This window comes from Ranitomeya imitator, chromosome 2 (genome assembly GCF_032444005.1).
Source record: "Ranitomeya imitator isolate aRanImi1 chromosome 2, aRanImi1.pri, whole genome shotgun sequence".
NCBI classification, from domain to species: domain Eukaryota; kingdom Metazoa; phylum Chordata; class Amphibia; order Anura; family Dendrobatidae; genus Ranitomeya; species Ranitomeya imitator.
Window position 1 is genome coordinate 349,067,916 of NC_091283.1, and position 72,089 is coordinate 349,140,004.

General features: G+C 43.2%; 2 protein-coding genes and 1 pseudogene across 3 annotated transcripts; all 3 read right to left on the minus strand.

The window, feature by feature from the left end:
• Positions 1–1,490: 1,490 nt before the first annotated feature.
• On the minus strand, positions 1,491–7,057 carry LOC138666540 (gastrula zinc finger protein XlCGF26.1-like). Its single transcript, XM_069754752.1, has 4 exons — positions 6,911–7,057; positions 2,443–2,633; positions 2,322–2,394; positions 1,491–2,228 (listed from the first exon to the last, which is right to left on the minus strand). Exons 1-4 carry the CDS (start codon positions 7,055–7,057, stop codon positions 1,491–1,493), a joined length of 1,149 nt encoding a protein of 382 aa, XP_069610853.1.
• A 329-nt stretch (positions 7,058–7,386) lies between these two features.
• Positions 7,387–32,261, minus strand: LOC138666541 (zinc finger protein OZF-like; annotated as a pseudogene).
• Positions 32,262–53,214: 20,953 nt separating this feature from the next.
• On the minus strand, positions 53,215–65,988 carry LOC138663737 (gastrula zinc finger protein XlCGF57.1-like). Of its 2 annotated transcripts, XM_069750063.1 has the most exons (7): positions 65,721–65,988; positions 65,412–65,591; positions 65,205–65,328; positions 65,038–65,129; positions 64,755–64,845; positions 54,398–55,110; positions 53,215–54,241 (listed from the first exon to the last, which is right to left on the minus strand). In XM_069750063.1, exons 1-7 carry the CDS (start codon positions 65,796–65,798, stop codon positions 53,762–53,764), a joined length of 1,758 nt encoding a protein of 585 aa, XP_069606164.1. In that variant the 5' UTR covers positions 65,799–65,988; the 3' UTR covers positions 53,215–53,761. The 2 variants fall into 2 exon arrangements, with proteins under 2 accessions (XP_069606164.1, XP_069606163.1); XM_069750062.1 differs by having other exon boundaries at positions 53,215–55,110.
• Between the last annotated feature and the right edge of the window lie 6,101 nt (positions 65,989–72,089).

Sequence of the window (72,089 nt, forward strand, 5' to 3'; positions counted from 1 at the left end):
AGGGAGCTGAATACTTTCTGTACCCACTGTAAGTTTTAAAGAGGTGGTCAGACACCTCTCTCTTCCATGTGGTCTGGTATCACGTGTGGGTAGATGCTGTTGAACTTGATTAGGACAGTTGAAGAGGGAACCATCCAGTTTCCACTTGGTCTCATCTGATTAGTAAGACATCATCCTTATTAGAGGTCACATGCTTGGCGTCTAACGTTTGCCTTTGCAAATGTCCCGATCATGAATACCAGAGAAGTGCTGGTCAACCCGTTTAAGATAGTTATAGTGTCCACATAACGATGAAGTATTCTATATAAAAGGGGAAATATTTAGGATTGTTATATGCATTCTACTTGCTGATGGTTATTTTATTAAATAGTATAAAAACAGACAATTTTAAAAATAGCCAACAGTGCTAAAAGTGAGCCAAGAAAAGAACAAACAGGCATCACCAATGGATGGGCAGATAAATCACAAAATGTGACAAACTAGACAATAAATTCCTCAATGCATAACTTTAATGTGCCGGGGTGTAGAAAGACACTAGCCATAAATAATAATCTGTTAGTACAGAACCCCACTAGTTTGGACCACCGGTCCCCAATGCAAAGCTATATCAGTTGATAAGTAACTATAGTGTTAAAGTAAGTAGTAAACTAAACTCCTGCAATAGCGCCAGAGCTAAGGCCACAAAAGGTCCATAATAATAAAACCCCTAAGTCATAGATGTCAATCTAAGGTAGTATAGGTGAGGAAAAGTTACATAGTATAGAACTTACCAACATCCAAGTGGTGATGCCACAGCCCCAATGCGCATTTCGGCGCTGTGCCTTCGTCAGGGGACGCTAGTGTCTTTCTACACCCCGGCACATTAAAGTTATGCATTGAGGAATTTATTGTCTAGTTTGTCACATTTTGTGATTTATCTGCCCATCCATTGGTGATGCCTGTTTGTTCTTTTCTTGGCTCACTTGTAGCACTGTTGGCTATTTTTAAAATTGTCTGTTTTTATACTATTTAATAAAGTTTGTTTTTTGTTCATAAATACGTGTTTCCCTTATGAGTTTCATCTGATATTTCACGTAGAACGATAGTTTATCTTTTGATTTGGACACATTTGGATTTTTTATAGGTAGTCCTATTATTATTGTATTATATATTTTTTGTGTGTCCGTTAGCAGGGATTATCATTGGTTATTGCTGATGGTTATTGGCCATTCCAATCAGTATCATTTAGCATTCTAAAATGCTCTCCATTTTAGACTTGTGACTTTACTCTTACTGTAACTTTCCTTGTACAATTCATCAATAAATAAATTGTAGAATAAAATATGAAATTACTACTACTCTGTATTTTCTCTGATGTGTAAGAAGAGGCTTCTCCTCTGCGTGTATTCTTTGATTCATAAAAAGAGTGGATTTACAGGAAAAACAATTCCCACATTCTGGACAAGAAAATGGCTTCTCTCCTGTGTGAATTCTCAGATTTGCAACAAGATTTATTTGTTGGTACAACTTTTCCCACAATCTGAATATGAAAATGGCTTCTCCCCCCTGTAGGTATTTTTATGTTTACCGAGTTCTCCTTTGCTAGTAAAACATTTCCCACATTCTGCACATGAAAATGGCTTCTCCCCTGTGTGAATTCTCTGATGTACTGTAAGACTTGATTTCTTGGTAAAACATTTCCCACATTCTGAACATGAAAATGGTTTCTCCCCTGTGTGAATTCTCTGATGTACAGTAAGACTTATTTTCTGGTTAAAACATTTCCCACATTCTGAACATGAAAATGGCTTCTTACCTGTGTGAATTCTCTGATGTACAGTAAGACTTGATTTCTTGGTAAAACATTTCCCACATTTTGAACACGATATTGGCTTCTCCCCCCTGTGAGTGCTTTTATGTTTACCGAGATCTCCTTTGCTAGTAAAACATTTCCCACATTCTGCACATGAAAATGGCTTCTCCCCTGTGTGAATTCTCTGATGTACAGTAAGACTTGATTTCTTGGTAAAATATGTCCCACATTCTGAACATGAAAATGGCTTCTCCCTTGTGTGAATTGAGTGATGTTCAGTAAGATTTGATTTCTTGATAAAACATTGCCCACATTCTGCACATGAAAATGGCTTCTTCACTGTGTGAATTCTCTGATGTACAGTAAGATTTGATTTCTTGGTAAAACATTTCCCACATTCTGAACATGAAAATGGTTTCTCCCCTGTGTGAATTCTCTAATGTACAGTAAGACTTATTTTCTGGTTAAAACATTTCCCACATTCTGAACATGAAAATGGCTTCTCCCCTGTGTGAATTCTCTAATGTACAGTAAGACTTATTTTCTGGTTAAAACATTTCCCACATTCTGAACATGAAAATGGCTTCTCCCCTGTGTGAATTCTCTAATGTACAGTAAGACTTATTTTCTGGTTAAAACATTTCCCACACTCAGAACATGAAAATGGCTTCTTCCCCATATCAGTGCTTTTATGTTTACATAAATTTCCTTTGAGAGTAAAACATTTCCCACAGTCTTGACATGAAAATGGCTTCTCCCATGTATGAGCTTTTTGATGTTCATCATCTCTATTGTTATTCTCATTTTGCTTAACAGTCTGTAATGAATCAGAAGATGGAACCTGTTGATAAGGAGTAGATGATAAATTTCTGCTGTGAAGTGCTGGCGGTATATCTGGAATAATGTCTTGCTTTTCATATATATATGGTGTGATACTAGCCGCTTCAACATCAGTAACTGTCACGTGTTCCTGTGATGTACAGTCATCTGGCAAGAAAAAATTTTTTTTTTTCATAAATGCTGCTTTTGGAAACAAATTGTATTAAAATTCAGCTACTAGTTGACGAAGACAGAGGTACAAACTGTAGACTTCAATGCAAGGACTAATAAATTATATCAAGTCAGGAGGTTGTACAATTTTTAATTTCTCTTCTTTTACAGCTTTTCTTTAATCGCTTTATATTTCAATGTACTTGTCATCAAATTTTCTAATGAAGTGTTCAGTGAAAAATCATAAAGAGGCCTGTAAGTCAGTGCTATTAGGTGGTGTCACTGGAGTGTGGGATAGGAGTGCCAGCACACACAGAATGAACTCTAGTAAATAAATACTTACCTTTTCCTCACTCTTATGAGATACACCCCTATTTATACCTCACTGTTCACCTTAATTGATTGCAATTTTGCACAAAATGGATACTGATTATATCTCTTACTATGAACGTATGTGACAACACGCAGGTGACCATTACCATCTTTTTATGCAATGCACTTTATACTGCTTAAATTGCATATTACAGTACTTATTACAGGTGAAATCCTCCAGTTTTGCATATGTTATAAACTGGTCACATTTATCCGTGCTGTATGTGCTAACCGGCTCTCCTTCGTTTTTTAATTAATGGTTTTGTATTTCTTTTTTATCATGTCTAGTCACCTAATTAGTGTCTCAATTAAATTAAATACAATTTGTTATATGGAATTGACATTTGTTTTTTTTGTTCAAGCAGTTTTCTTTATTATCTTCCTGGCATCTACATGAACTATAGCACAGAATAAAGGTACCTTCACACATAACGATATCGTTAACGATATCGTTGCTTTTTGTGACGTAGCAACGATATCATTAACGATTTCCTTATGTGTGACAGCGACCAACGATCAGGCCCCTGCTGGGAGATCGTTGGTCGCTGAACAAAGTCCAGAACTTTATTTCGTCGCTGGACTCCCGTGGACATCGCTGGATCGGCGTGTGTGACACCGATCCAGCGATGTCTTCACTGGTAACCAGGGTAAACATTGGGTAACTAAGAGCAGGGCCGCGCTTAGTAACCCGATATTTACCCTGGTTACCAGCGTGAAAGTAAAAAAAACAAACACTACATACTTACCTACCGCTGTCTGTCCCCGGCGCTGTGCTCTGCACTCCTCCTGTACTGGCTGTGAGCACAGCGGCCGGAAAGCAGAGCGGTGACGTCACCGCTCTGCTTTCCGGCTGACCGACGCTCACAGCCAGTACAGGAGGAGTGCAGAGCAGCTGAGCGCCGGGGACAGACAGCGGTAGGTAAGTATGTAGTGTTTGTTTTTTTTTACTTTTACGCTGGTAACCAGGGTAAACATCGGGTTACTAAGCGCGGCCCTGTGCTTAGTAACCCGATGTTTACCCTGGTTACCAGCATCGTTGGTCGCTGGAGAGCTGTCTGTGTGACAGCTCTCCAGCGACCAAACAGCGACGCTGCAGCGATCCGGATCATTGTTGGTATCGCTGCAGCGTCGCTTAATGTGAAGGGGCCTTAAGGCAAAGGGGAGGAGCAGGATGGTCGTGTACAAAGAAGCCATGACTTTAGAGTAGATGTAAGGTTGGTATAGTAAATGGATTTTTGTATGTATTTTTATTACAAAATTAAGGAGCAAAGAGAAAAGGAGGACAAGTGATACATTGGCTTTTAAGACGTATATGGAAGCACTGGGACACCTGAAAATCAATTTGAAGCGGTGTTGTTATCTTGTCATGGTTGACAGTCTCAGGTCTTTGAGTTATCACCCAGCTTAAAGGGGTTGTCGGGGCTTTCTGTATAATTTGTGTGTGGTCATATCCAGCCTCCCCGTGCAGCACACAGTGCGAGGCAGCAAGGAAATGACTGATTAGACAAAGCAGGAAGTAAAAGGCTTGTACATAGGGGATTATAATGTGCTGTGTGCATCCATCCACACACACATCCATCCACACACACATCACTGTAGATTCTTCACAATACTCGTATGTCATAGGTACTGTGGGGACATGTGAAGCTCTGTCACCACTGTGGATGTGATTCAAGGACGTGTGAAGCTCTATCACCACTGTGGATGTGATGTGGGGACATGTGAAGCTCTATCACCACTGTGGACATAATGTGGGGATATGTGAAGCTCTGTCGCCACTGTGGATGTGATGTGGGGACATGTGAAGCTCTCTTACCACTGTGGATGTGATGTGGGGACATGTGAAGCTCTATCATCACTGTGGATGTGATGTGGGATTATGTGAAGCTCTCTTACCACTGTGGATGTGCTGTGGGGACATGTGACACTCTCACCACTGTGGATGTGATGTGACGTGACGCTCTCTCACCACTGTGGATGTGATGTGGGGACTTGTGAAGCTCTATCACCACTGTGGATGTGGTGTGGGGACATGTGAAGCTCTGTCACCACTGTGGACATGATGTGGGGAAATGTGAAGCTCTATCATCACTGTGGATGTGATGTGGGGACATGTGACGCTCTATCACCACTGTGGATGTGATGTGGGGACATGTGAAGCTCTATCACGGAAAGTATTCAGACCCCTTTAAATGTTCCACTCTGTTTCATTGCAGCCATTTGGTAATTTCAAAAAAGTTCATTTTTTTCACATTAAAGTACACTCTGCACCCCATCTTGACTGAACAAAAAAACAGAAACGTAGAAATTTTTGCAAATTTAATAAAGAAAAACAAATATCACATGGTCATAAGCCTTCAGACCCTTTGCTCAGACACTCATATTTAAGTCACATGCTGTTCATTTCCTTGTGATCCTCCTTGAGATGGTTCTACTCCTTCATTGGAGTCCAGCTGTGTTAAATTAAACTGATAGGACTTGAGTTGGAAAGGCACACAGCTGTCTATATAAGACCAAACAGCGCACAGTGCATGTCAGACCAAATCAGAATCATGAGGTCAAAGGAACTGGCCAAGCAGCTCAGAGACAGAATTGTGGCAAGGCACAGATCTGGCCAAGGTTGCAACAGAATTTCTGCAGTACACAAGGCTCCTAAGAGCACAGTAGCCTCCATAATCCTTAAATGGAAGAAGTTTGGGACCACCAAAAGTCTTTCTAGACCAGGCTATCCAGTCAAATTGAGCAACCTTGGGAGAAGAGCCTTGGAGAGAGAGGTAAAGAAGAACCCCAAGATCACTGTGGCTGAGTTCGAGAGATGCAGTAGGGAGATGGGAGAAAGTTCCACAAAGTCAACTATCACTGCAGCCCTCCAACAGTCAGGCCTTTATGGCAGAGTAGCTTGATGGAAGCCTCTCCTCAGTGGAAGACAAATGAAAGCCCGCATAGTGGTTGCTAAAAAACATATGAAGGACTCCCAGACTGAGAAATAAAATTCTCTGGTCTGATGAGACAAAGATAGATGTTTTTTGTGATAATTCTAAGCGGTATGTGTGGAGTAAACCAGGCACTGCTCACCACCTGCCCAGTACAATCTCAATAGTTAAACATGGTGGTGGCAGCATCAGTGTTTTTCAGCTGCAGGGACAGGACGACTGGTTGTCATTGAAGGAAATATGAATGGGACCAAGTACAGAGATATCCTGGATGAAAATCTCTTCCAGAGTGCTCTGGACCTCAGATTTGGCCGAAGGTTCACCTTGCAACAAGACAATGACCCTAAGCATACAGCTAAAATAACAAAGGAGTGGCTTCAGAACAACTCTGGCCCAGCCAGAGCCCTAACCTAACCCCAATTGAGCATCTCTGGAGAGACCTGAAAATGGCTGTCCACCAAAATTCACCATCCACCCTGACAGAACTGAAGAGGATCTGCAAGGAAAAATGGCAGAGGATCCCCAAATCCAGGTGTGAAAAACTTGTTGCATCATTCTCAAGAAGACTACTGGCTGTACTAGCTCAAAAGGGTGCTTCTACTCAATACTGAGCAAAGGGTCTGAATACTTATGACCATGTGATATTTCAGTTTTTCTTTTTTAATAAATTTGCAAAAATTACTATATTTCTGTTTTTTTTCAGTCAAGATGGGGTGCAGAGTGTACCTTACTGAGAAAAAAAAATGAACTTTTTTGAATTTACTAAATGGCTGCAATGAGAGAGTGAAAAATTTAAAGGGGTCTGAATCCTTTCTGTACCCACTGCAGGTTTTAAAAAGATGGTGGTCCGACACCTCTCTCTTCCACGTGGTCTTGTATCACGTGTGGATAGATGCTGTTGAACTTGATTAGGACAGTTGAAGAGGGAATCATCCAGTTTCCACTTGGTCTCATCTGATTCATAAGACATCATTCTTATTAGATGTCACATGCTTGACGTCTGACGATTGCCTTTGCAAATGTCTCGATCATGTATACCAGCGAAATGCTGGACATTCCCTTTAAGATAAAGTTATAGTGATCACATAACGATTCAGCAATGGTGAAATATTTAGGATTGTATTATGAATTCTACTTGCTGATGTTTATTGGTCATTGCAATCAGTATCATTTGGCGTTCTAAAATGCTCTCCCTTTTAGATTTGTGACTTAATTCTTACTGTAACTTTCCTTTTACAAGTCATCAATAAATTATTAAATGAAATAAATAAATCTTTATTTTTAGATAGCGCTAACATATTCCGCAGCACTTTACAGTTTGCACACATTATCATCGCTGTCCCCAATGGGGCTCACAATCTAAATTCCCTATCAGTATGTCTTTGGAATGTGGGAGGAAGCCGGAGAGCCCGGAGGACACCCACGCAAACACGGAGAGAACATACAAACTCTTTGCAGATGTTGTCCTGGGTGGGATTAGTACCCATGACTCCAGCGCTGCAAGGCTGCGGTGCTAACCACTGCACCACCGTGCTGCCCCTAAAATATGAAATTACCACTTCTCTGTGTATTTTCTCTTTTGTGTAAGAAGATGCTTCTCTGTGTGTATTCTTTGATTCATAAAAAGAGTGGACTTACAGGAACAACAATTCTCACATGCTGGACATGAAAATGGCTTCTCTCCTGTGTGAATTCTCAGATTTGCAGCAAGATTTATTTGTTGTTAATACTTTTCCCACAATCTGAACATGAAAATGGCTACTCCCCCCTGTGTGTATTTTTATGTTTACCGAGATCTCCTTTGCTAGTAAAACATTTCCCACATTCTGCACATGAAAATGGCTTCTCCCCTGTGTGTATTCTCTGATGTACAGTAAGACTTGATTTCTTGGTAAAACATGTCCCACATTCTGAACATGAAAATGGCTTCTCCCCTGTGTGAATTGAGTGATGTTCAGTAAGATTTGATTTCTTGATAAAACATTTCCCACATTCTGCACATGAAAATGGCTTCTTCCCTGTGTGAATTCTCTGATGTACAGCAAGACTTGATTTCTTGGTAAAACATGTCCCACATTCTGCACATGAAAATGGCTTCTCCCCTGTATGACTTCTCTGATGTACAGTAAGACTTGATTTCTTGGTAAAACATTTCCCACATTCTGAACATGAAAATGGCTTTTCCCCTGTGTGAGTGCTTTTATGTTTACATAAATTTCCTTTGAGAGTAAAACATTTCCCACAGTCTTGACATGAAAATGGCTTCTCCCCTGTGTGAATTCTCTGATGTACAGTAAGACATGATTTCTTGGTAAAACATTTCCCACATTCTGAACATGAAAATGGTTTCTCCCCTGTGTGAATTCTCTGATGTACAGTAAGAGTTATTTTCTGGTTAAAACATTTCCCACATTCTGAACATGAAAATGGCTTCTTCCCTGTGTGAGTGCTTTTATGTTTACATAAATTTCCTTTGAGAGTAAAACATTTCCCACAGTCATGACATGAAAATGGCTTCTCCTCTGTTTGAGCTTTTTGATGTTTAGCATCCGTATTGTTATTCTCATTTTGCTTAACAGTCTGTAATGAATCAGAATATGGAACCTGTTAATAAGGAATAGATGATACATTTTTGCTGTGAAGTGCTGGCGGTATATCTGGAATAATGTCATGATCTTCATATATATATGGTGTGATACCATAACTAGCCACTTCAAAATCAGTAACTGTCACATGTTCCTGTGATGTACAGTCATCTGGCAAGAAAAAAAAATATTTTTCATAAATGCTGCCTTTGGAAACAAATTGTATTAAAATTCAATTACTAGTTGACGAAGACAGAGGAACAAACTGTAGACTTCAATGCAAGGACTAATAAATTATGATATCAAGTCAGGAGGTTGTACAATTTTTAATTTCTCTTCTTTTACAGCTTTGCTTTAGTCGCTTTATATTTCAATGTACTTGTCATCAAATTTTTCTAATGAAGTGTTCAGTGAAAAATCATAAAGAAACCTGTAAGTCAGTGCTATTAGGTGGTGTCACTGGAGTGTGGGATAGGAGTGCCAGCACACACAGAATGAACTCTGGTTAATAAATACTTACCTTTTCCTGATTATATCTCTTACTATGAACGTATGTGACAACACGCAGGTGACTATTACCATCTTTTTATGCAATGCACTTTATACTGCTTCAATTGCATATTACTGTACTTATTACGGGTGAAATCCTCCAGTTTTGCACATGGTATATTCTGGTCACATTTATCAGTGCTGTATGTGCTGACGTGCTCCCCTTCGTTTTTTAATTACGGTAAATGTTTTGTATTTATTTTTTATCATGTCTAGTCACTTTTTGTATTTTTAAATAGTCCTGTCCTAATTAGTGTCTCAATTAAATAAAATACATTTTGTTATATGGAATTGACATGTTATTTATTAATTTTTTTTGTTCAAGTAGTTTTTTTATTATCTCCCTGACATCTACATGAACTATAGCACAGAATAAGACAAAGGGGAGGAGCAGGATGGTTGTGTACAAAGAAGTCATTACTTTAGAGTAGATGTAAGGTTGGTATAGTACCGTATATACTCGAGTATAAGCTGAGATTTTCAGCCCAAATTTTTGGGCTGAAAGTGCCCCTCTCGGCTTATACTTGAGTCATGGTCAGCGGCAGGGTCGGCGGGTGAGAGAGGACTGTCGCATACTCACCTGCTTCTGGCGCTCCTGGCGCTGTCCCTGCCTGTCCCATGGTCTTCGGGTGCCGCAGCTCTTCCTCTGTTCAGCGGTCACGTGGTACCGCTCATTAAAGTAATGAATATGGACTCCACTCCCATAGGGGTGGAGCCGCATATTCATTCCTGTAATGAGCGGTACCAGTGACCGCTGACAGAGGAAGAGGCTGCAGTGCCCGGAGACCATCTGTCCGGGATAAGGAGCCAGGGACGCCAGGAGCAGGTAAGTATGTCATATTTACCTGTCCGCGTTCCATCCGTCGGGCACCGCTCCGTCTTCCCGTCCTCTTGCTGTGACTGTTCAGGTCAGAGGGCGTGATGACGTATTAGTGTGTGTGCCGCCCTCTGCCTGAACAGTCAGTGTGGAGAGATGGGACGCTGAGGAGCTGCGGGCAGCGACGAGAGGTGAGCATGTCATTTTTTTTTTTATTGCAGCAGCAGCATTATATATGGCACAGCTTTATATGGATTGTCTATGGGGCAATAATTATTATTATTTATTGTTATAGCGCCATTTATTCCATGGCGCTTTACATGTGAGGAGGGGTATACATAATAAAAACAAGTACAATAATCTTAAACAATACAAGTCACAACTGGTACAGGAGGAGAGAGGACCCTGCCTGCGAGGGCTCACAATCTACAAGGGATGGGTGAGGATACAGTAGGTGAGGATAGAGCTGGTCATGCAGCGGTTTGGTCGATCGGTGGTTACTGCAGGTTATAGGCTTGTCGGAAGAGGTAGGTCTTCAGGTTCTTTTTGAAGGTTTCGATGGAAGGCGAGAGTGTGTGTTGTGGTAGAGGGTTCCAGAGTAGGGGTAATACGCGAGAGAAATCTTTTATACGATTGTGGGAAGAGGAGATAAGAGGGGAGTAGAGAAGGAGATCTTGTGAGGATCGGAGATTGCGTTTAGGTAAGTACCGGGAGACGAGGTCACAGATGTATGGAGGAGACAGGTTGTGGATGGCTTTGTACGTCATGGTTAGGGTTTTGTAGTGGAGTCTCTGGGCAATGAGGAGCCAGTGAAGGAATTGACAGAGGGGAGAGGCTGGGGAATATCGGGGGGACAGGTGGATTAGTCGGGCAGCAGAGTTTAGAATAGATTGGAGGGGTGCGAGAGTGTTAGAGGGGAGGCCACAGAGCAGGAGGTTGCAGTAGTCAAGGCGAGAGATGATGAGGGCATGGACTAGGGTTTTTGCAGATTCTTGGTTGCGGAATGTACGGATTCGTGAAATATAATGAACGGTATAGAGCATTATATATATGGCACAGCTTTAAATGGAGCATCTATGTGTTAGGTGATGAGTTCCCGCCTCTGCACAGGGGGAATCTCGAACCATCTCTGCTGCGGTCTCCCATTCTTCTCCAGCCGCAGTGGAGTCTGCTCAGTGGAGTCGTCGTTCCCAGCGCCTTGCTCAGTCTCACTCTGTGCTTAGGCTTGCTGTTGCTTTTCCAGCTTTGGCCATTAAAGCCAGTGCTGGGCAGCAGCGAGTGGACGCTTTTGGGATCTAAGTCCTGCTTTTTCCCTTCTGAGCATGCCCAGGGTGAGATCTCCTGTTGGAGATCGAGAGTCACATGCTCAGATGCTACAGCGGTTCCCATTGGTCCTTCTGGAAGGTCCTGAAGCTGCTAACTTCTGTGGCAGCTTCCCATTGGTCCTTTATTGGAAGGTCCTGAACGTGCTGCAGCTATATAAGCTTCGCATGACCGCACGGCCATGCTCTAGTGTACAATTGAAATCGTGTGTGTGTTGATGAGTGCAAGTCGTTTCTTAAAAAACCCATCCCTTGTGTATGACTGTTCGCGTAAGGTGTATGGCTGCAATTTAGCGCCCAGCTGAACTCACAGCGTTTACCAATGAAACAGCGCCTACTGCTGTGACCGCCAGTGCGGTGCCACGCGCCATTAGAGCGCTTCTTTAACCCAAGTTAGGGTGGTTAGTGGCGTCCGCCAGTAAGGCACAGTTCGCACTCTCGTGCTAATTTATTATTAGTTTTGTTACGTGCGGTACTGCGGCCCTGTGACGCAACAGGGTTCGCTTCCTTCACACAGGGTGAAGTTAACCCGTGTGTGTATTCACATTGTACCGCCATATAGTCCGTCATTACTTGGCAGCAGCTTTCATCTCTGCATGGTGGACCCCGGGCTGCGAACGCACCCTAATCTATCTTATTATTTGGTGCGTTCCGCTAGCCCTAACACTATGGGGCAATAATGAACGGTATAGAGCATTATATGTGGCACAGCTTTATATGGAGCATCTATGGGGCAATAATGAACGGTATGGAGCATTAAATGTGGCTATTTTTATTTTTGAAATTCACCGATAGCTGCTGCATTTCCTACCCTAGGCTTATACTCGAGTCAATAAGTTTTCCCAGTTTTTTGTGGCAAAATTAGGGGGGGTCGGCTTATACTCGAGTATATACGGTACATGGATTTTTGTATGTATTTTCATTACCCAGAAACTTATGAAGAATTTGCAGTCCTCATTGGCCCCAATCTCCTACATCTCATGTCCTGATTCTGCTCTGAAGCATTACAATGAAACCCTGCAAAGTGCCCTGGATGAAGCTGCACCTCCTATACATAGAATAACTCAGCACAGACGGCGATAACCGTGGCACACGCTGCAAACACGTTTCCTGCAGCGGTGCTCCAGGTGCGCCGAACGTCTGTGGAGAAAATCTAATCTACCCGAAGATTTCATCCATTATAAGTTCATGCTAAAAACATACAACTCTGCCCTTCACCTCTCCAAACAAACCTATTTCAACACCCTCATCACCTCGCTGTCCAATAACCCTAAATGTCTCTTTGAAACTTTCCAGTCCTTAGTCAACCCAAGAGTGCAGGCCCCAACCATGGATCTCCACGCTGATGATCTGGCCAATTACATCAAAGAAAAAATTGACCTCATTCGACAGGAAAATCATCTCCCAATCTCTTCATACCATGCACTGTCCTCCCTCCCCCACTGCATCTAGTTCACTCTCTGACTTTGAACCAGTTACAGAAGAAGAAGTAATCAGGCTCCTTGCATCTTCTGGCCAACCACTTGCACCAGTGACCCCATTCCGTCACATCTCCCCCAGTCCCTTTCCCCGGCTGTCACCTCTCACTTAACAAAAATATTCAACCTTTCTTTCACTTCCGGTATTTTTCCATCCTCATTTAAGCATGCCATCATACATCCATTAATTAGAAAACCATCACTCGATCAAAAATGTGCCGCTAATTATAGACCTGTCTCTAATCTTCCCTTCATCTCTAAACTCCTCGAATGCCTGGTCCACTCCCGTCTTACCCGCTATCTCTCAGATAACTCTCTTCTCGACGCTCTTCAATCTGGTTTCCGCTCTTTACACTCTACTGAACCTGCCCTCACTAAAGTCTCTAATGACCTACTAACAGCTAAATCTAATGGTCACTACTCCATGCTAATTCTCTTGGATCTCTCCGCAGCATTCGCCACTGTGGATCATCAGCTCCTCCTCACTATGCTCCGCTCCATCGGCCTCAAGGACACCGTTCTCTCCTGGTTCTCCTATCTCTCAGACTGATCCGTCACTGTATCTTTTGCTTGTTCCTCCTCCTCTCACCTTCCCCTTACTGTTGGGGTTCCTCAAGGATCAGTCCTAGGCCCCCTCCTCTTCGTATACTGTGCCTATTGGACAAACAATCAGTAGATTTGGTTTCCAGTACCATCTCTATGCTGACGACACCCAATTATACACTTCTTCTCCTGTTATCACGCCGACCTTTTTAGAAAACACCAGTGATTGTCTTACCGCTGTCTCTAACATCATGTCCTCCCTCTATCTGAAACTGAACCTGTCAAAAACTGAACTCCTCGTGTTTTCTTCCTCTATTAACCTACCTTTGCCTGACATTGCCATCTCCGTGTGCGGTTCCACCATTACTCCAAAGCAACATGCCCGCTGCCTTGGGGTCATACTTGATTCCAAGCTTTCATTCACCCCCCACATCTGATCACTGGATCGCTCTTCTTATCTGCATCTAAAAAACATTTCAAGAATTCGCCCTTTTCTTACTTTCGACTCTGCAAAAACTCTTACGGCTTCACTTATTCATTCTCGTCTGGACTATTGTAACTCTCTACTAATCGGCCTCCCTCTTACCAAACTCTCCCCGCTCCAATCTGTCCTGAATGCTGCAGCCAGGATCATATTCCTCACCAACCGTTACACCGATGCCTCTACCTTGTGCCAGTCATTACACTGGTTACCCATCCACTCAAGAATCCAGTACAAAACTACTACCCTCATCCACAAAGCACTCCATGGCTCAGTACCACCCTACATCTCCTCTCTGGTCTCAGTCTACCACCCCACCCGTGCCCTCCGCTCCGCTAATGACCTCAGGTTAGCATCCTCAATAATCAGAACCTCCCACTCCCGTCTCCAAGACTTTACACGTGCTGCGCCGATTCTTTGGAATGCACTACCTAGGTTAATACGATTAATTCCCAATCCCCACAGCTTTAAGCATGCCCTAAAAACTCATTTGCTTAGATTGGCCTACCGCCTCAACGCATTAACCTAACTACCCCTGTGTGGCCCATAAAAAAACAAAACAATCAGGTTCCTCGCATCATGTTCTCATACACATTATGCAGTTAATAGCCCTGTGTGTCTGTACTGCTACATACTTAGGCAGTTAACTGGTTCATGCAGCTTTACATGAACACCTGAGCCTTACACTACGGCTGGTCCGACTAACTAAAGCAATTGTTACCATCCACCTCTCGTGTCTCCTCTTTTCCTCATAGTTTGTAAGCTTGCGAGCAGGGCCCTCATTCCTCTTGGTATCTATTTTGAACTGTGATTTCTGTTATGCTGTAATGTCTATTGTCTGTACAAGTCCCCTCTATAATTTGTAAAGCGCTGCAGAATATGTTGGCGCTATATAAATAAAATTATTATTATTTATTATTATTACAAAATTAAGGAGCAAAGAGAAACTAGATGGGCATTTCCTGAAGGAAATACATGGTGCTTGAACAGCGCTGCCAGCTTTACAGTAGTGTATCAGGTGTCGACTGTAAGAATGTAAAGTTGGAATACGAATGTTGAGTATAGCGATGGCACAACCCGAGATGGGATTTATATACAGCCAATGTAAAGCAATAATTTCAGTTATTTACCTTTACACTCGGTAGCCACTTTGGCCACTTGGTAGCCACTTTGGCACATTCGGCACCTTGGTAGCCACTTTGGCCACTTGGTAACCACTTTGGCATTCGGCACCTCTGTAGCAACTTTGGCCACTTGGTAGCCACTTTGGCACATTCGACACCTCTGTAGCCACTGTGGTCACTTTGGCACATTCGGCACCTCAGTAGCCACTTTGGCACCTATGTAGCCACGTTGGCCACTTGGTAGCCACATTATCATATTCGGCACCTCGGTAGCCACTTTGGCCACTTGGTAGCCACATTGGCACATCGGTAGCCACTTTGGCCACTTGGTAGCCACATTAGCATATTCGGCACCTCGGTAGCCACTTTGGCCACTTGGTAGCCACATTGGCACATCTGGCAGCCACTTTGGCCACTTGGTAGCCACTTTGGCACATTCGGCACCTCTGTAGCCACTTCGTAGCCACTTTGGCCACTTGGTAGCCACTTTGGCACATTCGGCACCTCGGTAGCCACTTCGGCCACTTGGTAGCCACTTTGGCACCTCGGTAGCCACTTTTGCCACTTTGGCACATTCGGCACCTAGGTAGCCACTTTGGCCACTTGATAGCCACTTTGGAAAATTCGGCACCTCGGTAGCCACGTTGGCCACTTGGTAAAGCTAAAAATGCATGTCTCATCGATATTGGATCTATACAATTGCCAATATTCATAATTTTCCACCGGTGCCCAACTGTCTAGTGTAGATGTTTGGATGTAAGGAAGCTCATCCTGGAGGAACAATAGCTCTCTCTAAACGGTCTTAAGGTACCTTCACACTGACCAACTTAACAACGATATCGCTAGCGATCCGTGACGTTGCAGCGTCCTGGATAGCGATATCGTTGTGTTTGACACGCAGCAGCGATCAGGATCCTGCTGTGACATCGTTGGTCGGAGCAGAAAGTCCAGAACTTTATTTCGTCGCTGGATCTCCCGCAGACATCGCTGAATCGGCGTGTGTGATGTTTTTAGCTGGGGGAAGGGGGGGGGGGGGCAATAACCATGGACCCTCTCGAGGCTATTAATATCTGCCCTCATTCACTGGCTTTACTACTCTGGCGGAGAAAATTGCGCGGGAGCCCACGCCAATTTTTTCCGCGATTTAACCCTTAAATTTAATAGCTAGAGCGCCGAAATTTTGCACATACACACTACTAACATTAGTAGTGTGTAATATGCAAAAAAAGGGGGATATGACATGGTTTACTGTATGTAAACCATGTCTCATATCATGTCGGGTTTAGGCAGGAGAAACGAAAAGCCGGCAATTGAATTACCGGCTTTTCAACATTATCGCGCTGAAGCAAATATAAAAAAAGAAAATTTCCCATTGACTTTGCATTGGGTTTCGTGTTTCAGCCCATCCCCGACCCCGACTTTTCAAAAAGAACGGCCGATTTCACTCGACCCGACTTTTGAGAAAGGTCGGGTTTCGTGAAACCCGGCTCGACCTGAAAAAATGAAAAGTCGCTCAACCCTACTCATCACCCTTCACCTCAGAATGCATTGTCCTAACATTTGTTAACATAGCCTCCACAACATCTTCAATAGATTCTGCAAAACTCCAAGGGCATCTTTTTCAACAAATTGTTCCATCATAGCAAATGTACCACCCTGATCCATAGTATCTAAGGTCTTATCAAACACAACACACCAGGCAGCAACCCATTTATCTGCTTCTATTCCGAGATCACTCCCCTTCTTAATTTTACAGGAATCTAAAGGTACCTTCACACATAACGATTTCGTTAACGATATTGTTGCTTTTTGTGACGTAGCAACGCTATCGTTAACGAAATCGTTATGTGTGACCGCGACCAACGATCAGGCCCCTGCTGGGAGATCGTTGGTCGCTGGGGAAAGATCAGGACTTTATTTTGGTCGCTGATCTCCCGCGGACATCGCTGAATCGGCGTGTGTGATGCCGATTCAGTGATGTCTTCAAGGGTAACCAGGGTAAACATCGGGTTACTAAGCGCAGGGCCGCGCTTAGTAACCCGATGTTTACCCTGGTTACCATTGTAAAAGTAAAAAAAAAAAAAAAAAAAAAACACTACATACTTACATTCCGGGGTCTGGTCACGTCCCTCGCCGTCAGCTTCCCGCACTGACTGTGAGCGCCGGCCGGCCGTAAAGCAGAGCATAGCGGTGACGTCACCGCTGTGCTTTACGGCCGGCGCTCAGTCAGTGCGGTAAGCTGAAGGCCTGGTTACCCGGGGACCTCGGCATTGTTGGTCGCTGGAGAGCTGTCTGTGTGACAGCTCTCCAGCGACCAAACAGCGATGCTGCAGTGATCGACATCGTTGTCTGTATCGCTGCAGCGCCACTAAATGTGACGGTACCTTAACAATGCTGGAGAAGGCTTCCTCCCCCCTAACTTCTGTGAAATCACAAAACTTCATTCTCCCCTGGGATTCTGTTAGATCATATAGAATCCCTCTTGGTTGCTGGGCTTTAAGATGGGACATGAACTCAGGGGGAACAAAAGACAAGAAATAACAGGAAGCATCTTCCTTAGATTTAAGGTGAAATTTATCCAGCCATGATTCAAAACCAAGAACATTACAAAACACTCCCTTACTTTCCGCCCAATTAGGTAAATTTTTAACAAATTTAAGATGGACCAGGGACATTTGGCCGGGGCTGTTCTAGGGGTAAAGGCAGCATAGAGGTGGAAACATTATGTTTTGGGGGTGTTTCTCTAAGGGCACAGGACTACTTTACTGCATCAATGGGAGAATAGATGGAGCCATGTACCAAAATTCCTCCTGACATGTGTGCAAACCTCATCATCAGCTACAAAAATGTCTGACTGCTGTTCTTGCCAACAAGGGTTTTGCCACCAAGTATTAAGTCTTGTTTGCCAGAGGGATCAAATACTTATTTCTCACTGCAAAATGCAAATAAATTGATATAATTTATACAATGTGATTTTCTGGATGTTATTTTTGATGTTCTATCTCTCAATGTTACAATTAACCTACCCTTAAAATTATAGGTTCTCCATGTCTTTTTTAGTGGGCAAACTTACAAAATCAGCAAGGGATCAAATACTTATTTCCCCCACTGTATATCCTGGGTAAAATCAGCCATCCAGCACGAGACATCCAGCAGCATGGAGGAGCTTGTAAAGTATCTGGTCCAGGTTCAACAGCACCAACAGCTGGCCAGTCAACAGCAGCAAATGGCGCAAAAGAAGATGAATAAACTGTTGGCACAGCAACAGGAGAAATCAAACTACTTGCAGAGGTGGCTCTTGGGAGACCGGCGGTCTCCTCCCCAACTCCAGGTGATTACTTGTACGTCCAGAAATCGGTAAGACGAGCCATGCAAAAGATGACCCCAGGGAATGATGTGGAAGCTTTTCGGACTTTTCAAGAGGGTGGCTTAACGGGAGAAACTTCTGCCAGAGCAGTGGGAGGAGGTGCTGGTGCCATATTTGACAGGCGAACCCCAAAAAGAGTATTATGACTTACCACTACAGGATGCAAAAGAATACGCCAAATTAAAGACCAAAATCTTGGCATGCTTGGGAATAACGATGTCCATTAGAGCTGAGCGATTCCACTGCTGAGCGACAAACCCCCTTGTTTAATTTGAGGCACCTAGTCCAAAAGTGGTTGCAACCAGAGACTTCCACTCCTGCTCAGATGGTCGAGTGTGTGGTGATGGAGAGGTTCATCCATTCCCTTCCCATGCCTATACAGACCTGGGTTGCCCAGGGCAAGCCTCGGAATGTGGACAACCTGGTTAACCTGGTTGAGAGATACCAGATGGTTATAAAATCCCTTGGGAAACCAGACATCACCCCTTCCTCGTACTGGGATATCCAAAGGGGGCAGGCTCACAATGGAGGGTGGCTAGACTCACGAATGGGAGGAGTCCCAATCCCAGTGAGGGGTCCCCTAAAGCTGTTATTAATGACGTGGTCTGTTTGCTATGTCACAATCCTGGACACGTAGCCGCCAGCTGTCATATATCCCCTGAACCAATGGACTGCAGCCTAGGCAAGCATTGCTTTTATTACTCCTATCCGGTCTGCAGTGTGGACTGTCAACCCAGTGAGGGGCCACAGGCGTGTACTGTGTCCTTCAATGGGGTACTGGTTTTTGGACTTTTGGGCTCTAATCAGTGCAACTCTGCCCCACCAGTTGATCCCGAATAAGTTTGTGGGTGTTCCCTGGATACATGGAGACGCCAAGGACTACCCTGTGGAAAGAGTGACCATGGGAACAGACTGTCATACTAAGTCCCATGAGGTTGGGGTAGTAAAGACATGATACATCCTGTCATACTGGGGCAGGATTTTTCATTACTTTGGAACATATGGCAAAAGGGGGTTACATGGAGTGTCCCTGACAAAAGCCAGGTCCCTCTGGGCTAGTTTCCATCAAAAGCAAAGATGGATGAGTTTCCCCTATATGTCCTCGCTGGAGAGGGGGACGAGACAGTGACAGGGTCCCCATCTTCTCTGAGTTAGAACTGCCCGAAGAGAACTTTAGGACTGCTCAACTGAGAGATCTTACCTTAAAGGGGGCATTTGATATTGTTAGATATACTCACCATGAGAGGCTCTAGTGAAGACCAGGTAGTCAGTTACACCCGCCAGTGGTGCAGGTCTGGTTCTGCATGACTGGGCAGCATCACCTTCTCGACATGCAATCTATCACAATATGGATTTCGTGATACAATTCTTTTCTTTTTTTTTTTTAACTCCTTGGCATCACAACCAGATTTAATCTTTATGACTGATTATTTCTTCTTTTTTCACTTTCATTTTATCACATTCTAGGAGCTCTAACTATTTTAAGTGATGGTCATATGCAGGGTCGGACTGGGGTGTCTGGGACCCACAGGGGAAATTGAACCCAGGGGCCCAACCTACAGCTATATGCAAATATCTGTAAGCCGTTATCCCCACTATAGTGGAGAATCAACTGTAAAACACAGGCGGCTCCTACATACTGTATATTCCGCCATAATAACTGTGATGTATAATTACAGTAGTTTACATTAAAGGGGTTATTTTGTTAAAACAAGTCTTCACTGATCCACGGGCTCTACAGGATAGGTGATCGCTTAGGTCCGACCATTACAAATAGCACCGATTGGCAGAATGAGGAAGTTTTATCCCTGATAAGACACTTTAAAATGTAGCAGCGGGTGGGATGTCTGACCGCAGCTCCTTTCATTCTCTTTGGGGCTTCCAGAAAAAACAAGAGCAGCGCTTGCAGCCACTGAGGGAATGAATGGATCAGTGGTCAATTCGAACATGCCACTCCAGTTTACTGGGGATAAAAGCTCCTCATTCTGCCGATTGTGTCCAATTAGTCAGACCCCAACCAATCAATTTGTTATCATTTATCCTGTGGAGATGTGATTACTTTTTACACAGGAGAACCACTGTAAGGGAATATCTGCTGTTGTGTACCAAGTATTTAATCTAATGGAAATAAAGAATCTTCTCCTAATTAATATCAGAGAGAACAAATGACCGCCATACCCAACACAATCCACTATACCAAGACCCATAATACCACACCATGACCACACCACATAGTGACCGAATAATACCACATATTATCAGCATATAGCAACCAAATAATACTACATACAAGGAGAAATGCCGCCATACCATAACTGGACTACATATTCCACCACATAGTGGCCAAATAATACCACATACAGGGCATAAAAACCGCCACACCATGATCAGACCACAAATTACCGCCACATAGTGATCGAATAATATCACATACAAGGGATAAATACCGCCATCTCATGGTCAGACCACAAATTACCACCACATAGTGATTGAATACTACAGTGCTGATCATGAATACAAACCACAATACTAACAACACTGTTATTACCACCAGTGACATTATACACAGGAGTTCTGTATATAGTGTACAGGTAATACAGGGATCACTAGTGACATTATACACTGGAGCACTGTATATAGTGTCATTGTACAGATAATACAGTTATCACCAGTGACATTATAAACAGGAGTTCTGTATATGGTGTCAGTGTACAGGTAATACAGTGATCACCAGTGATGTTATACACAGGAGCTCTGTATATAGTGTCATTGTTCAGCTAATACAGTGATCACAGTAACTCTGTATATAGTGTCAGTGTACAGGTAATAGTGATCACCAGTGACATTATACATAGCTCTGTATATAGTGTACAGGTAATACAGGGATCACTAGTGACATTATACACTGGAGCAGTGTATATAGTGTCATTGTACAGATAATACAGTGATCACCAGTGACATTATAAACAGGAGTTCTGTATATGGTGTCAGTGTACAGGTAATACAGTGATCACCAGTGATGTTATACACAGGAGCTCTGTATATTGTGTCATTGTACAGATAATACAGTGATCACAGGAGCTCTGTATATAGTGGTCCCTTGTTATGACACCCCCCATAAATTCATCCTGGCTCCCCCCATATATCCATTCCTGGCTACCCCCATATATCCATCCTGTCCCTTGTCCTGGCACTCCCCAAATATATCCATCCTGGATCCTCCATATATCCATCCTGCACTCTCCATATATCCATCCTGGCCCCTTGTCCTGACCCCCCCATATATCCATCCCTGTCACTAGGTCTGCTTCCGCCCCATATATCCATCCCAGTCACCTGTCATGCTCCCCCCCCCATATATTTATCCTGGTCACTTGCCATGCTCCCCCCCTTCCCCATATATCCATCTTGGCCCCTTGTCCTGCTCCCCTATACATCCATCCTGGCCCCTTGTCCTGCTTCCCCCCAAATATCCATCCTGGCCCCTTGTCCTGCTTCCCCACATATGTATCCTGGTCACTTGTCCTGCTCCATCCCCCCCATATATCTATCGTGGCCTTTTGTCCTTTTTCCCCCCCAAATATCCATCCTGGCCCCTTGTCCTGCTCCCCCCACATATCTATCCTGGTCACTTGTCCTGCACCATCCCTCCATATATCTATCGTGGCCCCTTGTCCTGCTTACCCCCCATATATCCAACCTGGCCCTCTGTCCTGCTCCCCCTGCCCCATATATCCATCCTAGCTCCTTGCCCTGCTCCCCCCATATATCTATCTTGGCACCGATACCATGCCGCTTGCACACACACACACACACACACACATATATATATATATATATATATATAGATATAGATATATATATATATATAGATATATATCTATATATCTATATATATATAAATAGGTATTAGACCTACCAGTTAATAGGTTTCCAGGAGTCCATCCTGACAGCACCATGGAGGATGTCCTCCTCCTCCTTGCAGGGACAGGTAAGCACACAAGATGTTAAAGGCCCCTCCCCACCCTCATTCCCTCAGTGTTTTAGCAAGTACCACACCATGGATGATGCAACCTAACACACTTATTAGACAATATCATTTTCTGACATATGACATAACATAATCGGGGGAGGGAACTAACCGTGTTGTCAGATTGGATTCCTGGAAACATAATTACCGATAGGTCTAATACCTATTTTCCAGGACGTCCCTCCTGACTGCACCATGGAGAATACCAAAGTACCTCCTCAGGGTGGGATCACAGCCTGGAGAACCATTCTCCCAAAGGCTGTTTGTTGGCCAGATAACACATCTAGTTTGTAATGTTTACAAAACGTGTCCAGCCTGGACCAGGTTGCAGCCCTAAAAATTGGGTTTACTGATGCCTCTGCCCTCTCTGCCCAGGAGCTGGCTAACGCTCGAGTTGAGTGGGCTCTTAAACCTTCCGGGGGGCAGATGCCCCGAGACTGATAGGCTACGGTAATCACTGAAGTAATCCATCTTGCGATGGTGGACTTAGAGGATTTCTTCCCTCTAATTTTCCCCCAAACAGGATGAATTGGCTATGATCCTGCCTCCAACTACGCATGGCTTCAATGTAGTCAATGACAACCTGTCTAGCATCTAATTCGTGTAGGGCACTTTTCTTTTTGTTTGAGGGGTTTGAGCAGAACGAGGGAAACACAATCTCTTGGTTTAGGTTTTGGCAAGAAGCAAGTTTTGGTAAAAAAGCAGGGTCTAACCTCATGATTATACGGTCATCCCAGATTCAGAGATATGGGTCTCGAATGGACAAGGCCTGAATTTCCCCTATACGTTTTGCCGTGGTGATAGCCACTAAAAATGCCACCTTCATGGTTCGATGAGAGATAGACATCTGTTCCCCGGAAACGAAGGGAACTGAACATAAGGACAGAAGGACTAAATTAAGATCCCAGGGGAGAACTGACTGCTTGATTGTGGGGTGCAGACACCGAATTGCCTGAGGAACCGTATTACCCATGGGTGAGAGGCCATGGAGTAGTCGAGAAAGGTACCTAAGGCCGAGATCTGGACTTTTAGGGTACTTTGTCTAAGTCCCTTATTAAAGCCCGCTTACAGAAAATCTAATACCCTTGGGATATCTGGTTTTCCTTCTGTCAATGCGGACCTGCCCCCCTCCAGACAGAACCTCTTCCAGATCTTGCAATATATTGCGGAAGTAACCGGTTTCCTGCTGGCCTAGATTGTGGACATGATCTGATCCGACAGCCCCAGAGCCTTCAGGATGTCCCACTCAGGATCCAAGCCGAAAGATGAAACCTTCCCGGATCCTGATGGAAGATTGGACCCTGGTGGATAAGATCTTCCCTCTGCAGAAGCAGTATCAGGTGTTCTGCTGCCATAATCCCCATGAGCGGAAACAAACTTCTTCTTGGCCAGTAAGGCACAATCAAAAGCCCTCCAGCTGTGCCCCCCATCCCCACTTGCTGGCGTCTGTGGTGATCGTAGTGCATGGAGAGGTGATCCAGGGAACGCCCTCCTTTAGGTTTGTAGGCGGAATCCACCATAGTAGTGACCTCTTGCCTGTTGGGGATAAGGATATTTTCTTGTTGAGGGAGGACTGACGACGATCCCAGACAGACAGGACTTCCCTCTGCAAGGCTCTTGAGTGAAACTGAGCCCAGCGGACACAAGTGATACATGCTGTCATGAGGCCCAAGACTCGATGGAGATACGCCCCTTTATGAGCTCCTTTACTGTGCTTCGAATGGTTCTTTGTCTCTTCAAGGGCAAGAAGGAGGTTCTGCGGCTGGAATCCAGCAATACTCCCAAGAAGACTTTTCTTCTTTCTGGGGCCAAACTCGCAACCAGATATGGTATGATGATTATTCCCAGGTTTCTTAGAAAGGCTACCCCCTCTGAGACCAGTTTGGTAAACACTCGGGGAACTGAAGCCAGGCCAAATGGAAGGCACTGAAACTGAAAGTGGCAGGTCCGATCTTGCAGCCTCACCACAAATCTCAGGTATTTCTGGGATGCCGGGTGGACCGGAACCTGATAGTAGGCGCTTTTCAGGTCTAGGGTGCACATTAAGTCATTTTTGTTTATTAGGTGGACAGTGGCGTATAAGGGTTTTTAAGTTTTCAATCGTGCGAGACTCTCCTGATGATTTTGTGATGCAAAACAAAGGAGTAGTGACCCAAGCCTATTTCTGGAACTATAACCGCAGAGTTCGCTAGGTCCACCAGATCTGCCCACATCTGGGAGTCTGCCTTCACCGTAAGTGATGACTCTCACAGGGGACCGGGGGGGGGGGGGGAGTGAACTCTATCACGTAACCCTCTGCTATGACCAGTTCTCTGAGAATTGTTTGAGTCGCCCCCGATACAAACAGAGTCACTGTTTCATGGATCTCTACGAGGTCTTCCTTGGTTCCTGTACTCTGTCTGTCTCCTAGAGGTGCCCGGCCTACGAAAGAGCTGCTCCCATCTACCTCTCTCTTCCGGGAAACCTTTCTTTTTGTCAGCAGCCTTCTCTAGGATATTGTCTAGAGCAGGCCTGAATACTCTCAACCCAGAAAAAGGGATCAGAGCTTGTTTTTCGAAGCACCATCCCCAACCACGTTTTCAACCAGATAGCTATACGAGCTGCGTTGGAAAGAGAGCTATTTCTGGCTGAGAATCTTACAGATTTGGCTGATGCATTGGCTAAAAAGGCCATACCTAACTTCATAAGAGGAAGGGAAGCTAAGATATCCTCCCTTGGAGTTTCACTAGTCAGATGCTCCTCCAGTTGCTCCATCCATAAAAACATAGATCTAGCAACTGAAGTAGCAGCTATATTTGTTTTGATTAAAGCCGCTGATGTCTCCCATGCTTGTCTTAGTAAATTATCCGCCTTTCTGTCCATAGGGTCTTTTAAGCTGGACAAATCCTTAAAGGAGATGGATGTCTTTCTGGTGACTTTAGCCACCGAAACGTCAATGTTTGGAACTTCTTCCCAGACTTTGATGTCCTCTGGATCAAACGGAAGCCGCATCTTAAATTCCCGAGATATCAGAAGTCGCTTCTCAGCATCTTCCCACTCCTCTAGGACCATAGCACACATGTGATCGTTCACTGGGAACATCCGTTGCTTTTGTGCCCTAAGGCCTCCAAACATTATGTCCTGTCTGGACTGTGGTTTTGGGGTCTCCTCCACCTACATTGTGTCCCTGACTGCTCGGACCAGGTCGTCCATATCCTCAGACAAGAACAGATATCTTCTGCCTTGCTCTTGTTCTTCTGAAACTGCTTCGCCCTCCTCCTGGTCAGACCCCCGGGAATAAGAATCTTCATCTGAACTTAGCTCCATCTACCACCTGGCTCACTTAGCACTTGGGCCAGGGATGGGGGGCTATGGATGGGAAAAGTCGTACATGGAAGCCTGGACTTCTTCACAGATAATAGACCTCATCTCAGATAGGAGGGAGGAGGGATGGCTGTTTCTCCCTTATGATCTTGGCCGTACACGTGTCACAGAGAGTCCTGCAACATGTGTCAGTTAGCTTTATGTGGCATACAGGGCATCTGTTTAATTTTGCTGGGGCCTTCCCGGGTCGCTTGGGCACGGGTAGGGGCATCGCGGGTGATCCCTTTTCCTACATAGTGCAAGAGAGGGAACATTCAGGACCGTGATCTGGGACAGCAGGTTGCGCACAGCGCACTTACCCCGTCCTGCTTGGCTCCTCCATGGTCAGCTTTGTCGATGCTGTCCTGAGCCCTGCGAGAAACAGGAAGGGTACCGCTGCCTGTCTCTCTGCTTTAGCATTCCTTCCTTGGAACGTACACCGGCCTCTTACCTCCGGCGCTCTGTCGTCACCGGAAGTGTGTCGGGACTCCCATCCGTGTGACTTCCGATCTCAGCGATGCATACTGGCTGGCCTCGGAGCCTCCACTGGGGCAGGAAGCGGTTCTACCCAAGGACATCGTCCGAACCCTGGTCTCTGTGGCTGATGGACCCACACCCAGGAGGGTTTCAGCCCCGGGCTACTTGACAGGGAGAAGGTTTGGACCAGCCGTCCGATCCCCCTGGGCTCCATCCGGTAAGAGAAAGATCCTCTCTTGTGCGTCCCTCCATGCAGGGACAGGAAAACCACTGAGGGAATGAGGGTAGTGAGGGGCCTTTTAAACTCTTGTTTGCTTTCCTGTCCATGCAAGGAGGAGGAAGAGGTCCTCCTTAGTGCTGTCATGAGGTACGTCCTGGAAAAAAAAAAAGGTTCATCTTACCTTCCTGCGCTCCTGGCGCCGTCCTCCTTCTCCTCTGCAGGTCTGAAATGCTCATATTAAGATGGCCGCCGACCTAGCAGAGGCCAACGACTGACTTGTGTGTGTCGCCCGTCGTATGACACTGAAGTCATAGGCTGGTGACAACAGGCGCACACTAGTCAGTGCTCACTGGGAAGTGCGACGCGGCAGTTCAGGTAATGGACGCTGCATATGCGCACCCCTGCACATACTCTGCCTGTGCTTTTAAAAGCCGCAGAATTTGTTTTTCTTCCTCACGACTTCTTCCCTTCTCTATGGGATCCACTGAAAGGGCCCACCAGGGATTTCCCCAATACCCAACTAGGCCAGTCCGACCCTGGTCACATGAGATCTATTTTTCAGGATGACTAGTTTGTGTCAGTGGCATCATTTTTGTGTACATGTAACTTATTAACGCACTTTTTATTAACTAATAATGGAAAGTAATATAAAATAAAAAAAACACTTCTGCCAGTTTTTTTTTTCTGCATCATTATTTCTGCACGTATTAAGTAAATTAGGTTACTTGCATTTTTTCATTGCGTTTTCAACTGCTTTCCTTACATACGTTTCTAGCGTGTTTTTGACACTGCGGTTTTCGTCTACCTTTGGGGTGTCATGCTTAAAATAAAGTTCCTTTGTTTTTGATACTTCCTGGTATTTGGCTTTAATAACAAATTTTTAATACAGTCATCTGCGGATTACAAGCAAGTGGAAACTCACTAAAAACATATGCAGACTTTCCACATTTAATGCAATTCTATAGGGAAAATGTGCACATAATATTCAGCGTGCCCCAAAGACAAATTGACATTTTGAGGATTTGAAACACACATCCTATGTCAAATTTTGATGCAGAAAAATAATAAAAATAATAATAATAAAAATCACAGTTGGCATGAGATTTCTATCAATCCCATCCACTTTACTGGAAACCAAAATATTGTTTTAACACTATTTTTTATAGAGTTTACCATGAAGTATAATTAACATCAGGAATTAGGAGGACTTGGCAGATTTACAGTTGTGCTAAAAAATTTACATACCCTAGGAGAATTTTTGCTTTCTTGGCCTTTTTTCAAAACACCAAATCTTTTTCTCCATTCATGGTTTGTGGTTGGGTGAAGCCATTTATTGTCAAACTACTGTGTTTTCTCTTTTCAAATCATAATGACAACCCAAAACATCCAAATGACTCTGATCAAAAGTTCACATACCCTGGTGATCTTCGCCTGATAACATGCACAGAAGTTGACACAAATGGGTTTTGGGTTTGAATGGCTACTAAAGTTAATATCCTCACCTGTGACCTGTTTGCTTGCAATCAGTGGGTGTACATAAAAGCTGAATGAGTTTCTGGGATCCAGACAGACTCTTGCATCTTTCATCCAGCCACTGACGTTTCTGGAATGTGAGTTATGGGGAAAGCAAAAGAATTGTTAACGGATCTACGGAAAAAAAGGTAATTGAACTGTATAAAACAGGAAAGGGGATACAAAAAGATATCCAAGGATTGATAATGCCAGTCAGCAGCGTTCAAACTGTGATTAACAAATGGAAAATCAGGGGCTCTGTAAAAACAAAACCACAGTCAGGTAGACCAACACAAATGTCATCCACAACTGCCAGGAAAATTGTTTGGGAGGCAAAGAAAAACCCACAATTAACATCAGCTGAAATATAGGACTCTCTGAAAACTAGCAGTGTGGCTGTTTCAAGATGCACAATAAGGAGGCACTTGAAGAAAAATGGGCTTCATGGTCGAGTCACCAGACGAAAGCCATTACTGTGCAAATGCCAGAAAGTATCTCGCCTACAGTACACAAAACAGCACAGAGACAAGCCTCAAAACTTGTCGAAGAAGGTAATTTGGAGTGATGAGACCAAAATTGTACTTTTTGGCCACAACCATAATTGTTACATTTGGAGAAAGGTCAACAAGGCCTATGATGAAAGGAACGCCATTCCTACTGTAAAGCATGGAAGTGGAATGCTGATGTTTTCAGGATGTGTGAGCTACAAAAGCACAGGAAACTTTGTCAAAGTTGAAGGAAAGATGAATGCAGTAGGTTATCAGCAAATACTGGAGGCAAATTTGCACTCATCAGCCCAGAAGATCCGCATGGGACGTACTTGGACGTTCCAAGATGACAACAATCCAAAACATGGGTTGTCATTATGGTTTAAAAAGGAGAAAACACAGTAGTTTGACAATAAATGGCTTCACCCAACCACTAACCAAGAGTGTAAAAAATTTTTTGGTGTTTTCATTCATATTCTCTGAAAAAAGGCAAAGAAAGCAAAAATTCTGCTGGGGTATGTAAACTTTTGAGCACAACTGTAGATGCCGACATTGAGTTGTCCCAGGCTCATACAGACGATATGGCTTGCACTCAGTGTGAACTTGATAATGATGACAATGAAGACACTAGATGATGAATGACTAAGGGTACCGTCACACAGTGGCATTTTGATCGCTACGACGGCACAATCCGTGACGCTCCAGCGTCGTAACAATATCGCTCCAGCGTCGTAGACTGCTGTCACACTTTGCAATGTACGATGCTGGAGCGATAATTTCATGACGTATGTGCGATGTAGAATCTGTTGGTTACTATGCACACATCGTATACAATATCGTGCACACCTTTGTTACACCATGCGATCATGCCGCCACAGCGGGACACTAGACGACGAAAGAAAGTTTCAAACGATCTGCTACGACGTACGATTCTCAGCGGGGTCCCTGATCGCAGGAGCGTGTCAGACACAGCGAGATCGCTGGAACGTCACGGATATATCGCTGGAACGTCACAAATCGTGCCGTCGTAGCGATCAAAATGCCACTGTGTGACGGTACCCTAAATGTCATATACTTGGGAGGAGACAGAATTAGCATTGTCTTTAGTCACACTGGTGAGCATGGCAAGCTGACCTCTTTGTTGCTTGCAGGTTGACAGGTGTAACTTTAGCATCAAGCAAAGTGGAGACTATTGGATAGCCATGTTGCTAGACCCTCACTCTAAAAGCAAAATGTAAGAAAAACCTGAAGTATTACCTGGATAAGCTCTATACTCAGCCTGTGGTAGCTTTCACCCAACAGATACCTGCTGTTTGTATGTCTGACCTGAAGGTCCCTCTCCACTTCCTGCAGAGTCAATACTCCACCACTTCTGTCAGAGACACAAGTAGTCACAAGCAGTAGTGAACATAAATTTATGGGCCAGATATTTTATCATCAGCTGTGCCAACCTGCGTCGTTACTTGAGATCTGATCCAATGAACTTCTACATGAAACAATTGGAACAGTAGCAGGATTTTGACCAGTTTGCCATTAGTCTACTTGCTGATTGTCCAGCCGTAGAGAGGATAATAAGTGCAGGAGATAGCAATGTCACACTGAGGCAGACAAGACTGTCCTCCACTGGTGTAGAAAACCGTATATCTATGTTCGCACGCCTACAGTTTGTTCCACTCACTTACTGGAGGTAGATTCATGAAGTCGCATGTCAAGGTGGGCACACGGACACAAAATATTGGCACAGTCAGCTGGAGGGCACAGTGTAGACCATGGAGCCAGAAAAGAGTGAAACGGCTAGTCCAAAGTAGCACACAGGGAGGCAGAAGAACCACTATGCACAATATGAACAATGACAGTTCATATGCTTAATACAACCAAAGCGTTAATCCAGGTGGCTAGTAAAGGGTTAACGGTCAAGACTGAAAGGCTGAAGGAATAACAGGAGAGTTGAAAAGTAACTGCACAATCTGAACAGTCCAATACCAGTTTGCTATGCTTACGGCAACCGATGGGTTAGTCCAGAAACTGGGTAGGAGAAAATTAACCAATAGTACTGAGGGTATGCAGGAATCATCAGTGGCTCAGTGGTTAGCACTGCAGCCTTGCAGCAATGGGGTCCTAGGTTCAAATCTAACCAAGGACAAAACCTGCAAGGAGTTTGTATGTTCTCCCTGTGTTTGCGTGGGTTTCCTCCGGGGACTTCGGTTTCCTGCATGCTCCAAAGACATACTGATTGGGAATTTAGATTTTGAGCCCAATGGGATACAGCTAATGTTTACCAGTGGGGACAGAGCAAACAGGCTTTTTATCAACAACGCAATGATGCTACTGCCGCTGCCTGCCTGTTCACCATGATCCAAACTGTACTGAATAAGCAGCCAGTGCTAAAGACATCTCCTGCCTGTCTATTAGGTTTCAAACTGTACTACAGCTTCTGCCCTTAAACAGCCAGAAATCTTTCACCTGTCTATACTACCCCTGAGATGGAAATCTGCCCCCCAAAAAACTTGGAAAAAGGGTTAATTTTTGGAAGAATAAAGGGAATCATTGCTGTTTCACAGTTCCCAATCTCCTTCTCTTGGAAGGGACGCCTATCCAGCACAGAATAAAAATTTAGCAAGACATTAAACAGATGCCCCCCAAATGTAATTTTTCACAGCTAAACTTAGGCATTGCTTTTCATTTGGCATACATAGCGGTGCAGAACATAGTACAAATTCAACAGAATCAAAAACACATGTGTACCAACCAGTGAATAAAGTAAAATATACAGGCTACTACTCACCTGCACTGTTATCTGTAAGAATCTCCTCTTTACACCACTCATTACCCCTCACATGTGTCTCTGTAGTATTAATATGGGTCAGATCTTCACCCTGAAACAAATATTGTAAAAGTCACAGACAGATGGAGAAGTCACATCTGTGATCAGCTCTAATCCTGCCATCTCCACTGTTCTCATTACACAAGTATAAAACATATAATACTGGTGGATAAAACAACACTGAGCACAAGACCTTCACAGCCGTCTACACATCATAGGGGAGATCTCATGACACCTTCTCTCCATCTAACTGAGGATCCTGAGGAACATTGGGATCTTCTTGTTTACAGTCATGTGGAAGAAGAAGACATTTGTCTGGTGTTCTCCTCTTACTGGATAGATCTGGAGGAAACACATACAGAGACTGAATGCATCCTTTACATACAGATATAGGCCATGTGTATTTAATCCTGTATATTACCTGGTGATGTGAGGGGCTGGGGAACCTCCATCATGACGTCCTTGTACAGATCTTTGTGTCCTTCTAAATACTCCCACTCCTCCATGGAGAAATAGACGGAGACATCCTGACACCTTACAGGAACCTGACAAATACAATGATACCGTCAACCACCCGATCCCTTCATAGCATTACTGTATAATGTCCCAGCATTCCCAGCAGTGTCACCTCTCCAGTCAGCAGCTCAATCATCTTGTAGGTGAGTTCTAGGATCTTCTGGTCATTGATGTCCTCATGTATCAAGGGGTGAGGTGGAGGCCCCGTGATTGGGCTCAGGGGTCTTTCCCATGCCTCAGACACAGGATCCTGACAGCGTTCACTAGAGGTCTTCTTCACTACTGTGTAATCCTGGTTACGGAGAGACACATTAATAAATCTCACTACAGACATTTCCAGAGTTCTCACCTCTCCAGTTCTGTCCATCTGTTATTCCCATAGATAAGAATGATGTAATGTGACGTCATCAGAATCTCTCACCTCTCCAGTAAGCCGGAAGAGGATCTCTAGGGTGAGGTGTAATATCCTCTCTGTCTTCTTCTCACTATTCCTTTCCATCCTTGACGGGTCAATCAGGAAAATTCTCTTATATAGAAGTTCTCAGCTGAGAGGATCCAACATTGTAGAGACCTGAATGGGAAGAAGATGAGCCGATGTAACATCCTAAAGAATCCCGTGTAATAATACAATTACTAGACACTTTATATTCAATCACTGGCCGCAGAAATGATGCTGACATGTATAGCACGCAGGTCCAAAAGCTACCCTGAGGCCCATAGCAATTTAGTTATGCCTAGTCACATTTAAAAAAAAAAAAAAAAAGGAGAGTCAAAATGTTCTACTCAGGGCCAGTTTGGAGACCAAACTTGGCCATTTAAATGATTGGATTTGAAAAAAAAAATGTGGGCAGCATATAGATGGCATCTGCTACTCTTTCCCTGCTTGCTGGGAATTGGTTGGGAAACCTCGTAAAGAACCTCTGTGTTTTTATCCTCTTGGCAATATACACTGCTCAAAAAAATAAAGGGAACACTAAAATCCCACATCCTAGATATCACTGAATGAAATATTCCAGTTGTAATTCTCTATGCATTACATAGTGGAATGTGTTGAGAACAATAAAACCTAAAAATGATCAATGTAAATCACAACTAATATCCCATGGAGGTCTGGAGTTGAAATGATGCTCAAAATCAAAGTGGAAAATGAAGTTACAGGCTGATCCAACTTCAGTGGAAATGCCTCAAGAAAAGGAAATGATACTCAGTAGTGTGTGTGGCCTCCACGTGTCTGTATGACCTCCCTACAATGCGTGGGCATGGTCCTGATGAGGCGGCGGATGGTCTCCCAAGGGATCTCCTCCCAGACTTGGACTAAAGCATCCACCAACTCCTGGACAGTCTGTGGTGCAACGTGACGTTCGTGGATGGTGCGAAACATGATGTTCCAGATGTGTTCAATCGGATTCAGGTCTGGGGAATGGGCGGGCAAGTCCATAGCTTCAATGCCTTCATCTTGCAGGAACTGCTGACACACTCCAGCAACATCAGGTCTGGCATTGTCCTGCATTAGGAGAAACCCAGGGCCAATTTCTCGTCGGGGTTCACGGTTCGTTGAAACTGCTTACCTAGATTCAAGGGCAGCTGGAAATTTCATGCCGCAAGAAGTGGTAGATCAGTGGCAAGTTCCCATTCGACACCTGTCTTCAATTGTCCCATTGACCTGGTACCAGGATATTCACCTCCTTGAGGCCGCATCTATTCTTTGTCACTCTAGCCATGTCTGAATTTGTAAAGGAGAATCTGGCTAGGGGAGAGGGAGTGGCCTTGATCCATACAAGTGTATGGAGAGCAAGGCCGCACCCACTGGCCGGGAGTATGTATAACTCATACATACCCTCTAGTCCCGGGTCTGACACTGAGAATCCCCAGTGCGTGTGCTGGGGGAATTCATAAGTCTGCAGTCACACAGAGTAACTGCTGACTTATTGATTTTGACCAGACAACCCCTTTTAGAAGAAGGATGGTTCTCTTTAACAGTGTACCAATTAAAGAGGTCTCAGCCAGAATCAAAAATAAATATTCACTCCGTCGGATTCCAGAATTGTTCAATTGCTTAAAAGGTGCCAGGATCTTCAACAAGTTGGATCTTAGAGGAGCATATAATGGGATCCTCATTAGCCAAGGAGACGAGTGGAAGACGGCTTTCAACATCCGAGATGGCCACTACAATATGGCGCTATGCCATTTGGGATCAGTAACGGCTGTGCCGTCTTCCAAGAGTTTGTAAGCGGTGTCTTCGGAGATCTCCTTTACTCCTGCATGGTGGTGTAGCCTGATCAATATTCCGGTTTTCTCTCCACATCTGCCTTCTCAAAGATGGAATGTAGTCTTGCAAAGACTCAGAGATGATCACCTGTATGCTAAGTATGAGATACGTGTTTTCAAGCAGACGTCCCTGCCTTTCCTAGGATATATCATCTCAGATAGGGGTCTGAAGATGCATCCAGAGAAGGTGGTCTTCCATTCTCAATTGGTCCTGTCCTGATGTATCAGTGATTCCTAGGATATGCCGATTATCGCCAGTTTATTCCTCATTTCTCGTCTCGCCACTTATGCAATGATATGCAAGGGTGCTAATCCCAAGATCTGGACTTCAAAGGCGGAGAAGGCATTTCTTTCCCTAAAACAGGAATTCTGTCCTGCTCCTGTGCTTCAAAGACCCGAGCTAACTAAACAATTCTTCCTGGAAGTGGATGATTTGTCCTCTGGAGCAGGCGCAGTTCTCACACAGAAGTCTTCCTCCAGTCGTTTGGTAACTTGCGGATTCTTTTACAAGATTTTCTCAGCTTCGATACGAACCTACTCAACTGGAGATGAAGAGTTGTTGGGGATCAAGATGGCCCTTCTCTATCTCCTCTGCTACCAGTGTCGGCGGGAATCGCACTGCACTCGGGCGATATCCAAGTACAGCATGCTGTTTCACACTCACCTATAGACTTATATGGGTGGGTGTGTGCGTGCTATAAGAATTCAGCATGTAACTGCAGCATGCTGCGATTTTTTTCCTGTCCGATCAGAGCCAGAAAAAAGAACACAATTTAGAACAGAAAAATAGGATTAAATTGGTATGAATGCACTACGATTGCATTCGTCCGAGGTAATTGCAAGTGGGAGTAAGCCTTTAGTCGTATACTCCACAAATCTGGCCATTATGAAAAAGTGGCAAGAAAGTCACAGTCAGAGTTCACGGGAAGATGCATGGAGTTAAATACAGGGCAACCCTGGAGGAAAAAATGGTAGAGGCTGCAAAAGACTAGAGACTCAGGACAGCAGGACAATGGCTCTAAACATCCTGTCAGAGCTACAATGGATGGTATAGAATTGATCAAGCTAAAGTCATGTGTGCGAATGGCCCAGTCACAGTCCAGACCTAAATCACATAGAGAATCTGTTTTAAGACTTGAAAATTGTTGTTGACAGACATCTCCAACCAATCTCACGTAAATAGAGCTATTTAATGAATACCATATGAGTAGAAAAGCCCAAGAAAGGGTTATTTTTAAATAATGGTAATGTATCCCATATCCATTGTATAGTGAATAACTTATGTTGATGGACCTCTAGGAATCCTGAGAGTGATGCCACTGGAAACACAACCTGCAGCACTCTATACTGAATTGAGTGAAGGTGCATAGGCTCAATCTCCCCATTCACTGTATGTGGGACTGCCAGAGAATGCAGAGCATAGCGCCAATATAATTCCTGCTGTCCCATAGACAATGAATAATGCCCAAACCGGAGACTTACGCATCTACTGTGCCCCAGCTAGGAAGTGCCTCACCATACCTGATCTGTCAATACTGTTCCTACATACAGGGCCTTCAGTGCGTTATCTGTACTCTAAGAGGTATCACGGTGTTATCTGTAGGGTTACATAGGACTGCAGGTAACATCTACTACATTATCGGTGGTGTCACATAGGACTGCAGGTAACATCTACTACATTGTCTCTGGTGTCACATAGGACTTCAGGTGACATCCACTACATTATCTGTACTCACAGAGTTATCCCTGTGCTATCTGTGGTGTTACATAGGACTGAAGATGACATCTACATTACCTGTATTCAGAGTTATCACTGTGTTATCTGTGGTGTTACATAGGACTGCAGGTGACAGCTACTATATTATCTGTGGTGTTACATAGGACTGCAAGTAACATCTACTACATTATCTGTGATGTTACATAGGACTGCAAGTAACATCTACATTATCTGTACGTGGACACTTATAATTGTTATCAGAACATATACATACACGTTGTGTCTGCACACTGCGATTAATAAACACATTTACTCGTTGAGAAATGTAAGGTACTGCTAGCATTTTGTTAATGAAAGAGCGCAAAAGCCTGTGAGAACGTCACGATGACCATTAATATGGCCGGTGCCGATCACTAATGACCTCTCCATGTGCCGAACATCTGAATGGGGAGAGACAAGGAGACCTTGTGTGGGAAAGAGACTGAGGACCGAACGTTACTAACGTTTGCACCAATAATGGCGTCCATGTAGTCATTAGTCGCAGCGTTCTGTAGTGGGAAGGGTATAATGGAACTAGAGCGAGTACAAAGGAGCAGCAAAATTAAAGGGAACCTGTCACCTGAATTTGGCGGGACAGGTTTGCGGTCATATGGGCGGGGTTTTCGGGTGTTTGATTCACCCTTTCCTTACCCGCTGGCTGCATGCGCACTAATACTTTTCGGCTTTGCCCGCAGTTGAGCAAAGCATACTGCGCGTGCACAAGGCAAGATTGCCTTGCGCAGGTGTGTACTTCGGAGGACACAGCATGAACTTCAACCCAATATTACGGCCAGCATGCAGCCAGCGGGTAAGGAAAGGGTGAATCAAACACCCGAAAACCCCGCCCATATGACCGCATACCTGTCCCGCCAAAATCAGGTGACAGGTTCCCTTTAATAAAGAGGATGGGAGAACTACAATACCCAGATAGATTACCAAAACTAGGATTATTTAGTCTAGAAAAAGACGACTGAGGGGCGATCTAATAACCATGTATAAGTATATAAGGGGACAATACAAATATCTCGCTGAGGATCTGTTTATACCAAGGAAGGTGACGGGCACAAGGGGGCATTCTTTGCGTCTGGAGGAGAGAAGGTTTTTCCACCAACATAGAAGAGGATTCTTTACTGTTAGGGCAGTGAGAATCTGGAATTGCTTGCCTGAGGAGGTGGTGATGGCGAACTCAGTCGAGGGGTTCAAGAGAGGCCTGGATGTCTTCCTGGAGCAGAACAATATTGTATCATACAATTATTAGGTTCTGTAGAAGGACGTAGATCTGGGGATTTATTATGATGGAATATAGGCTGAACTGGATGGACAAATGTCTTTTTTCGGCCTTACTAACTATGTTACTATGACATATAAGTCACAGGTCAGACCCCAGAGATCAGCAACTGGGGGGGAACGTGTGTATTCAGTAGGGAAACATGGAAAACGGAACAGCACAGAGATGGTAAAGGCCATTTATTACATGGGAAGGAAAAATGGCCGAGTGTGACCAGCGTCTAATCCTGATAGGGAATAACGGGGCTCCAGCACCTACCTCCACCTGCAGAGCCGCACTCCACATATATGGCTGTTCTGTGCGCACAGGACCTGTGATGAGGTCACAGGAGGGGAGGAGTCAGGGGTCACATGATCAGGGGCCTCAGTGTATGCAGGAATCTGCTGTGCTGGTTGTCATGGTGCTGGATGTGGGGAAGTTTCTGTGTGGGGTCAGGAGGGGTTTACAGTGTGGATGTAGCAGAGCCGTGTGTGTACGAGGTGCACGGAGCAGAGCCGTGTGTGTACGAGGTGCACGGAGCAGAGCCGTGTGTGTACGAGGTGTACGGAGCAGAGTCTGGGGTGTATGAGGTGTAAGGAGCAGAGCTGCATGTGTACGAGGTGTATGGAGCAAAGCCGTGTGTGTACGAGGTGTACGGAGCGGAGCCATGTGTACGAGGTGTACGGAGCAGAGTCTGGAGTGTACGAGGTGTACGGAGTGGAGCCGCGTGTGTACGAGGTGTACGGAGTGGAGCCGCGTGTGTACGAGGTGTACGGAGTGGAGCCGTGTGTGTACGAGGTGTACGGAGCGGAGCCATGTGTACGAGGTGTACGGAGCAGAGTCTGGAGTGTACGAGGTGTACGGAGTGGAGCCGCGTGTGTACGAGGTGTACGGAGTGGAGCCGCGTGTGTACGAGGTGTACGGAGTGGAGCCGTGTGTGTACGAGGTGTACGGAGCAGAGCTGCATGTGAATGAGGTGTATGGAGCATATACAGCCAACTATGTGTGTATAGCGATTATGTAGCAGAGCCGTGTGTCTACAGAGAGTATGTAGCGGAGCAGTGTGTGTACAGAGCATATGTAGAGAGGCCGTGTGTGTATGCTGAGCATATGTAGCAGAGCCCTGTCTGTACAGAGCATATGTAGCAGAGCCGTGTGTGTGTGGAACGTATGTAGCAGAGCCGTGTGTGTATGGGATGTATGTAGCAGAGCCGTGTATGAATGGAATAATAATAATCTTTATTTTTATATAGCGCTAACATATTCCGCAGCGCTTTACACACATTATCATCGCTGTCCCCGATGGGACTCACAATCTAAATTCCCTATCAGTATGTCTTTGGAATGTGGGAGGAAACTGGAGAACCCGGAGGAAACCCACGCAAACACGGAGAGAACATACAAACTCTTTGCAGATGTTGTCCTTGGTGGGGTTTGAACCCAGGACTCCAGCACGGCAAGGCTGCTGTGCTAACCACTGAGCCATCGTGTATGTAGCAGAGCCGTATGTGTATGGAGGGTATGTAGCAGAACCCTGTGTGTACAGCGTACGTAGCGAGATGTGTGTATGGAGGGTATGTAGCAGAGCCGTGTGTACAGAGCATATGTAGCAGAGATGTATGTGTATGGAGGGTGTGTAGCAGTGCCCTGTGTGTACAGAGTGTATGTGGCAGAGATGTGTGTGTATGGAGGGTATGTAGCAGAGCCCTGTGTGTACGGAGCACATGGAGCAGAGCCCTGTGTGTACAGAGCTTATGTAGCAGAGATGTGTGTGTATGGAGGGTATGTAGCATATTTTTATAGGCTGAATGGATGGACAAATGTCTTTTTTAGACCTTGCTAACTATGTTACTATGTTAGCAGAGCAGTGTGTATAATTGCTGTCCCTCTCGTGTCTTCTCCATTAGACTTCTCACAAGAAATGGAATCACATCTGTGTTTGTATCCAATATTTAATACAGTCGATGATTTTCGGTATATTTAGGGGAGCATTGATTATTCACTGAAGGAGGATTAGCTGATTGGGGAATAACCTGTCGGACCTCAATCTGGGGGGCTTTCGGTGTCTCCAGTGATCCGGCTGGATGCACTGATTTGAGACACTCCAAAAAAGTGACGTCACTTGCTATGGGTCTCCCCTTGGGAAAAAAACAGCAGTCCGTTATTCTTTCCTACGTGTTTCGAAGGTAGCGTCCACCTTCCTCAGGGAGTGTATGAAATCAGTGCAGCCGGACAGAACACTGGAGCACCTAGTGTACCACGGATTGAGGCCTGACAGGGTTTTTCCCACTCAGCTAATCCTCATTCATGGAACCATCTCTGCATTCTAACAGAACAACTCAATTCACATCTTAGCACAGGTAGGCATGGGAATTTTGTTTTCTTTCAGGATTTTATTAATCTATTATAGAGTATAATGATTTATTATATATTAACTAGATGGTGGCCCAATTCTAACGCATCGGGTATTCTAGAATATGTAGGTATGTATGTACGTCACGCTTAGCACAGCCACGTAGTATATAGCACAGCCACGTGGTATATAAACACAGCCACGTAGTATATAGCACAGCCACGTAGTATATAGCAGCCACATAATATATAGCAGCCACATAGTATATAGCACAGCTCACGTAACACAGACAGCCACATAGTATATAGCACAGCCACGTAGTATATAGCAGCCATGTAGTATATAACACAGCCCATGCAGTATATAACACAGCCCACGTAATATATAGCACAGCCCACGAAGTATATAACACAGCCCACGCAGTATATAACAGCCCACGCAGTATATAACAGCCCACGCAGTATATAACAGCCCATGCAGTATATAACACAGCCCACACAGTATAAAACACAGCCCACGCAGTATATAACACTGCCCACATAGTATATAGCAGCCAGGCAGTATATAACAGCCCACGTAGTATATTGCACAGCCACGTAGTATATAACACACCCCAAGTAGTATATAACACATGCCACGTAGTGTATAACACAGGCCACACAGTATATAACACAGCCCATGCAGTATATAACACAGCCCATGCAGTATATAGCAGTGTGGGCACCATATCCCTGTTAAAAAAAATTAAAATAAAAAATAGTTATATACTCACCCTCCGGCGTCCAACGAAGCTGTCCCGATGCGCGCGATGCTGCCGCCAGCTTCCGTTCCCAGTGATGCATTGCGAAATTACCCAGATGACTTAGCAGTCTCACGTAGTTTTTGCGCCTCTCATACGTCTGTAAAACTCGCTAGTGTGACCCCGGCCTTATTCTGTGCTCTACGCTGAGTGCTTATACCGGGGTTTCCGTGTAAATTTCTGAAATGCGTGATACAGACAGAACCCCCAGATTCCCTATAATGAGGCAGATGAAGCCGTCTGACCTGTGATCCAGCATTGTCCATTTTTTTAGGATTGCATAAAAGTGACGTCGGCCACAGTTATATGCACTTCTGAAAAGGACACCGCTGAACAGAGGCCAGACGGAGTCCATAGTAAGGGTATGTGCACACGTCAGGATTTCTTGCAGAAATTTTCCTGACAAAAAACGGACATTTCTGCCAGAAATCCGCATGCGTTTTTTATGTGTTTTTTCCCAAATGCATAGAATTGTGGGAAAAACGCAGAAAATCCGCAAAAATAATGAACATGCTCATTTTTTTACCGCGATGCGTTTTTTTCGTGGAAAAAACGCATCCATGTGCACAAAACATGCAGAATACATTCTAAATGATAGAATGCATAATGTATGCGTTTTTAATGAGTTTTTATAGCGTTTGTAGCGCGAAAAAACCTGAACGTGTGCACATGGCCTAAATCTGCTGCCTCATTATAGTGAATGGATTCCTCGGGGGTTTCATCTGTCCCGTCACTCGGAGATTTAGATGGAAACCCCAAAGTGCTCAGTGTAGAGCGCCGGATAAATGTGATCCCAAACGTTATGTAAAAAGTTCCCAACAAAAGTTTCAACTCAATCCAAAGAAAAAGCAAGCCCTCACTCAGGTCTGTCAACTGTTAACAGAAATATAGGGAGCTTCCACGTTACTGGTAGTACAAAGGCTCTGGAAAAAGCAAAATGGCACATCGCTCCCCAAAACAAATTCAGCAAACTCTCCACTCCCAAATATAAATGTCCCACCCCCACCCTTCTGAGCCCCAGTGTGCCTAAACAACATTTAGCACCCGCATGTTTGGCATTTCTGTAGTGATGAGAGCCCACCTAATTTACAGCAGCATGTCTCCAGAAGCATAAGCTGGGCATAATGTCCTGGTGACTGCAACGTACTGGTCACAACAACGGCAGTTTGCAATTTTCACTCAGCAAAATCCACTGCTGCCTGTTTCTGGAAAACAACTATGGAGTCAAAATCGTCACTACACCTGTAGATAAATTCCCAAAGGATTATAATTTCCAAAATGTGGTCACTTGAGGGGGGATTCTGCTCCAGGAGGCAAAAAGTGATCCGTCCCTCCCGAATCACTCTGTATGGCAAAGTAGTACGGTACAGCCACATATGGGGTATTTCTACATTCAGCAGAAATTGTGGGACAAATTCTGGTGCAATTTTTACCTATTTCCCAGTGTAAATGTTAGGCGCCGGGATTCTACCGCTGCCCAGGATTGATCTCAAACCTTACCTTCCTCTTCGGTCTCCCATTCAGTTCCGAATGCAGTGGATGGTGCTCAGCAGAGATGTCTGTCTCAGCGTCTTGTTCAGACTCAGTCTTTGAGCATGGTTACCCCTGCCTTAACAGGTTCTGCTTTAGTAACCAATAATAGACTGCAGCGAGCGATCACTCCTGAGTCGAAGTCCTGGTTTCGCTCTACTGAGCATGCTCATGGGAAGACTTCTCGTTGGTGCTCATTCGTCACATGCTCCGGTCCTGGTCCGGATTGGCCAGTGAGCAAGGTCCTGTCAGATTGACAGAAACTATAAAAAGATCTTTTTTTAAATTATTTGTGTTACATGTGTGAAAGGAACACTACGGTGGTGTGGACTAGTTTGCGTGTGCTCAGGGCAGGCGTATTGACTTTAGAATTCTGGCTTATCCGGAGAGGAGTTTGTGTGTGTGCACAGGGCGGGCGTTCAGCCCTTAGAATTCTGGCACCTCCAGAGAGAAGTTTGTTTGTATGTATTCGCTGTGTCTGAGTCCGCTACCTGTTCCCTTGCCACAGTGGGGGCTTGCGTACACCTGTGACGCTAACAGGGTACGCGTTTAGCACCATATTCACTCTGCAGCTGTGTGCCGATAAACACAGTCCTGTTGCAGAATTGCTTTTCCATTGTTATGTGATTAGCACAGCCATGTGCTTCTCCACTGAGTGACGTTAACGTGACGTTAATATTTTTTCACTATATTATTTACAGTGTTAAATATTTTTTGGGGGCGTTATACTTCGCTGTTTCTTGTTAGGTGTATGTGTTATGGGAGTTGTCCTACGATCCAGATACAATTTGGACACTTTTCCTGTGTTGGATATTAGTCGATGTCTTTTGATATGTCGGTTCATGTTAAAATAGCCATTAGCAGGTATAGCTGACATACACACAGGTTAATTGGATCAGCTGCAGGGCAATGAGATGATAGAAAAAGGGTAACATATGGTAATAAATATTAAGTGATCAATGACAGAATCTAAGAGGAACATAAGAGTTCTAATAGAGAGGATTGTCTACATATTTTTCCCGGCTCTTCCAGCTCTCAGTAAGGACTTTCTTACAGACAGTAAAAGGGATCTTTATTACTACCCTTTCTACTTTTCATGAACTTTATTTTTACAATATATTACTAGTGATGAGCGAGAATACTCGTTGCTTGGGTTTTCCCGAGCACGCTCGGGTGGTCTCCAAGTATTTCTGAGTGCTCGAAGATTTAGTTTTTGTTGACGCAGCTGCATGATTTATGGCTGCTAGCCAGGCTGAGTACATGTGGGGGTTGCCTGGGTGCTAGGGAATCCCCACATGTAATCAAGCTTTCTAGCAGCCACAAATCATGCAGCTGTGGCAACGAACACTAAATCTCCGAGCACTCACAAATACTCGGAAATAACCCGAGCGTGCTCAGGAAAACCCGAGCAACGAGTATACTCGCTCATCACTATATATTACATATCCTCAAACTTTTTGTCAGAATGATTTTCTGCCTCTTATATGTTATCAACTATTATGAGCATTAATATAGGGCTACAGTTAGGTCCATATATATTTGGACAGAGACAAAATTGTTCTAATTTTGGTTATAGACATTACCACAATGAATTTTAAAGAAAACAATTCAGATGCAGTTGAAGTTCAGACTTTCAGCTTTCATTTGAGGGTATCCACATTAAAATTGGATGAAGGGTTTAGGAGTTTCAGATCCTTAACATGTGCCACCTTGTTTTTGAAGGGACCAAAAGTAATTGGACAGATTTAATAATTTTAAATAAAATGTTCATTTTTAGTACTTGGTTGAAAAACCTTTGTTGGCAATGACTGCCTGAAGTCTTGAACTCATGGACATCACCAGACGCTGTGTTTCCTCCTTTTTGATGCTCTGCCAGGCCTTCACTGCGGTGGTTTTCAGTTGCTGTTTGTTGTGGGCCTTTCTGTCTGAAGTTTAGTCTTTAACAAGTGAAATGCATGCTTAATTGGGTTGAGATCAGGTGACTGACTTGGCCATTCAAGAATATTCCACTTCTTTGCTTTAATAAACTCCTGGGTTGCTTTGGCCTTATGTTTTGGGTCATTGTCCATCTGTAGTATGAAACGTCGACCAAACAGTTTGGCTGTATTTGGCTGGATCTGAGCACACAGTATGGCTCTGAATACCTTAGAATTAATTCGGCTGCGTCTGTCCTGTGTCACATCATCAATAAACACTAGTGACCCAGTGCCACTGGCAGCCCTGCATGCCCAAGCCATCACACTGCCTCCGCCGTGTGTTACAGATGATGTGGTATGCTTTGGATCATGAGCTGTACCACGCCTTCGCCATACTTTTTCCTTTCCATCATTCTGGTAGAGGTTGATCTTGGCTTCATCTGTCCAAAGAATGTTCTTCCAGAACTGTGCTGGCTTTTTTAGATGTTTTTTAGCACAGTCCAGTCTAGCCTTCTTATTCTTGATGCTTATGAGTGGCTTGCACCGTGCAGTGAACCCTCTGTATTTACTTTCATGCATTCTTCTCTTTATGGTAGATTTGGATATTGATACGCCGACCTCCTGGAGAGTGTTGTTCACTTGGTTGGCTGTTGTGAAGGGGTTTCTCTTCACCATGGAGATTATTCTGCCATCATCCACCACTGTTGTCTTCCGTGGGCACCCAGGTCTTTTTGCATTGATGAGTTCACCAGTGCTTTCTTTCTTTCTCAGGATGTACCAAACTGTAGATTTTGCCACTCCTAATATTGTAGCAATTTCTCGGATGGGTTTTTTCTGTTTTCGCAGGATAAGGATGGCTTGTTTCACCTGCATGGAGAGCTCCGTTGACCGCATGTTTACTTCACAGCAAAACCTTCCAAATGCAAGCACCACACCTCAAATCAACTCCAAGCCTTTTATCTGCTTAATTGAGAATGACATAATGAAGGGTTTGCCCCCACCTGTCCATGAAATAGCCTTGGAGTCTATTGTCCAATTACTTTTGGTCCTTATGAAAACAGGGTGGCACATGTTAAGGAGCTGAAACTCCTAAACCCTTCATCCAATTTTAATGTGGATACCCTCAAATGAATGCTGAAAGTCTGAAATTCAACTGCATCTGAATTGTTTTGTTTAAAATTAATTGTGGTAATGTCTATAGCCAAAATTAGAAAAATGTTGTCTCTGTCCAAATATACAGTTAGGGCCAGAAATATTTGGACAGTGACACAAGTTTTGTTATTTTAGCTGTTTACAAAAACATGTTCAGAAATACAATTATATATATAATATGGGCTGAAAGTGCACACTCCCAGCTGCAATATGATAGTTTCCACATCCAAATCGGAGAAAGGGTTTAGGAATCATAGCTCTGTAATGCATAGCGTCCTCTTTTTCAAGGGACCAAAAGTAATTGGACAATGGACTTTAAGGGCTGCAATTAACTCTGAAGGCGTCTCCCTCGTTAACCTGTAATCAATGAAGTAGTTAAAAGGTCGGGGGTGGATTCCAGGTGTGTGGTTTTGCATTTGGAAGCTGTTGCTGTGAGCAGACAACATGCGGTCAAAGGAACTCTCAATTGAGGTGAAGCAGAACATCCTGAGGCTGAAAAAAAAAAAAATCCATCAGAGAGATAGCAGACATGCTTGGAGTAGCAAAATCAACAGTTGGGTACATTCTGAGAAAAAAGGTGAGCTTGGGAACTCAAAAAGGCCTGGGCGTCCACGGATGACAACAGTGGTGGATGATCGCCGCATACTTAATTTGGTGAAGAAGAACCCGTTCACAACATCAACTGAAGTCCAGAACACTCTCAGTGAAGTAGGTGTATCTGTCTCTAAGTCAACAGTAAAGAGAAGACTCCATGACAGTAAATACAAAGGGTTCACATCTAGATGCAAACCATTCATCAATACCAAAAATAGACAGGCCAGAGTTAAATTTGCAGAAAAACACCTCAAGAAGCCAGCTCAGTTCTGGAAAAGTATTCTATGGACAGATGAGACAAAGATCAACCTGTACCAGAATGATGGGAAGAAAAAAGTTTGGAGAAGAAAGGGAACGGCACATGATCCAAGGCACACCACATCCTCTGTAAAACATGGTGGAGGCAACGTGATGGCATGGGCATGCATGGCTTTCAATGGCACTGGGTCACTTGTGTTTATTGATGACATAAGAGCAGACAAGAGTAGCCGGATGAATTCTGAAGTGTACCGGGATATACTTTCAGCCCAGATTCAGCCAAATGCTGCAAAGTTGATTGGATGGCGCTTCATAGTACAGATGGACAATGACCCCAAGCATACAGCCAAAGCTACCCAGGAGTTCATGAGTGCCAAAAAGTGGAACATTCTGCAATGGCCAAGTCAATCTCCAGATCTAAACCCAATTGAGCATGCATTTCACTTGCTCAAATCCAGACTTAAGACGGAAAGACCCACAAACAAGCAAGACCTGAAGGCTGCGGCTGTAAAGGCCTGGCAAAGCATTAAGAAGGAGGAAACCCAGCGTTTGGTGATGTCCATGGGTTCCAGACTTAAGGCAGTGATTGCCTCCAAAGGATTTGCAACAAAATATTGAAAATAAAAATATTTTGTTTGGGTTATGTTTATTTGTCCAATTACTTTTGACCTCCTAAAATGTGGAGTGTTTGTAAAGAAATGTGTACAATTCCTACATTTTCTATCAGATATTTTTGTTCAACCCTTCAAATTAAACGTTACAATCTGCACTTGAATTCTGTTGTAGAGGTTTCATTTCAAATCCAATGTGGTGGCATGCAGAGCCCAACTCGCGAAAATTGTGTCACTGTCCAAATATTTCTGGCCCTAACTGTATATGGACCTAACTGTATATATTCGTTTAGTCCACCACTGCTTATCCTTTTTTGCTCATACTAATCATAATTCAGTACCAATTTTGTATAGGTGCAATTGTGCTTTGCGGCAAATTACAACTTTTATTCTATCTACAGGATTAACAGCTATCTAGTAGTTGGTAATTGTGTTACCTACAGTACATGTATTATCTATTTGGATTACTTTACATGCCCCTCTTTAGTAACTCTGCATCTTCTTTTGTCAACTTTGTTTTTTAAATATTTTTCATTAAAGTCAAATGATTTTGAAATGAAAGGGATTCTGTTTTACTCATTTTCTGAGTTTCATTACCTAGATGCTTGATTTTGTTATATAATTTGAGTGATTTCCCTTTTACTTTACAAGTTCCATAGTAAGCATTAGCTATAGTAACTGCACTATTTGGAGTTGAATTGAAAGTAAGAAAGTCATAGTACGTTCACAAATCTGATATAATTTTCTTAAATGCTTCCAATTCTGCCTCCTGAGCCAAGGAAGTGGGGTTACTGCATAACCCGTGCATGGACTAACCTCACGCTAGCATCGGGAAACGTATACCAAAAAACCCTCAGTCTGGTTTACATATTGGTGTTCTAGCTCTGTCATTTCTATTTTCATCAGCTCAAGACGGTTATGATAATAATCCAGTTGAGAAAAAGGATTAAAAAAAAAACATGTGGATTTTTGATAACTGATTTCCTTTCTCCATTCTCAGGTCCCCAATTCCCTCTCATTGCTCTGCCTCTTCTTTGGCTTTCTCATATCTCTCCCTACTCATCAGTCCCCTATTTTGGACCCAGAAGCAACATCATAGCTGGATTCAGATTTAAACATACTTTGAAGGTAATGTCAGAGGGAGTTAAGAGGACAACATCATACTTGGTGAGTCTGGTAGCACAGAGATGTTTTCCTCAAGCCTGGGTCAGCATTTCAGTGACTGAAGGTGATATTGTATTATAAATGGGTGATAGAGTGTCATGTCTGTATCTAGTGTATGTCTATGTTCTGCCACTGCTTGAATACAGAAATAGGTCGCTCTTATTACTGGATCTAATTGTACCATCCAGGCCAGTGCTTGTCTCATGTGTTCACACTATGGTTGCTGGGAGGAGCCATGCCTTTTTTCATGGGCGATGTGGAGTGGAGGTCCTGTTTAATTCCTGTACCTGGTGGTGCTGCTTAGTCAGTCAATCACAATGCCAAGAAGGACAGGTGAACTTATTGGGTTATGGAACAATACATACCACATGTGGCCTATGGAGCCCTGAGATGACCGTTATATAGTCCCTGTCAGGGGGAGTCGGCACCCTAGATAACGAAGTTTGGTGACCCCACTCCACGGCGGCTCCTCCTTACTTTCCCTATATGCCCCTGATACAGCAAATAATACTAATGGAACCTAAACTAGACAGTCCTCAACTATCTTCAGAGGGGACATATAAAAAAAACAAGACAGTACATGATATTATATAAAAGCATGAATGACTTATTAATTTGATGCTTGTCAATAGGAATTGTTTCTATGCCTCTGCCTCAATGCAATTCTCCTTTGATGGTTCATCAGGAGGCCAAAATCTTTGTTCATAAGAGGTACGGATTCTAAAAGGTGATCACGAGCCTATTGTGGTATACCTTGGTCGAGCATGCTGTGCTTTTAAATATGGCTCCACAGTTAGGTTCATGGGGTGTGAATTCTTTGTCTCTGGTTTGATTCTCTGGATAGCAGCTCTCTCATGGAAGCAATCTACTGGTCCTCGATATAACACCTGGACAAGGGTCATGGGTTAATTGGCGAAGACTGGTATTCTTTTGGAATCTGGCAGACGGAGTGGCTAGTGGAGGTAGCTTTCTTGAGGCTACGGCCTCTGATAGACGTAATAGTAATATCTAGAGTCATTGTTTACTTCCATCATGATGGGTAAAAATTCCCTGTGAAGAGCTTGTCATAGTCTGGCAGAGCCAATACTATGGCATATTGTGTATCAGCTTTTAGCTACTGGAACATATGCAAATTGTCTCTTCAGAGAGGAAGAGGACTAGAACTCTAGTGCCACCTATTGGAAGTAGCAACCCTAACAGTCAATGTCGACCCTTTAACAAGCCTTGTCATATGACTTAGGATAATAGCCAAACCAGAATCTCAATTTGCAGACACTGTGTTTCGGGGTACTGCCCCTCGTCAGTGCAAAGCGGAGATCTGGTTTGGCTGATTGAGAGGCGTCTGACCGGGATCCAAGAAGTATCGTTTCTCTTTGCGGAGAGTGACATGATAAGCATGTCGAGGTGAGGAGACTTAAAGCCGCAATGCTCCTCTGAGAAATGTGACAAGGCTCGTTAAAGGGTCGACATTGACTGTTAGGGTTGCTACTTCCAATAGGTGGCACTAGAGTTCTAGTCCTCTTCCTCTCTGAAGAGACAATTTGCATATTTCCCAGAGGGGCATTGCGGCTTTAAGTCTCCTCACCTCGACATGCTTATCATGTCACTCTCCGCAAGGAGAAACGATACTTCTTAGCTACTGGAACAGCAATTCTTGCCCTGTGAGTTCTACGTTGTCCTGTGTCTGCTCTCACTCTGGTATTAACAGAAACATAAAATCATAACTAAAGTTTGTGTTAAATCAATAATTTATTTTTTTTAAAAATCATTAGTTAAGGATCCAGCAATAGTAGAAGGAAACATGCAGCACTTAGCAGATGGCAAAAAACTTTACTAGCAAATGGCAAAAAAATTTACTTTTATTAATTTATCCATAAATCTAAATAAATGGGAGATAGAAAAAAGTGTAATATATATATATATATATATATATATATATATATATATATATATATATATATATATATAGTATATGTTGTGTGCACTTGCTCATTCTTTAGCCTTGAGTGTTGGCTTTAGCCGTGTCAACTACTTCTAGGATAATCCTGTTAGATCTTCTTGATCAGCAGTGGCTACATCATAATGGCATATCGATAAGTGAAATGTTTCACTACAATAGATGAATGGATAGGTGGCCCCCGGCCTGGCCTTCCTTAGTAGTAGAAGATGATTAATAAAATATATATATATATATATATATATACACCCACGATATATAAATATATGTATACACACACATATAGATTTATATATGTGTATATATATATATATACAGTGGGGCAAAAAAGTATTTAGTCAGTCAGCAATAGTGCAAGTTCCACCACTTAAAAAGATGAGAGGCGTCTGTAATTTACATCATAGGTAGACCTCAACTATGGGAGACAAACTGAGAAAAAAAAATCCAGAAAATCACATTGTCTGTTTTTTTAACAATTTATTTGCATATTATGGTGGAAAATAAGTATTTGGTCAGAAACAAACAATCAAGATTTCTGGCTCTCACAGACCTGTAACTTCTTCTTTAAGAGTCTCCTCTTTCCTCCACTCATTACCTGTAGTAATGGCACCTGTTTAAACTTGTTATCAGTATAAAAAGACACCTGTGCACACCCTCAAACAGTCTGACTCCAAACTCCACTATGGTGAAGACCAAAGAGCTGTCAAAGGACACCAGAAACAAAATTGTAGCCCTGCACCAGGCTGGGAAGACTGAATCTGCAATAGCCAACCAGCTTGGAGTGAAGAAATCAACAGTGGGAGCAATAATTAGAAAATGGAAGACATACAAGACCACTGATAATCTCCCTCGATCTGGGGCTCCACGCAAAATCCCACCCCGTGGGGTCAGAATGATCACAAGAACGGTGAGCAAAAATCCCAGAACCACGCGGGGGGACCTAGTGAATGAACTGCAGAGAGCTGGGACCAATGTAACAAGGCCTACCATAAGTAACACACTACGCCACCATGGACCCAGATCCTGCAGTGCCAGACGTGTCCCACTGCTTAAGCCAGTACATGTCCGGGCCCGTCTGAAGTTTGCTAGAGAGCATTTGGATGATCCAGAGGAGTTTTGGGAGAATGTCCTATGGTCTGATGAAACCAAACTGGAACTGTTTGGTAGAAACACAACTTGTCGTGTTTGGAGGAAAAAGAATACTGAGTTGCATCCATCAAACACCATACCTACTGTAAAGCATGGTGGTGGAAACATCATGCTTTGGGGCTGTTTCTCTGCAAAGGGGCCAGGACGACTGATCCGGGTACATGAAAGAATGAATGGGGCCATGTATCGTGAGATTTTGAGTGCAAACCTCCTTCCATCAGCAAGGGCATTGAAGATGAAACGTGGCTGGGTCTTTCAACATGACAATGATCCAAAGCACACTGCCAGGTCAACGAAGGAGTGGCTTCGTAAGAAGCATTTCAAGGTCCTGGAGTGGCCTAGCCAATCTCCAGATCTCAACCCTATAGAAAACCTTTGGAGGGAGTTGAAAGTCCGTGTTGCCAAGCGAAAAGCCAAAAACATCACTGCTCTAGAGGAGATCTGCATGGAGGAATGGGCCAACATACCAACAACAGTGTGTGGCAACCTTGTGAAGACTTACAGAAAATGTTTGACCTCTGTCATTGCCAACAAAGGATATATTACAAAGTATTGAGATGAAATTTTGTTTCTGACCAAATACTTATTTTCCACCATAATATGCAAATAAAATGTTAAAAATACAGACAATGTGATTTTCTGGATTTTTTTTTCTCAGTTTGTCTCCCATAGTTGAGGTCTACCTATGATGTAAATTACAGGCGCCTCTCATCTTTTTAAGTGGTGGAACTTGCACTATTGCTGACTGACTAAATACTTTTTTGCCCCACTGTATATATTTATACATATACATACACACACACATATATATATTGAAATTCTGTTGTCTGTTATGCAACAGTCAAGACCAAGCAGCACCAAATTTAGCTTATCAGTAAATCGGTCATATAGGAAGTTTTTAGACTGAATTTCGGCTTACTGTGATCTACAGTACTTGAGATCTTCATCAAAAACCGCAACACAAAGCATATTTTAATTTATGGCAGGACCATTCTGCCCCAAATTTCCGCATAGGCAAATCGGTATTCAGATACATAGGGTTTTATGTTCTCAACATATTAGCAAAAAAATGGAATACAAAGAAAATAATTCAATCTTTATGGAACACGACTACAGATGCATAAAATTTCTACGCATAATTCAGATATGTTGGCTTCAAATCAGTAGCAAACTTTTCAACCACACACATTCATCAACTATTAAGAAGGACCTTTTGCCAGTTTGAGCACGTCAAACTGGCCACATCATGTTATAGTGGCTGCGGCACTTAGTAAAACGTAGTTATTATTTAATTTCTCATGTATATTTCAAAGATATTAGCTTGAAAAAAAAAAAAGTGGGATGTGAACAAGAAAAAAAGCTTACACTGTGTGAGTGTCAAACCTGCTACCATAAGCCGGTTGTCTTCACTCTGGGCCCCTTGTGGTCAAACATAAACAAAAAACAGGAGAGCCAACCGACAAACCAAGAATGGACCGCAGATATCCAAACCACGACAAGGCAGCACTTACTCAGTGAGGCTCTCTTTCCAGCACACCTTCTGAATCCCAGCACTAATCCTCCCCCCACACTGACTGCCGTTCGATGAGATCTGGAAAGGTTTGTAATGATTCAGAGATCTGCGGCATATCTACTGTACATAGTAGCTGCAGATATCAGTCAGGAGAGGAGGGCATGTTCGTTTCTCCCCTGCGCAATGCTGCCTACTTATGATTACCAACCCCATTCAGGGCAAGAAGTATAAGTCCCCAAAGACAAATCTGTGGTAACATCCAGTTGAACTATAACATAAATAATGGCCTACATTTTACAAGCTAATATCTCAGCAACAAAGGAAAATGTAAAAAAATAAAAGCTAAGAAGTTTTACTCTGCTCTGCAGCCACTATTCCATGATGTGGCCAGTTAAAATGCCTAAACTGGTGAAAGGTCCTCGGAAAATCTTACAGGGCAATGCAAAGCTGGGTAATTATACTTGTCTCCTATAAAAGGATAATTTCAAAAACAGAAAAGTGTCTTAACAAACTGGAGATCCTTAATGTAATTCTGCCTTCAATATTTGTATACCAACTGCATACCCGCTGTCCCTCAACTATACAGGTCTTAAGGTAAATATATAAAATATATATACAGATGGATATTGGTATTAAAAGCAGTTGTTCAGTAATCATTGGTTACAAGTTTTAAAGGGGTGGTCCGACACCTCTCACTTCCATGTTGTCTGGTATCACATGTGGGTCGATGCTGTTGAACTTGATTAGGACAGTTGAAGAGGGAACCATCCAGTCCCCTCTTGGTCTCATCTGATTAATAAGAAATCATTCTTATTACATATGACATTCTTGGTGTCAGACGTTTTCTTCAGCAACTGTCCTGATCATGTATAACAGAAGGGCTGGTCAACCCCTTTAAGATGCAGTTGTAGTGTTCACATAATGATAAAGTGTTCTATATACATGGTGAAATATTTAAGATTGTTATATGCACTCTACTTGCTGATGTTTATTTGTCATTACATACAGTATATTTCCTAATCATTATCCTTAAGTGTTCTAAATTGCTTTCCCTTGTAGACATGTGACATAAATAAACCTGTCAGCAGGATTTTGCTAAGTAACCTACAGACACTGTCAGGATGGTGCTGCTACACTGATTAAAATGATATCTGTGGTAAAGAAATCCATCTTGTGGTTCTTGTGTAATCAATTAAGTTTGCACCTAATGAGATGCCCGTGCTCTGGGGCGGCACTGTAGGCAGAGTCTTATCTTCCTGCTCTAAGCCAAAAAAAAACAAAGAAAGACCATCCCATAGGCCGCCCCGAAGCAGAAACAGTCTGTCTCTATGAAGAGGAACATGTTTGCGCTTAGGGGTGGTCTGTGGGCAGGTCTCTCCTTGGTTTCTCTGGCTTAGAACAGGAAGATAGGACTCTGCCTACAGTACGGGTACATAATTAGATGCAAACGTCTAACTCTGATTACACAAGAACCAGAAGACAGGTTTCTTCACCCCAGTTATCCTTTTAATCAGTTTAACACTGCCAACCTGACAGTGTCTGAAGGTTACGTAGCAAAATCCTGCTGACAGGTTCACGTTAACTTTTACTATAATGTTTCTTGTACATTTCATCAATTAAATCATTTTATAAAATATGCAATGGCTATTACTCTAGGTAATTTATCTGATGTTTAACAAACTGTTATTTCCTTGTAAAACATTTTCCTATTCTCAATGTGAAAATGGCTTTTCCTCTGTATGTATTCTTTGATTCATAAGAAGAGTTGATTTACAGGAACAACAATTCCCACAATCTGGACATGAAAATGGATTATCTGCTGTGTGAATTCTCTGATGTGCAATAAGATTTGATTTGTTGGTAAAACCTTTCCCACACTCTGAACATGAAAATGGCTTCTCCCCTGTGTGTGTTCTCTTATGCCTAACAAGATTTGTTTTGTCCGTAAAACATTTCCCACATTCTGGACATGAAAATGGCTTCTCTCCTGTGTGACTTCTCAGATGTGCAGAAAAATTTGCTTTCTTATTAAAACATTTCCCACATTCTGAACAGGAAAATGGCTTCTCTCCTGTGTGAATTTTCTTATGTGCAATAAGATTTGTTTTGTAGGTAAAATATTTCTCACATTCTGGACATGAAAATGGCTTCTCCCCTGTGTGAATTCTCTGATGTGCAGTAAGATTTGCTTTCTTGTTAAAACATTTCCCACATACGGAACATGAAAATGGCTTTTCTTCTGTGTGACTTATCTGATGTCTAACAAGTTGTGATTTAATGCTATAAGATTTTCCACATTTTGAACATGAAAATGGCTGCTCCCCTGTGTGACTTATCTCATGTTTAACAAGATCTCCTTTGTATGTAAAACATTTCCCACATTCTTGACATGAAAATGGCTTCTCCCCTGTGTGAATTCTCTGATGTACAGTAAGACTTGCTTTCTTGGTAAAACATTTTCCACATTCTGAACATGAAAATGGCTTCTCCCCTGTGTGTGTGCTCTTATGTTTAATGAGATCTCCTTTGTAAGTAAAACATTTCCCACATTCTTGGCATGAAAATGGTTTCTCCCCTGTGTGAATTCTCTGATGTACACTAAGACTTGCTTTCTTGGTAAAACTTTTCCCACATTCTGAACATGAAAATGGTTTTTCATCTGTGTGAGTTGTCATATGGCTAACAAGATTTGTTTTGTAGGTAAAACACTTCCCACAATCTGGACATGAAAATGGCTTCTCCCCAGTATGAATTTTTTGATGTGCAGAAAGATTTGCTTTCTGGTTAAAATATTTCCCACATTCTAAACATGAAAATGGTTTCTCCCCTGTATGAGTTTTTTGATATTCAGCATCACTTTTGTTATTTTCATTTTCCTTAACAGTCTGTAATGAATTAGAAGATTGGACCTGTTCATAAGAAATAGAGGATAGATTTCTGCCGTGAATGGCTGGCGGTATATCTGGAACAATGTTATTCTCTTCATATATATATGGTGTGATACCATAATCAGCCGCTTCAAAATCAGTAAATGTAGGATATCCCTCTGATGCACAGTCATCTGCCAAGAAAAAATATATATATAATTCTGCCTTTTGGAACAAATTGCATTTAAATTCAATAATTAGCTGATGAAAACAGGGGTACAAACTGTAGACTTCAAGGCAAAGACTGATAGATTAAGCCAAAAGGTGATGTACTTTCAATTTATAGTTTTTCTTCTAATGCTAGCTTTTTTATAGCTTTATGTTTCCCGTTACCGACGACCGGGGTAGGAGGTGGTAGACCAATTCTGAGGATGAAATGCATTTCTTGAAAAGTGACCGGAGAAACACATTATGGATTTTGAAAGTAGGTGGTAAACCAACACAAAATGCTACTGAGTTGACTACGTCAACTTTCTTATAGGGACCAATGAACCTGGGTCCCAGTTTCCAAGAGGGAACATTCAACATAATGATTTTTTGGTAGACAACCACACCAAATCATCAACACACAGGTCCGGACCAGCCAAGCCTTTCAGATCAGCCAAAGGCTGCCGTCACACTAGCAGTATTTGGTCAGCATTTTACATCAGTATTTGTAAGCCAAAACCAGGAGTGGGTGATAAATGCAGAAGTGGTGCATATGTTTCTATTATACTTTTCCTCTAATTGTTCCACTCCTGGTTTTGGCTTACAAATACTGATGTAAAATACTGACCAAATACTGCTAGTGTGACGGCAGCCATACTCATATTTGGAAGCCATCATCCTTAAATTGTTAAGAACACCACACCACACAGAGGTAATAGATGAAAAAAAAACTTCTCCCCAGGAACAATTTCCATTAAAGGTGCAAATGTACATAATTTAGGATGAAAGCCATATGCTCCACAGAATGGGGACTTGTCTCTAGATTCATAATGACAATTATTCTCTGCGAACTCCGCTAAAGATAAATAAGGGACCAAATCTGTCATAGAAAATATTAAGATACCTGAAGCCACTAGTGAAGGGACTTTAACCCCCCTCCTACCTCCGCTCTCTCTTTTCCAATAATGAAAAAGAGCTTACAATCGAAATAGAAATGCACAGAGGACATAGGGAAATGGGTAAATTACCTACTGTATATTTGGGAACTGACAAATTTAATTAAAATCCCGTTTGAAGCCAAGTTTCCCATCAGAGTACAGGTAACTAGACTGGAAAGATCTTTCTTGAGTTTCATATAACAAAAGGGACAAGTGTTTACGCATAAACAGAGAAGTGTAGATGACCCCTTTGTTCCCAGTCAGACATCCTGAGGTGAATGGAAACTTTTGTTCCCTTCAGAGGAAATGTTACACCTGCAACCAGACAAAGGGGCGCAGACAGAGTTATGAATATCAGGGTTCATATAGATCTGATAGTAATGGGACATATATTTTCAACTTCATGACTAATCGGGGAAAAATATGCATATTTTCTCATCACTGTGACATCTGCCTATAAGTCCTAAATCAATAGTGGCCAGATCGCTGACAACAGCCATGTCATGTTTAGGTAAAGTTAAAATCCTGATAAAAATATGGCATCGATCTCGAAATTCTGCGAGTGATTGTCAGGAGGGAAGATATTGTTAATGTTAGGAATTTCATAAAATCCTGAGGGCCTGAGAATATCCCACAACCCGGCCTAGACGTGAGGTCATCAAACGGGGGGGGGGGGGGGGGGAGGGGGGGTATAGGGGTGTGTTGGTGTAACATAGGTACTGACAAAAAATTAAGGTGAATTATGATCTGTGCTCAATGCTAAGGAACATAAATATCAGTGTAGGTTTGATCCCATTAATCAAACATTTGTAATCAGATTTCTTCCATCCACTAGCTGAACCATTCTTGGATCCAGCGTAGTTTCTTTATTAATCCTGTTTATTTTATGTAATTGTATAGTTATGGATGAAATATAAAGTGTAATATTTATGCTCTTTTTGTTATGTAAAACCACACCCCGAAGCCATACGCTACCAGAACTGGGCGTGCAGTCAGCCTGTATAAAAATGACTGGTGGTGACAGCGAGTAGTTTTTGGGTTATCATGGGGATAGCCATGACCTTACCAGAGGTACATACACATATCCCATGCGTGGAAATTAGAGGTGTATATACCATAGGCTTACTGTTAGTTCCATAATAACTAGCCTTAGTGGAAACAGCCACAGCCTCCTCGTTAATCGTAGGTCAATTGCATAATTGTCCGGACGATAGGGGGGAGCAGAGGGGTGTTCGTGACACAAAAATAGCAGCACGAGAGGTTCAGTTACGACCCCCTGGCTGCAATCTTTAACTGTTGGTAGAAAGGAAATCTGCACAGCTACCTGGAAGGCAAAGCAGATCCATGCAGAGCAGGTGCTGGTGTAGCCAGGTGCCATAATCTTCTGACCCCTGAACAGCACTGGTGGGGATGCTTCCCGACGGGTGCACAATTTGCGTGGTCTCATAATCTACAACCCCTGGCAAAAATTATGGAATCACTGGCCTTGGAGGATGTTCATTCAGTTGTTTAATTTTATAGAAAAAAAGCAGATCACAGACATGGCACAAAACTAAAGTCATTTTGTGATGGTGTGATATGCTATGTGGGTATCATTTTTGTGTATATTTCTATTTTACTTATTTTCATGGTGTTCTCTTGTAGAAGGAGTTATTTGCTAATTGATGAATGGCTGTTGCTGCCATCTGATACCAGCCCCCACAGTACAGTATTGTTTGCTAATATGCTAATGACATGTTGACCTAACTTGTTGAAACAATGAGTTCCTGAGACCTTCCCCCTGTGAATGAGGAGGGAGACTTAAAATATCAGGGAGGTGAGACACAGAGCAGTCCTGCATGGAATGATGTGTTCATAGCACCTCAGAGAGAAAGAAGCATATATGGACTATGCTATCCTCTGTCTGCTGAATTGTTGGACTTTTATCCTGTTACTGAACTGGATTCGTGTTCTGGACTATTTTATCCTTTGTGAGGTGGATTATATATGGACCTTTTGTATTGTTGCCTAAATAAAGGTCTTGCGATTGTTCACTCTTCGCTGGCTCTGTTGATTGTGTGGTACCAGAGAAGGACCCCGTGACAACTGTGGGATTAACAGAGCGTAACCAAATGGAGAACCACCCACAGACTGAGTACAGAAATTGGACTGTATCCAGTTTACAGGAGAGAGCCAGAAACCTGGGCCTGAACTACCAGGGACTGACTAAAAAAGCCTTAATTGATCTACTGGTGGGTGCTAGCCAGACCACCTACTGCCATATGTCTGGAGGACAAGCCCAGGAGAAGAGGACCCCCACCCCAAAAAGTCAGTGGGTAGTGTGGTACGAAGAAGAGATGGCAGTTCTGGGCCCCGGCGTCTCTCACGAGTATAAGGAGGAGGCTACCCGCCGGGTACAGCGGAGACAAGAAGCAATGGAGCTTGAAAGTGTGAGTAATGCAATGTGGAGTGTAAACCCAACGATCCTGGAGCCTGTACGGATCACCCGGACAGAGTTTAAGCCATTTGATGAGGCTTCCGGAGATGTGGAGGGGTTCTTCAAGGACTTTGAGCAGCAGTTAGCTGTGATGGAGGTGCCCCACTCTGGCTGGATGCATTTTGTTAGTGGGACTCCTGAACGGCAGCATGGCGGAGGCTTACCAGACCATTGACTCACAGTGGAATCAGGATTCTAACATTGGAAAGCAGACTATCCTGGATTACCATGCTATCACCCCAGACTCACATAGAGCCAAGTTCCGAGACCTCACATGCACTACGGGGGGATAGTTTAGGATTTATGCACATAAGATGTCCCAAGCATGTCGGAGATGGCTGGAAGCAGGAAACACTTTTACTTTTACTGTGGAAGATGTTATACAAGCGTTCCTTATAGAACAATTTCTTGCCAAGTGCCCCGCAGAGGTATGGGAATGGGTCCAGGAGCGCACGCCGTGCACCGTGGATAGAGCTGCAGCCCTTGCCGATGAAGCCCTTATTGTCCGACAGCAATGGAGGTGGCTTCTGGACAATGAACCACGGCCTTCCCCACACCCCTTCCCCCTCCGATTATATCTGCCCTTCCACCTAGTTGCAAGCCGAAGACAATCACGCCTCACAATCCTGGGCCCCAACAGTTTCGACCACGACCTGGGGGTATCACAGAGAGATGTTATGGGTGTGGGAAAACTGGACATTTCCAGCCTGGTTGTCCCTCAAGGATTTGGAAGGAGCCCCACCTCGTCCAGTACATCTTGTGCACTCCATCCGCCTGAGGAAGAGCTACCACCACCCTCACCAGAGTGAACCACCGACCACGGCACAATAGATACCCCTCCTGGAGTGTACGGACTCTGGCCTTTGTCCTTCAGAAATACAGAGCAACGGCATTGCCACCTGCAGGATGTCTTAATTGATGGATACAAAGTGTCGGGATTTAGAGACACGGGGGCATTCCTGACTATCGTTGTCCCCCATGTGGTTCGACCCGAGGCAATTTCCCAGGGCCTGGGAATTCCCATTGTCCTGGCGGGGGGTGTCCGCAAATATATACAGCAAGCTTTGGTACGTTTGGATTATGGTTTTGGAGAAAAACTGTGTTGGATTGGAGATATGGGAGGACTTCCTGCAGATATCCTCCTTGGAAATGACACTGGGGAGTTACAAAGTCATTTTGTGGGAGCGGAAGGTCTGTGGGCCTCTCACTCTTCTGAAAGAACAATTGGAGGGAGATATCGCAGATATCGGAACGCCCATCATTCCCTACGTTTTAGAATTCAGAGACTTTCTTGCCCAGCTAGCTACCTTGGCTAATGAACATCAGCGAATGGCCCAGTCCAAACAAAAAGCCTGGTGTGACCATAAAGCCAGGACTTGGGAATTTACGGACAAGTGCTCATGATTATTGCAACCCCTGTCACTGTACAAGGAAGTATAAAATTTTGAGCAATGTGGACTAAAGTGAGCAGGCCAGAGGTCTGTGTAGACCTCATAGCGTGCTCACTTATTATGAGGGGGGAGAGGTTGTGATATGCTATGTGGGTATCATGTTTGTGTATATTTATATTTTACTTATTTTCATGGTGTTCTCTTGTAGAATGAGTTATTTGCGAATTGATGAATGGCTGTTGCTGCCATCTGATATCAGCTTCCACAGTACAGTATTGTTTGCTAATATGCTAATGACATGTTGACCTAGCTTGTTGAAACAATGAGCTCATGAGACCTTCCCCCTCCTGAGCTGTGAATGAGGAGGAAGACTTAAAAAATCAGGGGTGTGAGACACAGTGCAGTTCTGTGTGGAATGATGATGTGTTCACAGCACCTCAGAGAGAAAGAAGCGTATATGGACTATGCTATCCTCTGTCTGCTGGATTGTTGGACTTTTATCCTGTTACTGAACTGCATTCGCATTCTGGACTATTTTATCCTTTGTGTGGTGGATCGTATATGGACCTTTCGTATTTTTGCCTAAATAAAGGTCTTGGGATTGTTCACACTTCGCTGGCTCTGTTGATTGTGTGGTACCGGAGAAGGACCTTGTGACACATTTCAAATGGCAACTTTCTGGCTTTAAAAAACACTAAAAGAAATCAAGAACAAAAAATGTGGTAGTCAGTAATGGTTACTTTTTTAACCAAGCATGGGGGAAAAATTATGGAATCACTCAATTTTGAGGAAAAAAATATGGAATCATGAAAAACAAACTAAAAAATACTCCAAAACATCACTAGTACTTTGCTGCACCACCTCTGGCTTTTATAACAGCTTGCAGTCTCTGAGGCATGGACTTAATGAGTGTCAAACATTACTCTTTATCAATCTGGCTCCAAATTTCTCTGATTCCTGTTAACCAGATCAGCATTGCAGGTTGGAGCCTTGTCATGGACCATTTTCTTCAACTTCCACCAAAGATTTTCAATTGGATTGAAATCCGGACTATTTGCAGGCCATGACATTGACCTTATGTGTCTTTTTTCAAGGAATGTTTTCACAATTTTTTTTCTATGGCAGAATGCATTATGATCTTGAAAAATGATTTCATCATCCCCAAACATCCTTTCAATTGATGGGATAAGAAAAGTGTCCAAAATATCAACATAAACTTGTGCTTTTATTGAAAATGTAATGACAGCCATCTCCTCAGTGCCTTAACCTGACATGCAGCCCAATATCATCAAAGACTGTGGAAATTTGCATGTTCTCTTTAGGCTGTCATCTTTATAAATCTCATTGGAACGGTACCAAACAAAAGTTCCAGCACCATCAACATGCCCAATGCAGATTCGCGATTCATCACTGAGTATGACTTTCATCCAGTCATCCACAGTCCACGATTGCTTTTCCTTAGCCCAGTGTAACCTTGTTTTTTTTGTCTAGGTGTTAATGATGGCTTTCGTTTTGCTTTTCTGTATGTAAATATAATTTCCTTTAGGCGGTTTCTTACAGTTCGAACACAGACGTTGACTCCAGTTTCCACCCATTCGTTCCTCATTTTCCTAGTTGAGCATTTCCTGTTTTGGAGACATATTGCTTGAAGTTTCCGCACTTGACAATTTGATGTCTTCATTGGTCTACCAGTATGTTTGCCTTTTACAACCTTCCCATGTTGTTTGTATGTGGTCCAGATTTTAGATACAGCTGACTGTGAATAACCAACATCTTTTGCAACATTGGGTGATGATTTACCCTCTTTTAAGAATTTGCTAATCCTCTCCTTTGTTTCAATTGACATCTCTCATGTTGGAGCCATGATTCATGTCAGTCCACTTGGTGCAACAGCTCTCCAAGGTGTGATCACTCCTTTTTAGATGCAGACTAACGAGAAGATCTAATTTGATGCAGGTGTTATTTTTGGGTATGAAAATTTACAGGGTGATTCCATAATTTTTTCCTCAGAATTAGTGATTCCATAATTTTTCCCCCTTTGCTTGATTAAAAAAAGTAACCATTACTGACTACCACATTTTTTGTTCTAGATTTCTTTTAGTGTTTCTTAAAGCCAGAAAGTTGCCATTTGAAATGACTTTAGTTTTGTGCCATGTCTGTGATCTTTTTTTTATAAAAAATTAAACAACTGAATGAACAACCTCAAAGGCCAGTGATTCCATAATTTTTGCCAGGAGTTGTCTGTAAACCATAGTACACTCACTCTGTCTTTGACCTCCAGACTGACTTCTATTTTCATTGCCATTATTGACCTTGAATTGGTGACCGATATTTCAGCAAAAGTCTAAATCTTTGTTTTGACATCAAAGAATCTATTGGAATCATCTCCGAGTGTAACCTTGACCAAGCTCATCGTGGTTTGCCTCACTATGCTGGTAACAAGATAGATGTAAGAATGGACCATCTGCAATCTATAGTGGATCAAGTCAATGGAATGCTGGAGAATGAATGGGGCAAACAAAATTCAAACTGAGGAAGTATTCCTTCATGCTGGCTGATGCTATTCCTGAACTCATGTTAAACTCATCCGAATGATTTTCTGGAGAGTGCAAGATATTCTTGCTTTTCCTGGTAAAGTTATAAATGCTTTGCCCTCAAACCTACGGCTCTGAACAACATGCTAGACTTCTATTTCTATATTACAGGAGAATCCTTAGATGGGGGTATTCTTGGGGTCTCTTGGGTCTCTAAAGTTAATACCTGTGCAAACCTTCTAAAACCAAAAGAGCATGACCGTTTTTACTCTTTCTGATCACTGGGTTATAAATTCACAGTGAAATGATGTTGTAAAACCCGATGTGGAGTACAACAAAGTGCAGCGGCCACAGAGGAACGTGGCCGAACCTGGCAAGGACAGGTGAGTAAGACAGCAAACTCCAATAATTAGATCTACCAGTGGAGACTGGCAATTTATCAACAGCCCCATAATTCCACTGCTACAGTCTGCTTTTTCATAATGATCCAAACTATATTCAATAAGCCAGTGCTAAAGAAATCTTCTACCTGCCTATTATGTTTCAACCTGTACTGCTGTTACTAATGCCCCTAAACAACCAGAAATCTTTTCCTGTCTATTATGGTCCATACTGTGCTGCTCCTGAGATGGAACCTTGCCCTGCACAGGGTAAATCTAAACAACTCCACAAAAGGGATCATTTTTGGACGGCTAAAAGAATCCTGCTTCTTTACGGCCTATACTGTTCTTCTCCTGGAAGTGATGCCTACCCTTCACAGGAAAAAAATGTGCTCAAACAATAAACAGCTGCACCCTAAAAATATACTTTTTTTCAAGACCTAAATTAGGCTTTGCTTCTTTATTCATTGTTCTGCTGCTTGCAGGGAATAAAATTATCTTGTACTGGTAAAAAATAGTATGTAAAAACACACAGGAATCTGCTGCCAGAAAAGTGAAGATCATTGTGGCAACAGCGTTTTGTCAAATATAATGCTCTGGAACTAGTACATGTATTGGGGAATAAGGAGATTGCTGGTATGCGCTGATACCAGTAACATAGTAACATAGTAACATAGTTAGTAAGGCCGAAAAAAGACATTTGTCCATCCAGTTCAGCCTATATTCCATCATAATAAATACCCAGATCTACGTCCTTCTACAGAACCTAATAATTGTATGATACAATATTGTTCTGCTCCAGGAAGACATCCAGGCCTCTCTTGAACCCCTCGACTGAGTTCGCCATCACCACCTCCTCAGGCAAGCAATTCCAGATTCTCACTGCCCTAACAGTAAAGAATCCTCTTCTATGTTGGTGGAAAAACCTTCTCTCCTCCAGACGCAAAGAATGCCCCCTTGTGCCCGTCACCTTCCTTGGTATAAACAGATCCTCAGCGAGATATTTGTATTGTCCCCTTATATACTTATACATGGTTATTAGATCGCCCCTCAGTCGTCTTTTTTCTAGACTAAATAATCCTAATTTCGCTAATCTATCTGGGTATTGTAGTTCTCCCATCCCCTTTATTAATTTTGTTGCCCTCCTTTGTACTCTCTCTAGTTCCATTATATCCTTCCTGAGCACCGGTGCCCAAAACTGGACACAGTACTCCATGTGCGGTCTAACTAGGGATTTGTACAGAGGCATGTACAAACTAGGGATTTGTACAGTAGTAGAACCAGAATGCTGTATATGACAAATGCTGCTGACACAATGATCTTCAATGTTCCAGGCTCTACAAACTGCAACTCGTCTCCTCTCCCAGCACTGTAATGACAGAAAGCAACATGGGTGAAGACTGAAGAGTTCTCAGTGTGGTCAAGCTAAAAATGCCTGTTTTGACATTTTCTGTGATCTTTTGGGGGTTTTTTTCACACTTTTTGATACTACCTTCCTACGATTGGGCAATGTCATAGAGGGGAAAATTACACCCTTTCTCAAAGAAATCTATGTTAAAACGCCTTTGGTTGAAGAGGAGTTTGGAAGGAAAGGAAATTTGTATAATGGGCACCCAAAACTTCAATAACCCATATCACTGCAATACAGCGGAGAAAAAAACTGAGTAATCAGCATCACTGCAATCTTTAGTGATATATACCACTTAAAGTAAAAAAAATATGAAAGGTCCTGTAGATCGGTGAATGTCCAGATCCTGAGAACCGAATCAATTGCAAAAAAGACTGCTAAGTAGTACATAGCTTATCAGGCAGGACAGCAAAACATATACAATAATTTAAAAGAAGGACTACAAAATTGAACAAAATAATTGTACCAACCAGTGAATAAGTACATATAAAGGTCACTAGTCACCTGCACTGTCATCTGTAATAATCTCCACTTTAAACCAATCATCAGCTCTCTCATATGTTTCTTTAGTATCAATATTATTCAGCTCTTCACCCTGAAAGAAATATTGGAAAAGTCACAGGCACATGTCACATCTATGATCAGCTCTAATCCTGCCATGTCCACCGTTCTCATTACACAAGTATAAATCATATAATACTGGTGGATAAAATAAGACTGAGCACAAGACCTTCACAGCCGCCTACACATCATAGGGGAGATCTCATGATACCTTCTCTCCATCTACCTGATGATCCTGAGGAACATTGGGATCTTCTTGTTTACAGTCCTGTGGAAGAAGAGGACATCTCTCTGGTGTTGTCCTCCTACTGGATAGATCTGGGGGAAACACAGGGACTGAATTTATTCATTACATACAGATAATTATAGGCTGTGTGTATTTAGTCCTATTACCTGGTGATGTGAGGGGCTGGGGAACCTCCATCATGACGTCTTTGTACAGATCTGTGTGTCCTTCTAAATACTCCCACTCCTCCATGGAGAAATAGATGGCGACATCCTGACACTTTATAGGAACCTGACACATACAATGATACCGTCAACCACCCGATCCCTTCATAGCGTTACTGTATAATGTCCCAGCATTCCCAGCAGTGTCACCTCTCCAGTGAGCAGCTCAATCATCTTGTAGGCGAGTTCTAGGATCTTCTGGTCATTGATGTATTCACGCATCAAGGGTTGAGGTGGAGGCCCCACAATTGGGCTCAGGGGTTTTCCATGTCCATCAGACATGGGGGCCTGACAGCGCTCACTAAAGGTCTTCTTCACTACTGTGTAATCCTGGTTATGGAGAGGCACATTAATAAATCTCACTATAGACATTTCCAGAGTCCTCACCTCTCCAGTTCTGTCCATCTGTTATTCCCATAGATGAGAATTATGTAATGTAACGTCATCAGAATCTCTCACCTCTCCAGTAAGCTGGAAGAGCATCTCTAGGGTGAGGTGTAATATCCTCTCCACCATCTTGTCACTGCTCTTTTCCATCTTTGATGGGTCAATCAGGAATATTCTGTTATAGAAGCTCTCTAATGTTTTAGGGACTTGAATAAAAAAGTTTGTCACTGTAAAATCATAAATAATGTAATATTACAAATTGTTGGAGACTTTATATCCAATTGCTAGCCAGAGAAATTATGCTAACATGTATGGCACATCACTATTTTATGTGTTCGCCTGTTTTGTTTTTTATTGTTCACCATTGAGGCCGTGGTTTGGGGGTTTCCAGATGTTTTTTGGCCAATTCAACTACTGCAACTTTTTAAAACCTCACAAAATTTGCCAGAGATGTACTCCAGTTCATCTCCGAGCTACCTTATGTATCCTAGGCATTTTGGTGCAAATTTGAGCCATTAAGCAAAACGTGAGATTTTTTTGCATAAGAGATTTTTATTTTATGCTAAATTAATGAACTACGTGCGCCATTTTGAAGAATTTGGAGCAAAAAACTTCACTGAATACCACAAGGCAAAAAAAGGGACTAAAAAAACCAAAAACATCACAATTGATGAATTGAGACTGAAGTTTTCTGGCACGGAGCCTGTTATACCAGTAGACCGGATGTGACTGAAGTCCTGTCATAAATATTCAGTGAAGGGAAAGCTTTTGGCTATGTGCACATGTTGCGGATTTGCCTCTGGAATTTTTTGTGCGGATTCTGCATCTCTTGGCGGAAATTGCGAATTTGATGCGTTTTTTTTTAATGTGGATTTTGTGAGGATTTACTGTGGATTTTGTGCGGATTTCATGCATTTTTACCCCTGTGGATTTCTATAATGGAATGGGTACAAAAACGCTGCAGATCCGCACAAAAGAAGTGACATGCTCCTTCTTTTAATCCGCAGCTTTTCCGTGTGGAATTTTCCACACCATTAGCACAGCATTTTTTTTTCCATTGATTTACATTTGTACTTTAAATCACTTGCGGATCTGCAACGTTTCTGCACGTTAAAAAACGCTGCGGATCCGCAATAAATCCACAATGTGTGCACATAGCCTTTAGCTTTCTACTTAAATCCATTCTCTTCCTTGAAGTAATTGCCTCTAATGCCATATGACGATCTTCACAAGGCTCGCATAAGAAATAATCAGTTTCATCCAGAAAACTTGAACAATTTTTGTCTTATTTGTCATCCGTGTGCAATTCATTTTTTTTTACATCAGTAGCTATTACCGTATATACTCGAGTATAAGCCGACCCGAGTATAAGCCGACCCCCTAATTTTGCCACAAAAAACTGGGAAAACCTATTGACTCGAGTATAAGCCTAGGGTGGAAATGCAGCATTTACCGGTGAATTTCAAAAATAAAAATAGATCATTATTTCCCCATAGCTGTGCCATATAGTGCTCTGCACCGTTCATTATTTCCCCATAGCTGTGCCATATAGTGCTCTGCACCGTTCATTATTGCCCCATAGCTGTGCCATATAGTGCTCTGCACCGTTCATATTTCCCCATAGCTCTGCCATATAGTGCTCTGCACCGTTCATATTTCCCCATAGCTCTGCCATATAGTGCTCTGCACCGTTCATATTTCCACATATCTGTGCCCTGTATGCTCTGCACCGTTCATATTGCCCCATATCTGTGCCCTATATGCTCTGCACCGTTCATACTGCCCCATATCTGTGCCCCATATAGTGCTCTGCACCGTTCATACCTGTGCCCCATATAGTGCTCTGCACCGTTCATACTGCCCCCATATCTGTGCCCCATATAGTGCTCTGCACCGTTCATACTGCCCCATATCTGTGCCCCATATAGTGCTCTGCACCGTTCATACTGCCCCCATATCTGTGCCCCATATAGTGCTCTGCACCGTTCATACTGCCCCCATATCTGTGCCCCATATAGTGCTCTGCACCGTTCATACTGCCCCATATCTGTGCCCCATACAGTGCTCTGCACCGTTCATATTGTCCCATAGTAGTGCCCCATATAGTGCTCTGCGCCGTTCATATTGTCCCATAGTAGTGCCCCATATAGTGCTCTGCACCGTTCATATTGTCCCATAGTAGTGCCCCATATAGTGCTCTGCACCGTTCATTTTGTCCCATAGTAGTGCCCCATATAGTGCTGTGCACCGTTCATACTGCCCCATATCTGTGCCCCATACAGTGCTCTGCACCGTTCATATTGTCCCATAGTAGTGCCCCATATAGTGCTCTGTGCCGTTCATATTGTCCCATAGTAGTGCCCCATATAGTGCTCTGCGCCATTCATATTGTCCCATAGTAGTGCCCCATATAGTGCTCTGCGCCGTTCAGATTGTCCCATAGTAGTGCCCCATATAGTGCTCTGCACCGTTCATTTTTGTCCCATAGTAGTGCCCCATATAGTGCTCTGCGCCGTTCATACTGCCCCAGAGATGCTCCACATAAATCTGTGCCGCTGCTGCAATAAAAAAAAAACAAAACACATACTCACCTCTCTTGATTGCAGCTCCCGGCGTCTCGTTCCGGCGTCCGGTCCCGGCGTCTCCGCACTGACTGATCAGGCAGAGGGCGCCGCGCACACTATATGCGTCATCGCGCCCTCTGACCTGAACAGTCAGAGCGGAGCAGAGCGACGCCGGGAAGATGGAGCGGCGCCCGGCGGCTGGAACGAGGACAGGTAAATATGACATACTTACCTGGTCCCGACGTCCGGCTCCCTCTGCCTGTCCCACGGTCTCCGGGTGCCGCAGCTTCTTTCTCTATCAGCGGTCACCGTTACCGCTGATTAGAGAAATGAATAGGCGGCTCCACCCCTATGGGAGGTGGAGCCGCCTATTCATTTCTCTAATGAGCGGTCCCACGTGACCGCTGAAGAGGGGAAGAGCTGCAGCACAGAAGACCCGTGGGACGGCAGGGGGAGCGTCAGGATCGCTGGGACTAGGTAAGTATACCTCAGCGCCCTCACGCGACGACCCTGCCACCCACCTTGACTCAAGTATAAGCCGAGAGGGGCACTTTCAGCCCAAAAATTTGGGCTGAAAATCTTGGCTTATACTCGAGTATATACGGTAATTCTTTTAAGACAATTTACAATTTCCTATGTTAAAGAATCGCATTGTAGCTATAAAAAAAAATGGATGCAATATAGTAGGTCTATTTGGAACCCCTTTTTTTGGGCACCCATAGATTTGCGGACCTCATCCAATTTACTGAAGAAACTAGGGCATGCTGTAATAATTTGCTTCACATGCAGATTTGGTTAGTGGAAAAAAAAAATCACTCATCGAAACATACTTGGCTACGTTCACATTTGCGTTGTTGGGCGCAGCGTCGTCGACGCATACTGACGCATGCGTCATGCGCCCCTATCTTTAACAAAAGGGGGTCGCATGGACATGCGCCGGTATGCGTTGTACTGCGTTTTACGATGCATGCGTCATATAGACGCACAAGACAGGGCGCAGAGGACGCTACTTGTAGCGTTTTCCCTGCGCCGAAATTCCTGATCTGTAGGATCTTATGACAACACATGCGTCGCAAAACGCTGCGTTGTGTACATGCGTTGTTGGTTGCGTCGCATCGCCGACGCTGCACCCAACAACGCAAATGTGAACGTAGCCCTAGAGGTTAGGTTCTTAATTATGCCAGACGTAAATTGTGTAGGCCCAGAATCTTAAACTGTTTTCTGAAGTATTAACTCTTCTTGTAGGACAAATATTTGCCTCCAATATTATCTTCTACAGATTATTTTCTGTTATCTTTGCAAAGCAATAACAAATGGCCTGTGGTGAACAATGATGTTTGCTGATATGTTGATTAGATGTATTGTCCATGCTAGACAGTTCGTTGGCATTCTCAAACAGAGGAGGAAAAACTATGAAAATAGATTACATAATCAAACAATGCAAGTTGGCCTCATTCACATCTCTCTCTGGCCTTTGGATGCTGGTTGATGGACAGTTGAGAACTATATAAAGAGACTTTTTCTTCTGGTCCCTGTGAGTCTTCAGGATCTTGCTACACTCATCAGGAGGGCGTTAAACTAGAAGAAGAGGGGACGGGAAGAAAAACATTAGACTCGAACAAAGAAGACCCAGAAAAACATACTCAGAAGGGAGGTAAGAACATTTCTAAAACAATCCACAGCGAGGAGATTGGAACAAAACAAAATCCTCTAAACTGCATGCTCGCAAACGCCAGAAGCCTGACAAACAAGATGGAAGAACTAGAAGCAGAAATATCTACAGGTAACTTTGACATAGTGGGAATAACCGAGACATGGTTAGATGAAAGCTATGACTGGGCAGTTAACTTACAGGGTTACAGTCTGTTTAGAAAGGATCGTAAAAATCGGAGAGGAGGAGGGGTTTGTCTCTATGTAAAGTCTTGTCTAAAGTCCACTTTAAGGGATGATATTAGCGAAGGGAATGAGGATGTCGAGTCCATATGGGTCGAAATTCATGGAGGGAAAAATGGTAACAAAATTCTCATTGGGGTCTGTTACAAACCCCCAAATATAACAGAAACCATGGAAAGTCTACTTCTAAAGCAGATAGATGAAGCTGCAACCCATAATGAGGTCCTGGTTATGGGGGACTTTAACTACCCGGATATTAACTGGGAAGCAGAAACCTGTGAAACCCATAAAGGTAACAGGTTTCTGCTAATAACCAAGAAAAATTATCTTTCACAATTGGTGCAGAATCCAACCAGAGGAGCAGCACTTTTAGACCTAATACTATCTAATAGACCTGACAGAATAACAAATCTGCAGGTGGTCGGGCATCTAGGAAATAGCGACCACAATATTGTACAGTTTCACCTGTCTTTCACTAAGGGGACTTGTCAGGGAGTCACAAAAACACTGAACTTTAGGAAGGCAAAGTTTGACCAGCTTAGAGATGCCCTTAATCTGGTAGACTGGGACAACATCCTCAGAAATAAGAATACAGATAATAAATGGAAAATGTTTAATAACATCCTAAATAGGCACTGTAAGCGGTTTATACCTTGTGGGAATAAAAGGACTAGAAATAGGAAAAACCCAATGTGGCTAAACAAAGAAGTAAGACAGGCAATTAACAGTAAAAAGAAAGCATTTGCACTACTAAAGCAGGATGGCACCATTGAAGCTCTAAAAAACTATAGGGAGAAAAATACTTTATCTAAAAAACTAATTAAAGCTGCCAAAAAGGAAACAGAGAAGCACATTGCTAAGGAGAGTAAAACTAATCCCAAACTGTTCTTCAACTATATCAATAGTAACAGAATAAAAACTGAAAATGTAGGCCCCTTAAAAAATAGTGAGGAAAAAATGGTTGTAGTTGACGAGGAAAAAGCTAACATATTAAACACCTTCTTCTCCACAGTATTCACGGTGGAAAATGAAATGCTAGGTGAAATCCCAAGAAACAATGAAAACCCTATATTAAGGGTCACCAATCTAACCCAAGAAGAGGTGCGAAACCGGCTAAATCAGATTAAAATAGATAAATCTCCGGGTCCGGATGGCATACACCCACGAGTACTAAGAGAACTAAGTAATGTAATAGATAAACCATTATTTCTTATTTTTAGGGACTCTATAGCGACGGGGTCTGTTCCGCAGGACTGGCGCATAGCAAATGTGGTGCCAATATTCAAAAAGGGCTCTAAAAGTGAACCTGGAAATTATAGGCCAGTAAGTCTAACCTCTATTGTTGGTAAAATATTTGAATGGTTTCTGAGGGATGTTATTCTGGATTATCTCAATGAGAATAACTGTTTAACTCCATATCAGCATGGGTTTATGAGAAATCGCTCCTGTCAAACCAATCTAATCAGTTTTTATGAAGAGGTAAGCTATAGGCTGGACCACGGTGAGTCATTGGACGTGGTATATCTCGATTTTTCCAAAGCGTTTGATACCGTGCCGCACAAGAGGTTGGTACACAAAATGAGAATGCTTGGTCTGGGGGAAAATGTGTGTAAATGGGTTAGTAACTGGCTTAGTGATAGAAAGCAGAGGGTGGTTATAAATGGTATAGTCTCTAACTGGGTCGCTGTGACCAGTGGGGTACCGCAGGGGTCGGTATTGGGACCTGTTCTCTTCAACATATTCATTAATGATCTGGTAGAAGGTTTACACAGTAAAATATCGATATTTGCAGATGATACAAAACTATGTAAAGCAGTTAATACAAGAGAAGATAGTATTCTGCTACAGATGGATCTGGATAAGTTGGAAACTTGGGCTGAAAGGTGGCAGATGGGGTTTAACAATGATAAATGTAAGGTTATACACATGGGAAGAAGGAATCAATATCACCATTACACACTGAACTGGAAACCACTGGGTAAAT

Excerpts from the sequence above, each read along its gene's own strand:
- LOC138666540 (XM_069754752.1), bottom strand. The coding sequence starts at position 7,057 with ATGTCTTATGAATCAGATGAGACCAAGTGGAAACTGGATGATTCCCTC. Across the intron at positions 2,634-6,910 it reads CCATCTTTTTAAAACCTGCA|GTTCCATCTTCTGATTCATT; the intron begins GTGGGTACAGAA and ends CCTTATCAACAG. Across the intron at positions 2,395-2,442 it reads AAGCCATTTTCATGTTCTGA|AATTCACACAGGGGAGAAGC; the intron begins GTGTGGGAAATG and ends TGTACATTAGAG.
- LOC138663737 (XM_069750062.1), bottom strand. The coding sequence starts at position 65,798 with ATGGAAAAGAGCAGTGACAAGATGGTGGAGAGGATATTACACCTCACC. Across the intron at positions 65,329-65,411 it reads TTGAGCTGCTCACTGGAGAG|GTTCCTATAAAGTGTCAGGA; the intron begins GTGACACTGCTG and ends TGTATGTGTCAG. Across the intron at positions 55,111-64,754 it reads TATTACAGATGACAGTGCAG|ATGACTGTGCATCAGAGGGA; the intron begins GTGACTAGTGAC and ends TTTTCTTGGCAG.